This window comes from Doryrhamphus excisus, linkage group LG4 (genome assembly GCF_037039965.1).
Source record: "Doryrhamphus excisus strain RoL-2023G ecotype Guam linkage group LG4, RoL_Dexc_Guam_v1.1, whole genome shotgun sequence".
Lineage (NCBI taxonomy): Eukaryota > Metazoa > Chordata > Actinopteri > Syngnathiformes > Syngnathidae > Doryrhamphus > Doryrhamphus excisus.
The window spans coordinates 19265454-19334827 of record NC_136360.1 but is presented as its reverse complement, the minus strand read 5'-3'; the positions used below and the strand labels follow the sequence as shown (position 1 = coordinate 19334827).

General features: G+C 40.4%; 8 protein-coding genes across 19 annotated transcripts; 3 read left to right on the top strand and 5 right to left on the bottom strand.

Moving 5' to 3' along the window:
• Positions 1 to 14762: 14762 nt before the first annotated feature.
• ctbs (chitobiase, di-N-acetyl-) lies at positions 14763 to 16088 on the top strand. The gene is given in 6 exon segments (XM_078789930.1): positions 14763 to 14770; positions 14940 to 15108; positions 15177 to 15260; positions 15262 to 15352; positions 15418 to 15519; positions 15522 to 16088. Coding segments are annotated over 6 exon segments (771 nt in total). The 3' UTR covers positions 15839 to 16088.
• Positions 16089 to 17133: 1045 nt separating this feature from the next.
• On the bottom strand, positions 17134 to 23835 carry spata1 (spermatogenesis associated 1). The gene is made up of 12 exons (XM_058072922.2): positions 22323 to 23835; positions 22140 to 22246; positions 21170 to 21287; positions 21054 to 21107; positions 20538 to 20937; positions 18861 to 18960; positions 18754 to 18799; positions 18571 to 18676; positions 18381 to 18506; positions 17676 to 17851; positions 17495 to 17593; positions 17134 to 17426 (listed from the first exon to the last, which is right to left on the bottom strand). The coding sequence occupies exons 1-12, from the start codon at positions 22377 to 22379 to the stop codon at positions 17301 to 17303; spliced, it is 1515 nt and encodes a 504-aa protein (XP_057928905.2). The 5' UTR covers positions 22380 to 23835; the 3' UTR covers positions 17134 to 17300.
• Positions 23292 to 24178, top strand: LOC131129387 (guanine nucleotide-binding protein G(I)/G(S)/G(O) subunit gamma-5). Its single transcript, XM_058072925.2, has 3 exons — positions 23292 to 23530; positions 23666 to 23809; positions 23883 to 24178. The coding sequence occupies exons 1-2, from the start codon at positions 23450 to 23452 to the stop codon at positions 23789 to 23791; spliced, it is 207 nt and encodes a 68-aa protein (XP_057928908.2). The 5' UTR covers positions 23292 to 23449; the 3' UTR covers positions 23792 to 23809; positions 23883 to 24178.
• Positions 24179 to 24985: 807 nt separating this feature from the next.
• Positions 24986 to 29242, bottom strand: rpf1 (ribosome production factor 1 homolog). The gene is made up of 9 exons (XM_058072924.2): positions 28873 to 29242; positions 28605 to 28661; positions 28161 to 28241; positions 27987 to 28082; positions 27760 to 27913; positions 26057 to 26139; positions 25617 to 25798; positions 25416 to 25542; positions 24986 to 25241 (listed from the first exon to the last, which is right to left on the bottom strand). The coding sequence occupies exons 1-9, from the start codon at positions 29107 to 29109 to the stop codon at positions 25200 to 25202; spliced, it is 1059 nt and encodes a 352-aa protein (XP_057928907.2). The 5' UTR covers positions 29110 to 29242; the 3' UTR covers positions 24986 to 25199.
• A 197-nt stretch (positions 29243 to 29439) lies between these two features.
• dnase2b (deoxyribonuclease II beta) lies at positions 29440 to 32209 on the bottom strand (the record flags this gene model as incomplete). Its single annotated transcript, XM_078789929.1, is given in 4 exon segments — positions 29440 to 30421; positions 30424 to 30513; positions 30631 to 30819; positions 32161 to 32209. Coding segments are annotated over 4 exon segments (513 nt in total), but the record flags the coding sequence as incomplete, so codon positions are not given.
• Positions 32210 to 35773: 3564 nt separating this feature from the next.
• Positions 35774 to 42026, top strand: uox (urate oxidase). Its single transcript, XM_078790341.1, has 8 exons — positions 35774 to 35938; positions 37860 to 38072; positions 38229 to 38345; positions 39745 to 39823; positions 39917 to 40103; positions 40181 to 40308; positions 41647 to 41726; positions 41813 to 42026. Exons 1-8 carry the CDS (start codon positions 35918 to 35920, stop codon positions 41885 to 41887), a joined length of 900 nt encoding a protein of 299 aa, XP_078646467.1. The 5' UTR covers positions 35774 to 35917; the 3' UTR covers positions 41888 to 42026.
• An 814-nt stretch (positions 42027 to 42840) lies between these two features.
• Positions 42841 to 47689, bottom strand: samd13 (sterile alpha motif domain containing 13). 3 transcript variants are annotated; one of them, XM_058072253.2, is made up of 5 exons: positions 47469 to 47689; positions 46919 to 47028; positions 45630 to 45672; positions 43697 to 43808; positions 42841 to 43605 (listed from the first exon to the last, which is right to left on the bottom strand). In XM_058072253.2, exons 2-5 carry the CDS (start codon positions 46944 to 46946, stop codon positions 43462 to 43464), a joined length of 327 nt encoding a protein of 108 aa, XP_057928236.2. In that variant the 5' UTR covers positions 46947 to 47028; positions 47469 to 47689; the 3' UTR covers positions 42841 to 43461. The 3 variants fall into 3 exon arrangements, with proteins under 3 accessions (XP_057928236.2, XP_057928237.2, XP_057928238.2); XM_058072254.2 differs by having other exon boundaries at positions 46919 to 47025; XM_058072255.2 differs by lacking the exon at positions 47469 to 47689 and adding an exon at positions 47089 to 47362 and having other exon boundaries at positions 46919 to 47025.
• A 445-nt stretch (positions 47690 to 48134) lies between these two features.
• prkacba (protein kinase, cAMP-dependent, catalytic, beta a) lies at positions 48135 to 69157 on the bottom strand. 10 transcript variants are annotated; one of them, XM_078790337.1, is made up of 12 exons: positions 68726 to 69155; positions 67893 to 68002; positions 67637 to 67796; positions 59849 to 59910; positions 59538 to 59666; positions 59148 to 59246; positions 58994 to 59076; positions 58411 to 58537; positions 57972 to 58067; positions 57156 to 57278; positions 56901 to 57065; positions 48135 to 53516 (listed from the first exon to the last, which is right to left on the bottom strand). In XM_078790337.1, the coding sequence occupies exons 2-12, from the start codon at positions 67923 to 67925 to the stop codon at positions 53391 to 53393; spliced, it is 1203 nt and encodes a 400-aa protein (XP_078646463.1). In that variant the 5' UTR covers positions 67926 to 68002; positions 68726 to 69155; the 3' UTR covers positions 48135 to 53390. The 10 variants fall into 10 exon arrangements, with proteins under 10 accessions (XP_078646463.1, XP_078646465.1, XP_078646462.1 ...); XM_078790339.1 differs by lacking the exon at positions 68726 to 69155 and adding an exon at positions 68569 to 68589; XM_078790336.1 differs by having other exon boundaries at positions 67637 to 68002; positions 68726 to 69157.
• Positions 69158 to 69374: the final 217 nt, after the last annotated feature.

Here is a 69374-nt window from a genome sequence, read left to right as displayed (position 1 = left end):
GCTCATTCGAAGTGTGCCTGACGCAGCCTCGCATCCCGTTCTATCTGCAACACTTTCAGGTGGCTGAGAAGCATTGCTGTGGAGTTACAGCTAAAATGAGAAAATGTGTTTCTCTCACTGTGATAATGTATTTCAAGCAACGTATAGGCTTTGTGGTAAAATTTTTCTCCATATATGGCACATGTGTGCCACGTCCAAAAAAGCACTCCACTCGCTCAGAGAAGGCCTCCGAAGCGCATTTTGGCACTTATGGAACACATTTAGTGTGATGTGCTTTATTGCTTGGCACACACATCCATTGTTTGAAAATGCACTTTATTCGCTCTCAAACACATTGTGCGCAAAGCATGATTCGGCGTGTCATATTGGGCCAGCGGAAGGTGCCAGGAGGCTCATTCCAAGTGTGCCTGACGCAGCTTCGCATCCCGTTGTATCTACAACACTTTCACGTGGCTGAGAAGCACTGCTGTGGAGTTAGAGCAAAAATGAGAAAAAGTGTTTCACTCGCTGTGATAAAGCATTTCAAGCAACCTATAGGCTTTGTGGTAAAAATTTTCTCCATATATGGCACATGTGTGCCACGTCCAAAAAAGCACTCCACTAGCTCAGAGAAGAAGGGTTAGGGTTAGGGTTAGGGTTAGGGTTAGGGTTAGGGTTAGGGTTAGGGTTAGGGTTAGGGTTAGGGTTAGGGTTAGGGTTAGGGTTAGGGTTAGGGTTAGGGTTAGGGTTAGGGTTAGGGTTAGGGTTAGGTTAAGGGTTAGGGTTAGGATTTTGGCACTTATGTAACACATTTAGTGTGATGTGCTTTATTGCTTGGCACACACAACTATTGTTCGAAAATGCACTTTTTTCGCTCTCAAACACATTGTGAGCAAGGGATGATACACGGGTCATTCTGAGCCAGCGGAAGGTGCCAGGAGGCTCATTCCAAGTGTGCCTGACGCAGCTTCGCATCCCGTTCCATCTACAACACTTTCAAGTGGCTGATAAGCACTGCTGTGGAGTTAGAGCAAAAATGAGAAAAAGTGTTTCACTCGCTGTGATAATGTATTTCAAGCAACCTATAGGCTTTGTGGTAAAAATTTTCTCCATATATGGCACATGTGTGCCACGTCCAAAAAAGCACTCCACTCGCTCAGAGAAGTTCTCCGAAGAGCGTTTTGGCACTTTTGGAACACATTTAGTGTGATGTGCTTTATTGCTTGGCACACACAACCATTGTTCGAAAATTCACTTTATTCGCTCTCAAACAGATTGTGAGCAAAGCATGATACGGCGTGTCATTGGAGCCAGCGGAAGGTGCCAAGAGGCTCATTCCAAGTGTGCCTGACGCAGCTTCGCATCCCGTTGTATCTACAACACTTTCACGTGGCTGAGACGCACTGCTGTGGAGTTAGAGCAAAAATGAGAAAAAGTGTTTCACTCGCTGTGATAATGTATTTCAAGCAACCTATAGGCTTTGTGGTAAAAATTTTCTCCATATATGGCACATGTGTGCCACGTCCAAAAAGCACTCCACTCGCTCAGAGAAGGCCTCCGAAGAGCGTTTTGCCACTTTTGGAACACATTTAGTGTGATGTGCTTTATTGCTTGGCACACACAACCATTGTTCGAAAATGCACTTTATTCACTCTCAAAAACATTGTGAGCAAGGGATGATACGCGGGTCATTCTGAGCCAGCGGAAGGTGCCAGGAGGCTCATTCGAAGTGTGCCTGACGCAGCTTCGCATCCCGTTCTATCTACAACACTTTCAAGTGGCTGAGAAGCACTGCTGTGGAGTTAGAGCAAAAATGAGAAAAAGTGTTTCACTCGCTGTGACAATAGATTTCAAGCAACCTATAGGCTTTGTGGTAAAAATTTTCTCCATATATGGCACATGTGTGCCACGTCCAAAAAAGCACTCCACTCGCTCACAGAAGGCCTCCGAAGAGCGTTTTGGTACTTTTGGAACACATTCAGTGTGATGTGCTTTATTGCTTGGCACACACAACCATTGTTCGAAAATGCACTTTATTCACTCTCAAAAACATTGTGAGCAAGGGATGATACGCGGGTCATTCTTAGCCAGCGGAAGGTGCCAGGAGGCTCATTCCAAGTGTGCCCGACGCAGCTTCGCATCCCGTTCCATCTGCAACAGTTTCAGGTGGCTGAGAAGCACTGCTGTGGAGTTACAGCTAAAATGAGAAAATGTGTTTGTCTCGCTGTGATAATGTATTTCAAGCAACCATAGGCTTTGTGGTAAAAAATTTCTCCATATATGGCACATGTGTGCCATGTTCAAAAAAGCACTCCACTCGCTCAGAGAAGGCCTCCGAAGAGCGTTTTGGTACTTTTGGAACACATTTAGTGTGATGTGCTTTATTGCTTGGCACAAACAACCATTGTTCGAAAATGCACTTTATTCACGCTCAAAAACATTGTGAGCAAGGGATAATACGGCGGGTCATTCTGAGCCAGCGGAAGGTGCCAGGAGGCTCCTTCCAAGTGTGCCTGACGCAGCTTCGCATCCCGTTCTATCTACAACAGTTTCAAGTGGTTGAGAAGCACTGCTGTGGAGTTAGAGGGAAAATGAGAAAAAGTGTTTCACTCGCTGTGATAATGTATTTCAAGCAACCTATAGGCTTTGTGGTAAAAAATTTCTCCATTTATGGCACATGTGTGCCACGTCCAAAAAAGCACTCCACTAGCTCAGAGAAGAAGGGTTAGGGTTAGGGTTAGGGTTAGGGTTAGGGTTAGGGTTAGGGTTAGGGTTAGGGTTAGGGTTAGGGTTAGGGTTAGGTTAAGGGTTAGGGTTAGAATTTTGGCACTTATGGAACACATTATTGTGATGTGCTTTATTGCTTGGCACACACAATTATTGTTCGAAAATGCACTTTATTCGCTCTCAAACACATTGTGAGCAAAGCATGATACGGCGTGTCATTGGAGCCAGCGGAAGGTGCCAGGAGGCTCATTCCGAATGTGCTTGACACAGCTTCGCATCCCGTTCCATCTGCAACAGTTGCAGGTGGCTGAGAAGCACTGCTGTGGAGTTAGAGCAAAGATGAGAAAAAGTGTTTCACTCGCTGTGATAATGTATTTCAAGCAACCTATAGGCTTTGTGGTAAAAATTTTCTCCATATATGGCACATGTGTGCCACGTTCAAAAAAGCACTCCACTCGCTCAGAGAAGGCCTCCGAAGAGCGTTTTGGCACTTTTGGAACACATTTAGTGTGATGTGCTTTATTGCTTGGCACACACAACCATTGTTCGAAAATGCACTTTATTCACTCTCAAAAACATTGTGAGCAAGGGATGATACGCGGGTCATTCTGAGCCAGCGGAAGGTGCCAGGAGGCTCATTCCAAGTGAGCCTGACGCAGCTTCGCATCCCGTTCTATCTACAACACTTTCAAGTGGCTGAGAAGCACTGCTGTGGAGTTAGAGCAAAAATGAGAAAAAGTGTTTCACTCGCTGTGATAATGTATTTCAAGCAACCTATAGGCTTTGTGGTAAAAAATTTTTCCATATATGGCACATGTGTGCCACGTCCAAAAAAGCACTCCACTAGCTCAGAGAAGAAGGGTTAGGGTTAGGGTTAGGGTTAGGGTTAGGGTTAGGGTTAGGGTTAGGGTTAGGGTTAGGGTTAGGGTTAGGGTTAGGGTTAGGGTTAGGGTTAGGGTTAGGGTTAGGGTTAGGGTTAGGGTTAGGATTAGGATTAGAATTAGGGTTAGGGTTATGGTAATAAAACACCAGGTCATGATGGCCTCCCTGGAGAATTATATAAAACATATAAGGAAAAGCTGTCCCCCTACTTATTAAAAGTATTCCAACATGCTCAGGAAAGCGGAGTTTTGCCTCCAACACAAACTGAAGCTGTAACACCGTAATTCATAAAAAGGGAAAAGAGCCTCATGAGGTTGGTGCTTATCGCCCTATTTCACTCTTAAATGTGGACGGGAAGTTATTTGCCAAACTACTAGCAAACAGACTAGGCCCCCTGTTGGGGAGGCTAATCCACCCAGACCAAACGGGTTTCATACCAAACAGACACTCCACTTTCAATTTGAGACGCCTGTTTAATATTCTTTATACAGAGAGACTACCACACACTGACCTAGTCATCATTTTGCTAGATGCCGAAAAGGCTTTTGACCAGATTGAATGGCAATATTTATTTGAAGTTCTCAAGAGATTTAATCTCGGAGATAGATTCTTATCACGGATTAATCTGATTTATAAAAGTCCTACAGCTCAAATCCTAACTAATAAAACATTATCCTCCCCATTTAAGTTGCATAGGGGGACGAGACAGGGTTGCCCCCTCTCCCCCCTAATCTTCGCCCTTGCTATTGAACCACTAGCGCAAAGCATTAGGCTTGATGCTCGGATACATGGATACACAGTTAAAGAAACAACTAGTAAAATATCACTATATGCGGACAATATCCTTCTTTACTTAACTCATCCTCAGGAATCTATTCCAATACTCCTAGATAAAATTAATCTGTTTGGTACTTTTGTAGGATATCGGATCAACTGGACAAAAAGTGTTTTAATGCCGGCTCGTACAGATGTTCTGACGTCCCTGTTTAATCTTCCATTCAAAATCTCCCTAGATAAATTCACCTACTTGGGGATAGAGGTGACAAGAGAACACACCTCTCTCTTCCAAGAGAACTTTCTGCCCTTAATTGAGAGTCTGCGCTCTAGATTGCTCTTTTGGGATGCACTTCCAATTTCAATGATCGGAAGAATAAATGCAATCAAGATGGTCTTTCTCCCACAAATACTATACCTGTTCCAAAACATTCCAATATTCCATAAAAAATCTTTTTTTAAACAATTAGACTCCATAATTACACCCTTTTTGTGGGGACATAAATCCCCTAGAATCGGTAGGAAATATCTCTACAGACTAAAATCTGAAGGAGGATTGGCTCTCTCAAATTTTCTGTTTTATTACTGGGCCTCAGCACTCAAGAATTTTATTGTTTGTCTAAACACCACAGAGTTCCCACCCAATTGGCTAATGATGGAACAGGGAGACTGCCATCCACATTCACTAGCCGCAATTCTATTAGCACCAACCCCGATTAGTAGATCATTATACAACAATAACCCTCTTATCCACAGCATGATTCGCATTTGGAAACAAATTAAAGCCAGTTATAACCTCAATTCTATATCCCCTGCCCTACCCATAGATAGAAATCCCACTTTTGCCCCATCTGGTCTGGGAGGAAGTTTTGCCAAATGGAGTCAGAAAGGTATAAAATGTGTTGGAGATCTATATATACACGGTGTCTTTCCCTCATTCTCTCAACTACAGCATAAATTTGGATTGGAAAATAATTCTTTCTTTCAATATCTGCAAATTAGGGATTATATACGTAAACATATGGAGGACTTTCGGAATGAGTCAAAAACATTAATAAATGATTGCCTGAAATTGACAATAGACGAACCAAAACTGATAACACGCATCTACAAAGCCCTCCTGTCAATGACTCCCTCGCCAGCTCATATACATAATCATAAATGGGAGAAAGAACTTGGCGAATCGATTACAGATGATCTCTGGGATAGTGCACTTGAAAAAATTAATACATGCTCGCATAGTGCCAGACATTGCCTTATTCAATTTAAAATTATATACATGCTCCATTTCTCAAAGGTAAAACTACATAATATATACCCAGATGTCTCGCCTATCTGTGACAGGTGCAGATCTTCGAAGGCAACTCATCTTCATAGTTATGCACTCTGCCCCAGAATATACTCTTTTTGGTCTGGTGTTTTTGATATAATGTCCAAGGTTTGGGGGATTGTGTTAAAGCCAGAGCCTCTGCTCATCATCCTTGGGGTTTCTGAATCCTTCCAAATGCTAAATGAAGCACAACAATGTTTCATTTCATATGGTCTCATTATAGCGAAAAAAATGATTTTAATGCTGTGGAAAAGTGTAAGTGTACCATCAACTAAGATGTGGCTAGAGGAGTTGACGAACACACTCCATCTGGAAAGAATAAAATATATCTTGAAAGACAGACTTCAACATTTTGAAACATCGTGGCAACCTTTTGTTCAATATCTGGTAAATACAAATCAAGCTCAATGATGAATGTAACATGAACTTCAAAATTCAAGTGAGGTTTTATATGGGTCCTCAATGGGGATAGGGGGTGGGTGGGCTGGCAACCTGCTTTGTTGTATTGATGTTATGTTTGTATATTATGTTTTGTGTTCTGAGTTTGTATTTTGTATATGTGTGTTATAAAAAAGAGAAAAACCCAATAAACATACATGGGAAAAAAAAAAAGAATTAGGGTTAGGGTTAGGGTTAGGACGTCCAAAAAAGCACTCCACTCGCTCAGAGAAGGCCTTCGAAGAGCGTTTTGGTACTTTTCGAACACATTTAGTGTGACGTGCTTTATTGCTTGGCACACACAACTATTGTTCGAAAATGCACTTTATTCGCTCTCAAACACATTGTGAGCAAAGCATGATACGGCGTGTCATTGGAGCCAGCGGAAGGTGCCAGGAGGCTCATTCCAAGTTGCCTGACACAGCTTCGCATCCCGTTCCATCTGCAACAGTTGCAGGTGGCTGAGAAGCACTGCTGTGGAGTTAGAGCAAAAGTGAGAAAAAGTGTTTCACTCGCTGTGATAATGTATTTCAAGCAACCTATAGGCTTTGTGGTAAAAAAAATTTCTCCATATATGGCACATGTGTGCCACGTCCAAGAAAGCACTCCACTAGCTCAGAGAAGAAGGGTTAGGGTTAGGGTTAGGATTAGGGTTAGGGTTAGGGTTAGGGTTAGGGTTAGGGTTAGGGTTAGGGTCAGGATTAGGGTTAGGGTTAGGGTTAGGGTTAGGGTTAGGGTTAGGGTTAGGGTTAGGGTTGGGGTTAGGGTTAGGGTTAGGGTTGGGGTTAGGGTTAGGATTTTGGCACTTATGGAACACATTTAGTGTGATGTGCTTTATTGCTTGGCACACACAACCATTGTTTGAAAATGCACTTTATTCGCTCTCAAACACATTGTGAGCAAAGGATGATACGACGGGTCATTGTGAGGCAGCGGAAGGTGCCAGGAGGCTCATTCCAAGTGTGCCTGACGCAGCTTCGCATCCCGTTCTATCTGCAACAGTTTCATGTGGCAGAGAAGCACTGCTATGGAGTTAGAGCGAAAATGAGAAAAAGTGTTTCACTCGCTGTGATAATGTATTTCAAGCAACCTATAGGCTTTGTGGTAAAAAATTTCTCCATATATGGCACATGTGTGCCACGTCCAAAAAAGCACTCCACTCGCTCAGAGAAGGCCTCCGAAGAGCGTTTTGGTACTTTTGGAACACATTTAATGTGATGTGCTTTATTGCTTGGCACACACAACTATTGTTCGAAAATGCACTTTATTTGCTCTCAAACACATTGTGAGCAAAGCATGATACGGCGTTGTCATTGTGAGCCAGCGGAAGGTGCCAGGAGGCTCATTCCAAGTGTAACTGACGCAGCTTCGCATCCCCTTCCATCTGCAACAGTTTCAGGTTGCTGAAAAGCACTGCTGTGGAGTTACAACTAAAATGAGAAAATATGTTTCTCTCGCTGTGATAATGTATTTCAAGCAACCTATAGGCTTTGTGGTAAAATTTTTCTGCATATATGGCACATGTGTGCCACGTCCAAAAAAGCACTTTACTCGCTCAGAGAAGGCCTCCGAATCGCGTTTTGGCACTTATGGAACACATTTAGTGTGATGTGCTTTATTGCTTGGCACACACATCCATTGTTCGAAAATGCACTTTATTCGCTCTCAAACACATTTTGAGCAAAGCATAATACGCCATGTCATTGTGAGGCAGCGGAAGTTGCCAGGAGGCTCATTCCAAGTGTGCCTGACGCAACTTCGCATCCCGTTGTATCTGCAACAGTTTCAGGTAGCTGAGAAGCATTGCTGTGGAGTTACAGATAAAATGAGAAAATGTGTTTCTCTCGCTGTGATAAAGCATTTTAAGCAACCTATAGGCTTTGTGGTAAAAATTTTCTCCATATATGGCACATGTGTGCCATGTCCAAAAAAGCACTTTACTCGCTCAGAGAAGAAGGGCTAGGGTTAGGGTTAGGGTTAGGGTTAGGGTTAGGGTTAGGGTTAGGGTTAGGGTTAGGTTAAGGGTTAGGGTTAGGGTTTTGGCACTTAATGAACACATTTAGTGTGATGTGCTTTATTGCTTGGCACACACAACCATTGTTCGAAAATGCACTTTATTTGCTCTCAAACACATTTTGAGCAAAGCATAATACGGCGTGTCATTGTGAGGCAGCGGAAGGTGCCAGGAGGCTCATTCCAAGTGTGCCTGACGCAGCTTCGCATCCCGTTCTATCTGCAACAGTTTCAGGTGGCTGAGAAGCATTGCTGTGGAGTTACAGCTAAAATGAGAAAATGTGTTTCTCTCGCTGTGATAATGTATTTCAAGCAACCTATAGGCTTTGTGGTAAAATTTTTCTCCATATATGGCACATGTGTGCCTCGTCAAAAAAAGCACTCCACTCACTCAGAGAAGGCCTCCGAAGCGCGTTTTGGCACTTATGGAACACATTTAGTGTGATGTGCTTTATTGCTTGGCACACACATCCATTGTTCGAAAATGCACTTTATTCGCTCAGAGAAGAAGGGCTAGGGTTAGGGTTAGGGTTAGGTTAGGGTTAGGGTTAGGGTTAGGGTTAGGGTTAGGGTTAGGGCTAGGGTTAGGGTTAGGGTTAGGTTAGGGTTAGGGTTAGGGTTAGGGTTAAGGTTAGGGTTAGGGTTAGGGTTAGGGTTAGGTTAAGGGTTAGGGTTAGGGTTTTGGCACTTAAGGAACACAATTAGTGAGATGTGCTTTATTGCTTGGCACACACAACCATTGTTCGAAAATGCACTTTATTCGCTCTCAAACACATTTTGAGCAAAGCATAATACGGCATGTCATTGTGAGGCAGTGGAAGGTGCCAGGAGGTTCATTCCAAGTGTGCCTGACGCAGCTTCGCATCCCGTTCTATCTGCAACAGTTTCAGGTGGCTGAGAAGCATTGCTGTGGAGTTACAGCTAAAATGAGAAAATGTGTTTCTCTCGCTGTGATAATGTATTTCAAGCAACCTATAGGCTTTGTGGTAAAATTTTTCTCCATATATGGCACATGTGTGCCACGTCCAAAAAAGCACTCCACTCGCTCAGAGAAGGCCTCCGAAGCGCGTTTTGGCACTTATGGAACACATTTAGTGTGATGTGCTTTATTGCTTGGCACACACATCCATTGTTCGAAAATGCACTTTATTCGCTCTCAAACACATTGTGCGCAAAGCATGATTCGGCGTGTCATATTGGGCCAGCGGAAGGTGCCAGGAGGCTCATTCCAAGTGTGCCTGACGCAGCTTCGCATCCCGTTCTATCTGCAACAGTTTCAGGTGGCTGAGAAGCATTGCTGTGGAGTTACAGCTAAAATGACAAAATGTGTTTCTCTCGCTGTGATAAAGCATTTCAAGCAACCTATAGGCTTTGTGGTAAAAATTTTCTCCATATATGGCACATGTGTGCCATGTCCAAAAAAGCACTTTACTCGCTCAGAGAAGAAGGGCTAGGGTTAGGGTTAGGGTTAGGGTTAGGGTTAGGGTTAGGGTTAGGGTTAGGGTTAGGGTTAGGGTTAGGGTTACGGTTAGGTTAAGGGTTAGGTTAAGGGTTAGGTTAAGGGTTAGGTTAAGGGTTAGGTTAAGGGTTTTGGCACTTATGTAATATTTTTAGTGTGATGTGCTTTATTGCTTGGCACACACAACTATTGTTCGAAAATGCACTTCATTCGCTCTCAAACACATTGTGAGCAAAGCATCATACGGGTGTCATTGGAGCCAGCGGAAGGTGCCAGGAGGCTCATTCCAAGTGTGCCTGACGCAGCTTCGCATCCCGTTCCATCTACAACACTTTCAAGTGGCTGAGAAGCACTGCTGTGGAGTTAGAGCAAAAATGAGAAAAAGTGTTTCACTCGCTGTGATAATGTATTTCAAGCAACCTATAGGCTTTGTGGTGAAAAATTTCTCCATATATGGCACATGTGTGCCACGTCCAAAAAAGCACTCCACTCGCTCAGAGAAGGCCTCCGAAGAGCGTTTTGGCACTTTTGGAACACATTTAGTGTGATGTGCTTTATTGCTTGGCACACACAACTATTGTTCGAAAATGCACTTTATTCGCTCTCAAACACATTGTGAGCAAAGCATCATACGGGTGTCATTGGAGCCAGCGGAAGGTGCCAGGAGGCTCATTCCAAGTGTCCCTGACGCAGCTTTGCATCCCGTTCCATCTACAACACTTTCAAGTGGCTGAGAAGCACTGCTGTGGAGTTAGAGCAAAAATGAGAAAAAGTGTTTCACTCGCTGTGATAATGTATTTCAAGCAACCTATAGGCTTTGTGGTAAATTTTTTTTCAATATATGGCACATGTGTGCCACGTCCAAAAAAGCACTCCACTAGCTCAGAGAAGAAGGGTTATGGTTAGGGTTAGGGTTAGGATTAGGGTTAGGGTAAGGGTTAGGGTTAGGGTTAGGGTTAGGGTTAGGGTTAGGTTAAGGGTTAGGGTTAGGATTTTGGCACTTATGGAACACATTATTGTGATGTGCTTTATTGCTTGGCACACACAACTATTGTTCGAAAATGCACTTTATTCGCTCTCAAACACATTGTGAGCAAAGCATGATACGGCGTGTCATTGGAGCCAGCGGAAGGTGCCAGGAGGCTCATTCTAAGTGTGCCTGACGCAGCTTCGCATCCCGTTCTATCTACAACACTTTCAAGTGGCTGAGAAGCACTGTTGTGGAGTTAGAGCAAAAATGAGAAAAAGTGTTTCACTCGCTGTGATAATGTATTTCAAGCAACCTATAGGCTTTGTGGTAAAAATGTTCTCCATATATGGCACATGTGTGCCACGTCCAAAAAAGCACTCCACTCACTCAGAGAAGGCCTCCGAAGAGCGTTTTGGCACTTTTGGAACATATTTAGTGTGATGTGCTTTATTACTTGGCACACACAACCATTGTTCGAAAATGCACTTTATTCACTCTCAAAAACATTGTGAGCAAGGGATGATACGCGGGTCATTCTGAGCCAGCGGAAGGTGCCAGGAGGCTCATTCCAAGTGTGCCTGACGCAGCTTCGCATCCCGTTCTATCTACAACAGTTTCAAGTGGATGAGAAGCACTGCTGTGGAGTTAGAGCGAAAATGAGAAAAAGTGTTTCACTCGCTGTGATAATGTATTTCAAGCAACCTATAGGCTTTGTGGTAAAAAAAATTTCTCCATATATGGCACATGTGTGCCACGTCCAAAAAAGCACTCCACGAGCTCAGAGAAGAAGGGTTAGGGTTAGGGTTAGGGTCAGGATTAGGGTTAGGGTTAGGGTTAGGGTTAGGGTTAGGGTTAGGGTTAGGGTTAGGGTTAGGGTTGGGGTTAGGGTTAGAGTTAGGGTTAGGTTAAGGGTTAGGGTTAGGATTTTGGCACTTATGGAACACATTTAGTGTGATGTGCTTTATTGCTTGGCACACACAACCATTGTTCGAAAATGCACTTTATTCAGTCTCAAAAACATTGTGAGCAAGGGATGATACGGCGGGTCATTCTGAGCCAGCGGAAGGTGCCAGGAGGCTCATTCCAAGTGTGCCTGACGCAGCTTCGCATCCCGTTCTATCTACAACAGTTTCAAGTGGCTGAGAAGCACTGCTGTGGAGTTAGAGCGAAAATGAGAAAAAGTGTTTCACTCGCTGTGATAATGTATTTCAAGCAACCTATAGGCTTTGTGGTAAAAAACATTTCTCCATATATGGCACATGTGTGCCACATCCAAAAAAGCACTCCACTCGCTCAGAGAAGGCCTCCGAAGAGCGTTTTGGCACGTATGGAACAGATTTAGTGTGATGTGCTTTATTGCTTGGCACACACAACCATTGTTTGAAAATGCACTTTATTCGCTCTCAAACACATTGTGAGCAAAGGATGATACGGCGGGTCATTGTGAGGCAGCGGAAGGTGCCAGGAGGCTCATTCCAAGTGTGCCTGACGCAGCTTCGCATCCCGTTCTATCTGCAACAGTTTCACGTGGCAGAGAAGCACTGCTATGGAGTTAGAGCGAAAATGAGAAAAAGTGTTTCACTCGCTGTGATAATGTATTTCAAGCAACCTATAGGCTTTGTGGTAAAAAATTTCTCCATATACGGCACATGTGTGCCACGTCCAAAAAAGCACTCCACTCGCTCAGAGAAGGCCTCCGAAGAGCGTTTTGGTACTTTTGGAACACATTTAGTGTGATGTGCTTCATTGCTTGGCACACACAACTATTGTTCAAAAATGCACTTTATTTGCTCTCAAACACATTGTGAGCAAAGCATGATACGGCGTGTCATTGTGAGCCAGCGGAAGGTGCCAGGAGGCTCATTCCAAGTGTGCCTGACGCTGCTTCGCATCCCGTTCTATCTGCAAACAGTTTCAGGTGGCTGAGAAGCACTGCTGTGGAGTTACAGCTAAAATGAGAAAATGTGTTTGTCTCGCTGTGATAATGTATTTCAAGCAACCTATAGGCTTTGTGGTAAAAATTTTCTTCATATATGGCACATGTGTGCCACATCCAAAAAAGCACTCCACTCGCTCAGAGAAGGCCTCCGAAGAGCGTTTTGGCACTTATGGAACACATTTAGTGTGATGTGCTTTATTGCTTGGCACACACATCCATTGTTCGAAAATGCACTTTATTCACTCTCAAAAACATTGTGAGGAAGAGATGATACGGCGGGTCATTCTGAGCCAGCGGAAGGTGCCAGGAGGCTCATTCCAAGTGTGCCTGACGCAGCTTCGCATCCCGTTCTATCTACAACAGTTTCAAGTGGCTGAGAAGCACTGCTGTGGAGTTAGAGCAAAAATGAGAAAAAGTGTTTCTCTCGCTGTGATAATGTATTTCAAGCAACCTATAGGTTTTGTGGTAAAAATCTTCTCCATATATGGCACATGTGTGCCACGTCCAAAAAAGCACTCCACTCGCTCGAAAACAGGAGCATTGACCGGTGTTATGCCGAGTTTTGCATGCCTGCCGGAATATGCATCCACCTCGTGGGAGTGCGGTTTGGTTATGACGTTACAGACCGAAATGATCTCAATACCTATAGCTTCACATGGTGTACATCCGTATAGAGTGAAGGATTTCATGTGTGTTTGTCGCCTATTTTTTTGTGTCTCATGTATGTTTGTCTCCTATTTTTTGTGTCTCACTCATATAACTATCCACTACATTTAATCAAGTCGAACTAAGCAGCCTTGGGCAAATCACAGGACACATAATCGCTTTCAGGCACATACAGTTCCGGATCTCTCCTACACATCCACAATTTTGACTAACAACAGATAACGGGAGAACATGACGTCGGCAGCCGCGGCCTGTCGATAACGGCTGGCTCCACCGCTCCACCCCGCCCGGCCTGCGTTGGTGAGAAGATGGCGGCGGAGGAGAGGAGGGGGGGCACCTGTGATACGCCAGAGATCTACCGATTTCTTAGCATAATGAAAGCCGGGCAGGGACAGTTAGCTGAACTCATTTGCAGCTAACTGTAAAGTAAAGCCTACGTCTCTGCAGGTGTTAGGGGAAAGACTAATCTGACTGGTCTGAGAGTAAACCATATAACTGACAAGTTTGTTGTCATCTCTTGCCTCCAACACGACACACAGGAATCACTGACCTAAGAACAGGAGGTCAAATTCCAACAAGAGAAGGCATTAAAAGTAGCGTGAATGTGCAAAAGACACTCTTTAATGTTGTTATAAGATAATAGGCCGTCTCTGAAATTGTGTTTTTACGTGTATTTGTGCTCTTTATACCACAAACATGTACATCCGGTTTGTTTCTCGCCGGTCACTGTAGCACAAGAACTCTTGCGAGGTTTTCAGTTTTGTGTTCGACAAGGAAGTCCTGATTAAAACACCTAATGTTTGTTCGTCGATATTACCTTGTATTGTAAGGTATAGCGTAGCCAACTTAAGAGTTGTCATAAGTGAGTCCTAGATTTTTTTTAATATAAGTAAAAATTACTGCTAAGGAAATACTTCCGGTTTGTCCCTCGTCGGGCACTGAAGAGCACGAGCTCTTCCGAATTTGTTAGTGGTATTTTAGACAAGGGAGTCCTTATTGAAAATGTCTCCTAATCCTTTACTAATGTTTTTATCGTCGATATTAATGGTGAGCTGGGCCGACGTTTGTCCATGTGAAAGACCCGAGCTATGTCAGCAGATACGCGATCAAAAAGACTTCGAGGTACTTTTGTGATACTTTTCGAGGTACTTTTTCAATATTGACAATAAATGACGTGTTACAGCATGGCAGTATTACAGACACCATTCGCATCAACTAGCTTGTTGTTTAAGAAACAAAATGGCAGGTTGGCCTCGAGAGTGTGGTTTAATTTGTCATGTAATGTCATGTAATTTATTGTAACGTATCTTTACTTTGAGAACACGTCCTGTTTGTTTTATGGATTTCATGAGTCGCATCTTCCCTTTTTAAACTGCTTTCATTTCCTCCAATACACCAATAGGTAAAATAAATGCTTGCTGTGATCGTTAGTCACTCAAAACAAAGTATTTACTTAAGATATTTGACAACAATTTTATTTTGTTAGTTAAATACAAATGAAATTCAAGTGACAGATTCATTTTGTGCAACCTGTTGGCCCTTGCTCAGGTTGAATGGAGCTTGTAGTTCCACCTTCTTACGCTAGATGGCATTGTAACTGCTTCTTAACACACCTAATGTTCCATTCCCCTGCAATGAGCAAGGGCCAACATGATGCACAAAATGTCATCTATTTATTCTCCACATTGTTATTATTATATAATATATTATATTAATAATATAGTATTATATATTAATTATAATATCATAATAATAAAAACAGGACAGGCTGGATTACCGAAAAGGTCAACTTGGCCAAAAGTCAATTTATGGATGGGATCAACATCGACATTGAACAAGCAGTAGCCGAAGGCATACCTGAGTACTTTGCTTTAACAGACCTGGTCAAAGAGACCACAGAGGCTTTCCACAAGGAGATCCCTGGTTCTCAGGTGACCACGTCACTGGGAGCACACCTGTAACGTACCCGTGTACCCGCTGACCCAATTCTCACCTGCAGGTATCCTTCGATGGCGCCTGGTCGCCCAAATGCATCGACAAACGCTGCTACGATTCCATCAGCATCGCCAAATCCTGCGACTCGGTGGGTGTTTGTGATGTCCTACGACAAGCAGAGCCAGATCCTGGGGGATTGCATCGCCATGGCCAACGCCCTCCTCGTTCAAACGCTTAAAGGTTTTTGTCTGACTCGCATGTCAAACCCAGTACTGCTGATGACCTCATCGTGTCTCGGTCTCCAGGTTACGATCAGTATTTGAAAATGAATATTGATCCAAAGAAGTTAGTGATGGGTGTGCCATGGTACGGCTATGACTACCCTTGCCTCAACTTTTCCCAGGTAGGACATCCACCTTCTCGGCAGGTCGACACGTAGGTACCACATGGGCATATGTAGGGATTAAAGCTGGATTGTGTGGCAAATGTTCATCATGGCTGTCAGTCATCTGTGTTTTTGTTTCCCTCCCCTTTCAGGACTCACAAGAACAGATTCATCAAGTTTGGTATGATGACCCAGAAAGTATTTGCCTGAAAAGTGGTTATGTCAAATGGAAAGGTTTGCGGGGCGTGGGTATGTGGAACGGTAACATCTTAGACTACAGTGACCATCTTGTTGCTAGGCAGCAGAGCGCCAAGATGTGGAACGCTCTGTTTGGATGCTAGCTAGGCTAAAGTTTACGGCGGGAGACATTTATGTTGTCGTTGCTAAGTCAACAAGTCCTTTTTGTGGCAGCAATACCGCACATTCTTGCACCTCGGACTTTATTCTGGCTTTTATTGCCGCTACCTTTTCAAAACAATTGAACAACATTCCACTGCGCTGAAAGAGTGATTCACTCTCTGCACTTTGTTTTAATGACTCTTATTGAGCACCTTTCTGATTTTTACACACAATATACAATAAAAGTTGAAAGTCGAGAAACTCTTTGGCTTTTCTTTTGCTATTTTTTGCGCTAACTTTTAAAGAGACACATTCACATTCAATTGTTTCTAACATTTTTTTTAATTAATGTTAAATTTAAAAAAATTAAAATTATTTAAAAAGTGAGTTGGTTTTAGCTTAGTTTTACTGATCATTTTTTGCTTCATAAATAATTTTCACAATTTTATATTTATTTATTTAAATGTTTTGGTCCAAAAATAAGCTTTTTTTTTAATTAATGTGTATTAATTACTCACCAACTACCATGAAAGCCAGGATCTGCTATGTATACCAGAAACATGTGACGTAAAGCAGACACTGACGGTGGTTAACTTATTACAAGAATATTTATGACATGACTCGCCTTCACATTTGTCATCCAGCAAGAAGAAATCTTTGTACTGTAGTAGTATTGGTAAGTTAAGAAGCCAGGTATTTTTTGATTTTTCATTTACATTTATTTATTATTATGATTTATTATTAGGGATGTTCGATTGTAGTCATTGACTTGTTAACTACTGTTGGCTAAATTACTTTTTAAAAAGCAATTTACAATAGTTATGAATTAAATTCCCCCCCCAAATAATTGAATGAGTAAGGGAGTTACTCCTTCCTAAATGTAATTATTGCCTTACTTCTTCGAAAAAGCTGCAAATACGTCCAAGAATTGGAGCTGTTGTGTGCCGTTGAGACATTTCAGAAGATGAGGGTTGAGAGGGCTTCTTGCAGTGCTCTACCAAAACGCTAGGGAACAGTGTTTTCAACTAGCTCTCCACTAGCTGTTTAGCTACCTGTGTATCAGTAGGAAGCCGTATGTGGATGTTTGATATCGATATCAGTGCATAATTACTTGCCACATTTCAGTAAATGCGTTGTAACACTGTAAATAGCAATTAATGACATTACTCATCGCTGGAAAGCGAAAATTAAGGAAAACGGAAATATTTTTCATGCCGTTACTCCCACGTTACTGCTGTTAACAACGATACAGGCGAGTAAATGAAGGTTTTAACGGTATTCTTTTCAATGATCAAAAATCAGCTACAGGAGTGTCTGTGAACACTAACATTTTATTTTAATGGTAACAAAAGAACAGCTGTGGCTAGGCAACCCCCTAATGTGAGATGGCAGGAGCATGGACATCCAGTTGATGATTGTGTTTTTATATTGTGACTTTCAGATGGACCTCTTCTGGAATTTTGATTATTTGTCTACCGCTGCACTCCCAAAGCTTAAAGGCGCCACGGCCCCGTGATGGCAGGACTGACTCTTCTTCTGGGCCAGCTCCGCCTTCAATCCCCTGAGCTCTGTGGCAGCCTGTTTCCTGAGCTGCAACACAAGACGAGATGTTTAGCGAAGGTCTCGGTCCAGCCGTTGGACAGCATTCAAGCTTTTACCTTAATTTCTGTCACCAGCTTCATCTTGGCGTCCTCCACGTTCCTCTTCAGGTTGTCAATCTCATGGCTCTCTGTCAATATCTGAATGATGAGCTCATTCTGAAACATGAGATGGAGGAGAAATCCATTCATTAGAAAGCCGCAAATGTTGATGTTTAGCGAAAAAAGTGACATTGGAAACCTTTTCAGAGCATCTGCCTTGTTTTTGTGGCTTGCTTCTGTTGTCTCTGGCGTGCAGCTGGTGCAGGACTTTGTTGTAAAACATCTCCAGCTCTTGTCGCACGCTCTTCAGAGCCTCTTCTAAAGGGGCGGTGGTCTTCTTGGTATCAAAATACTTCTTCTTCCAGCTGTCACGGGCTTGGAAAATCAGAAGAAAACACACAGTGTGCTTGGATGGGGTTTGACCAAGTATTGTGGTCCAAGTATACGTGGGACCGATACCACACCTTGTACCACACGCTGTACCTCGTTTCTTACCTTGGTGATCAAGGACAAAATTCATCTCAATTCTTCTGGAAATTTTTTGTTTTGACAAAATATTATCAAATGTAATTTGATAAATTGATTTCGTTTGAACAATACATTAAATAACTTTGTCATTTGTTTTACTTAAATGAAAATATTTCCTAAAAATACATATAAAAATATTGATTAAAAACCATTAACATTTAGAGTTTACAAACTAGGTTTATTTACAAAAAAATAGATCAACCTATTAATATAAACATATTAAACATAAAAAAGACAAAGTCATTTTTACTGCTTCATCCAATGATTGAAATATCCAATCATTTAGAGAGGAGTTCACCAGGGCTGTGTTTTAAGACACCCAGTTACTGCTGTTCTGAGTTTGCTTATCTTAAAAAAAAAAAAAAACTTTTCCCACCTTGGTTCCTGCGGTGTCGGTTCTGGGCCAACAAGTCTTTTCCTTTCCTGAGCAGTTCCTGTCTTTTCCACTCCAGCTGCTTCCGTTCCTCCTTCACCAGCCTGATTTCTTCAATCAGTTCCTCTCCTTGCAGACAAAAAGTCATCTTAAATGCATTTTATTGCTCGTGTGTGTTGGTTTCCTAGCTTACTGTTGGTGGACTTAGCCGCCTTTTGGGTAGTCATGGTCAGGTCCAGACCAGGAGGGGGAGAAGTGCAGCGTACGGGTCGGGATAACACCATCGGGCTTTCGGTCGCCTTCAAAGCAAAGAAACATAAATAGTTGCTGTTCCTGTGAGATAGGCCAGCTTTAAAAGATAAGAGTCACACCTTACCCCAACTGCTGCTTTGCTCCTCTGAGACTGAAACGTCTTCCCGAGCCTGCAGGGAGTTAGAAGAACCAGCAGGGTGGTGATAGCAGAAGAACCACGGTGCAGCTCACCTGTCTGAATGTGCTTCCTCCATCAATTCCCTGGACGCTCTGCTTCCCTTCTGGTAACCTTTCTTCTTTCTACTCCTTCCTTCCTCCTTCTCAGCTAACGCTGAGTCACGCAAAAACATGGTCAGGATTCACTTGGGAAAGATTCATTCGGTGTCAAAAGGAAAACTACGATAATGTACACAAATGTACAGGGCTGGTGAATGTAGTTCATGAGCAACAAATCTACCTCAGTAATTACTCATTAGTTCATCAGTAATTACTATAAACTTTGACGGTACCTTAGTTCCTCAGTAACTACTCATTAGTTCCTCAGTAACTACTATAAACTTTTAATGTGCCTTGTGCTCAGTAACTACTCATTAGTTCATCAGTAACTACTATACATGTTTAATGTACCTTAGTTCCTCATTAGTTACTCATTAGTTCATCAATAACTACTATAAACTTTTAATGTATCTTAGTTCCTCAGTAACTACTCATTAGTTTATCAGTAACTACTATAAACTTTTCATGCGTCTTAGTTCCTCAGTAACTAGTATAAACGTTTAATGTATCTTAGTTCCTCAGTAACTACTCATGAGTTCCTCAGTCACTACTATAAACATTTAATGTACCTTAGTTCCTCAGTAACTACTCATTAGCTCATCAATAATTACTATAAACCTTTAATATACCTCAGTTCCTCAGTAACTACTCATTAGTTCCTCAGTAACTACTATACATTTTGAATGTAACTGAGTTCCTCAGTAACTACTCGTTAGTTCTTCATTAGTTTTTCTGTAACTACTCTACTAATTGTGAATGTACCTTAGTTCCTCAGTAACTACTCAAAATGTTTGTGCCTTAGTTATTTGTTCCTTATAAATTCCTCAGTAACTACTGTATTTTTGTGTACCTTATTGTAAAGCCAGACCATTATTCATATAATAGGTTGTTTTTTATTAATAATTTAAAAATAACAATAACAATAAAAATAACAATAATAAATAATAAAATGATTTAAAAATAAAGAGCACATTTATTCATTCATTCATTCATTTTCTACCGCTTTTTCCTCACGAGGGTTGCGTTGGCTGGCGACTAGTCCAGGGTGTACCCCGCCTCTCGCCCGAAGAGCACATTTAATATGTCCATAATATATTTACATAAAAACATAACAAAACATTAATACAATAATAGCACTATTAAAAATGATCATAATTATACTATACATTTAAAAACAAAGCTACAACACTAATAATATTTGTAATACTATTACTACTAACAATTCTTAGCTTGTGGTTTCTATTTATTATTTTGAAAGTGAACACAGGAGCCATTCAGGAGCTGAAGCTGGGCTGAAATGCTGTGGAAGTACACTAAAACGTACAATGAAAATAAGAGTAAATTAGTACAGTAGTTTGAAACTCAAATTGGAAATTGAACCAACCATCTACCAGCTGCGCTATACAACTTTTCCTAATTTGCCACAATTGTGGTAGCGGTAGGGTATGCCCAATAGTAAGTCCAGTGCCATCTCCCATCATGCTTTGCGGCACTCCTCTTTAAATAGTTGTTAATATTATGTTTTTAATGTTGTGTATTGTGGATACATCATGTTGTTTTTACATGTATATGTATTCATTCTGATACTGTGACTTTGTGTTCTATACAGGTTCCCCCCCGATTGAGTTTTACCTTCATGGTGTGAAAGTGGTTGACTTCTCTTTTGGTTCTGAGACTTTCTCAGCCCACACTCCCCCCTCTCCTCCCACTCCGCCTTTTTGTCACATCCACCCTCTTCTTCCTCCTCCTCATCCTCCACCTCCTCCTGGTGTCCTTCGTGCCCCTCTGAGGAACTGTAGCTCTGCTCCTCCTCCTCCTCCTCCAGGCTATAGGTGGGAGGGAGCTGATGGGAAGACTGGGGAATGTGTGGGAATTTCACAGACTCCTTTGTCTCTGCTGGAGAGCTCCACTTGTGGGGGTAAAAGGTCGGGGGATCCGGTGAGCTGCTGCTGGTGTCTGGGCTGAGAGAGTGGGAGTAAAGGCTGCTGTGGTTGTCCACTGTGGAGAGGAGGTAGAGCTCCGGCTGGGCGGCCTGGCAACAGACCACAAACAAACACCGCCACAATAAAAGCCTTTCTTTCTGCAATCGGCAGTGTGCGCTCTGATGCTTGATCAATGGAGGAATTCCAAGGCTGAAGCTCTGCTTACGTATGGGGGAGCAAATGTTTTCACTTTCACCTCCTTCTCCTGTTTGCTTTTGACCTGTCACAACACACAACGTGTCAAGCGCTTCGGTCACCACCCGCCGTCTTTCCACCACCCACCAGAGCCAGGCTGCGGCCCACGCATTTCAGGAAGGAAAACCTGTCCATGTTCCGCTCCGAGCCCAGAAAGTCTCCCAGTTCCGTCCTCAGAGCTTTGAGGGTGACGTCAGGATGAGCCCTAACCAAAATCACACAAACAAACACTAGGCACTGTAATAAAGCCCAAAATATCAAGTATTTGCCTTCCTTCAGCTGGACTGCTTTGCTCACTTTCACCTGTTTTTATTTCTGAACATTGATGGAACAATAACATTTCTAAAAAATATATTTTGAAAATATAGCAACCTTATGTATGACTTCTGTATGACTATAGTATGACTTCTATATGACTTCTGTATGACTTCTATATTTGACATAAACAGGAAAGCAGAAAGTGAACAAATGTTACTGATTGTAAAAGTGGGATTTAATAAGCTTCGATTTAATAAAGGGGTAGGATTTAATAAGCTTTGCTTCTTTCTACTCCTTTTGGACATGTGGAACTGTGAACTGATTATGGGATGCACTCAATTGTAGTCTGATGCATGTTCAAATGAAATTAAACCATTACCATTACCATAAACTACTTATAGAGGAGCACAGTGTGGGTTTGTTAAAAACATTAGCATACATTAAGCCAAGAAGAAGATAGAAGACCAATATAACACTTTTTTTGGTCGGGTTATGATTATGATTTTTTTTTCTTGAAAAAAACACATCTTGAGTCTTAAAATATTAGGACTTTCCCCTGTAATATTTTACATTTTTGTATCTCGTCACTTTTGCCTTATAGCATTATTTTTTGCCCCGACTTTATTCTTCAGATATTGTGACCTTTTGTGAAATTAGATACATTTTCAACTTTTGAGCAAAACCAACTACTTCAAATTCCAAATCCAGATAGTTGTTATGCTTCAATACAACAATAAATAAATGATATCGGCACATTTGGTTTCCATAAACTAAATGGCTGACTGAATCAGAATAAAACCTGATGAAGCCGGCGGATATGAAGCTCTCTGTGGCATCTGCAGGGACTTTATTCAGCTTGACGTTCCACTGCTCATCGGGCACATAGAGAACATGGAGCTCCAACAACTAAGCACAGAAAACAACGACAAAAAAAACACTCAAGAGGAGGAAAAAGTGTTCCACAATAACGTAACAATAACACCTTGCAGCTGATGGGTCTTCTATCCACGGTGTGAGCAGATTGGCAAGACAGCTCCATCTTCTGCGGTTCCAGACTGCGACCACTCGTGTCTTTCTTTTATGACCACTACGCTTTGTTTGTTTGCTGGAGGCGGGCGCTTCAGAAACTAAAGTGGAATTGTCCACACTGCAGGGACTTTATGAGGGTGCCGGCATTGGTTGCTCTGGTGCTGCCACTAAAGAAGAGGAGGGCTTTGAATGCATCTTTGTAAAGCTTGCGTTTTTTAAACAAGATAAGCAAAACGCAATCAAATCACTACAAAGAACCGATAAAATACACAAAGGATTGTGTTTCAATTCGCGCACTTCCATACTTTGAGCACGTAAGTGCGTTCACACTGAACGCAGTGGGTACCCGGTACCCGGATGTTCCACTCAACACACTCCAGAAGTGGATAAGTGGACACTTACCACTTGGCGACGTAGCAAAAGAGAGTGGTCTTACTAGCAAAATTGTTTGTTTCCTTAACTAAGTGGTTATAATTCACAATGAAAAAGTTAAAAAAAAGATGGGGAAGCGGCCGTCATTTTCGGTACACAACGACAGGAATTCAGGATTATACTGTGGAAATTCGCGCCCTCAGGATAAGATACATTTCGAAGTACGGAAGTTTTTTGTTTGCAAGTACGGAAGTCTTGTGACGCAGTGACACATTGTAACCGCTCCAGGCTGACGTTTCCGCTCCTCGAAAGTCGCATTCAAATACTCCAGGAAATGTAGGAATAATTTCTTCGTCGGCTTTATTTTTTAATGTTCGTGAGTGTTAGTGTACATGTTAGTGTTAGAACGTAATTTCACTCCGTATGGTAATGTAACATAAATAACCTACAATCAAACTAATAATATAAGAGAGGTCAATTCCACTTGTATTCTGAGCCCCTTGAAAGGCAACATTCAAGACGGTGAACAGTACGGTACTGTGAAACACTGAGGTGTCTGCCAGTTCGTATTGCGTTCCGAGTCCTTGAAAGCAACACTAAGAGGCCACGCCTCCACAAAAGCCGGAAGTCGAGTGTTGATGAAGAAGTCGCTTGTTATCAAGTTGAAGAACTGTATTGTTTCGAGACCAAAGGAGTTATATCGCCACAATGTCAGGGTCATCCAACATCGTCGCAATGAAGAAAATCGTTCAACAGCTACGCCTTGAAGCGGGAATGAACCGAGTAAAGGTAAGAAAAAAAAAGCGTATGCCTCTTTTTCATTTTAGGGCGTGTTTGGCTTTGACCGAAAAAGATCGTGACGTCTATACCGAAAATGGCAAATTTGGCAATCTTAATCAATCTGTTCATCCTGGTTGTGGTTAGGTGTCCCAAGCCGCTGCGGACCTGCAGCAGTTTTGTCTTCAGAACGCCCAGCAGGACCCCCTGCTCACCGGCATGTCGTCCAGCAACAACCCGTTCAGACCGCAGAAAGTCTGCTCCTTCCTATAGCAGCGATCCCCTCCTTCTGTGAGCATTGGCTTGACATCTACGGTCTGAATTATACTTGAAGAAAATATCATAACGTATTTTCTCTTCGCAGGGATTCACCAATGTGGTGCCTTGAGGCAGTTTACTGCAGGTTTTGCATTCTGGACTAACATCGCCTAAGGAGTGTTGAGGGAAAATTGGGAACAAGCAACTCACTTCATTATTATTATTATTATTAACCTACTGCAAGGTTAACAAATAAACACATCCAGGTGCTAAGGTGGCACAATGAGTGTAAATGTAATGTATGAATAAAACCAACTAATTAACCCCCCCACCACCACACACATGTGCCTTGTACAGCTTTTCCATATCCGACTCCAAGAATAAAATGGTTTTCACATTTCATACTGGCTCCTTTACTCCACAGTACTCACCACTGGGGATGAGATATTCATATTATACAATATTTACGCAGTACTGTACTCACACAATTATTACACATAATTATCACCCATAATTATTAAGAGCCTGAGTACCTTTGGGCTTGTTTTGGGTAGTACGTTCAAAAGTTAGTGATTGTGTGTAAAAACTATGTGTGTAATTATAATGTACAAGTATGTTTTACAATGTAGGCATGACTGAAAAAACTACGCTGGGGTACGTGTGTGAGCCTATATTATAAGGTATTACTGTGTTATTTTCTCTTATGTGGACTATATTGAGTAACATTAGTGTAAAGGGCAGGATTTCATGTTTAGAGGGCTCTAATAATGTTGAGCAAATTTAGAAGGTCGTAAACGGAGATTCATGCCTGGAACCAATTAAGTGCAAGGAGATGTGTAAGAAGTTATTTCACATCAGAAATGATTTAAAATAATTTTAAAAAGTCTTCCGAAAATAAGCAGAAAATATTGCGGCCAATATGGTAATTTCATTTTCATTTACAAATAGCAAGAAACCGCATTTAATTAGTACAAAATGCATTTTCTGCTGTATTGAGTGTGTAAATAAGAGAATAAGGGTGTACTCACACAAGGCCATTCACATCATCATAGAATTGGCTTCAATTATGTCTCATCACTTCTGCTGTTTTACTACAATTTGCCTCTGTGGAGTATTTCCAGTCTCTTTTGAGTGATGATGTTTGTACTGGAGTGAGAGGAGTGATTCCATGAATGAAATGAGTGTGAATGTAGTCCAGGGTGAGCGAGATTAATGATTTATTTTATATTTGACTCCTATGATGACCTACCCATCCTGACCTACTATTAAGTTTTCCAGTCCAGTGAGCTCACGCATGCTGTGTTTAAAGTGAAGTGGACTCATGTATGGTAGGACTAGCCTCATGTGAAGAGCACAAACAAGCAAGGGATAACAAACAGTGGTGTCCTTGTGTCATCTGGGAAGAAGTGTTTGTTTTTTGCATTCACAGCTGGAATTTCCGCCTGCAGGCATCCATTTCATGGCGCTGGAAACACAAGAAAAACATGACTGAACGTGGCGATAGCAGGACCAAAGCACAGCTTTTTTTTTTTTTTAGGAGTGGCGTTTTTTTTTCCTGAGAAAAAATTCTGAACTGGGTGTGTTTGGAGAAAATGTCATGTTGCTTTGTTGCCCTGCGTGGAATGCATGAAAAGATCACCTTCAGGACCCACTCGTACTCTCCAAACTTTGAATCAAAGGTGCCTTTCTGCAGAGAGCGAAGCTTGAGGGTGAAGCGAGGTCCCAGCTCCTGAATGCCGACCTTCTTCTCGTTCTTGAAGATGTACCTTCACGCATGCAAATGACATATGGTAATCCGAGCTGTTGTGCTGATGTGACCCCGGGCCAGCAAAGGTCTCACCTGTGGAATCGGAAGAAGATGAAGTCTCTCTGGTTGTGGAAGGTGGCCACCTGCCGACCCACAAACTGCGGGTTCTGAGGGAAGAGAGCTGCAAAGAGTCGGCCCACACTGTGGCCCAAACGTGTGCTGAAGTTGTTGAGAATCACTTCTGGAAAATGCTCAGTGGGCTCCTTGCCTCGCCTCTGTGAAGACAAAGCAGCAGGATGGTGTTGAGATGAGTGCAGCAGTAAACCCAGGCGGGGTGGCTCCTCTCTGGCCATCATTCATCAGCTCACAGCAGGGGACAATCGAGACATGTTTTTAACTTCATGGCTTATTAACAGTCTTTCAAAAATAAATACATGAAAAATAGATGTTGAATAATTTATTTCCGCACCTTCCCAACACACCACAATCCACTGATTTATCATAATCATACATCAATCATTTTTCTTACTTACTTTCATCTCCTTGCGTAGTCGAACGCTGCTGACCTTGAAGTGTGCGGTTGGACCTTCAGGCAGGTGACAAAGAACCATCCCATCTTAAGACTTGTTAAGAAAGACCACGTTCATGACGAAGGAACCGCATGCCAGCCAACAACATCTACAGGAAACCCACCAAGTGTAGCAGAGTGACGATTCATTCATTTTCTACCTTATCCTCACGAGGGTCGCGGGGGTGCTGGAGTCTATCCCAGTTGTCTTCAGGCGAGAGGCAGGGTACACCCTAGACTGGTCGGCAGCCAATCACAGGGCACATATAGACAAACAACCATTCACACTCACATTCATACCTATGGACAATTTGGAGTCGCTAATTAACCTAGCATGTTTTTGGAATGTGGGAGGAAACCGGAGTACTCGGAGAAAACCCACGCATGCACGGGAAGAACATGCAAACTCCACACAGAGAAGGCCGAGGGTGGGATTGAGCTCAGGCCTCCTAGCTGTGAGGTCTGTGCGCTAATCACTTGACCACCGTGCAGCCACAGAGATGTATTTAAAAAAAAAATGTAATTAAAAACAGAGAGAGATTTTTGACTAAAATTTGTATCAAAAACCGGGGGAATACGAGTACCAGAGTTCGAGTGTGCAGGATGTGGAAAGAAGGCATCTGTCATCCTGGATCATATAGGGAAATATATTATATTGTACGAAGGGCATGTATCTACAGGAAAGTGCAGAGTGCAAAGACTGATGAAATACTTTTTCTGGTCACAACCTGGCTGGTAAATACTCATTCTTATGAGCACAATCTAAAAATGATTATACGGTGTAGTGTGTGTATGCTAAATAGTTACCTGAATGGAAGCGGTCGCCATTTTTTTCTTCGCTTCAAACGATCCTCCACCGCTGCCTTGTCTTCAGCAAAAGGTGGCTTGGCAGGTCCACAAGTATTTTGTAAAGAGGGAGGTTCTCCCTTTGCCCTCCAGCCATTGGAGCATTGCTGAAGCCGGATGAACCTCCAACATACACCACTCATTTTCTACCGCTTATCCTCAAAAGGGTTGCGGGGGGTGCTGGAGTCTATCCCAGCTGTCTTTGGGCGAGAGGCAGGGTACACCCTGGACTGGTCGGCAGCCAATCACAGGGCACATAGTATAGACAAACAACCATTCACACTCACATTCATACCTATGGACAATTTGGAGTCGCCAATTAACCAAGCATGTTTTTGGAATGTGGGAGGAAACCGGATGCATGCAGAGAACATGCAAACTCCACACAGAGATGTCTGAGGGTGGAATTGAACGCTGGTCTACTAGCTGTGAAGTCTGCGCGCTAACCACTCGACTGCCATGCAGCCGAGCTTGTGACTCTCGTCCACTGTTTAGCTTGATGGCTTCCACTCATAGCAAGTGAACAAAGAAAGAAGGGGACCAGTCAGCAGACTCGAAATGGAAGGAGAAAGCGTTGGCGGGCTGTCAACCCTCTGAATGAGGTATACAAAGACGGGAAATAATGTACTTTGAGGCAACCAACCAGTCACAGACGCGGACCTCAAATCTGAAACTGGTAAAATACAACAAAATGTGTACAGGACAACAGTAAAGCATATTCAAAGCTGAAAATGTGTGCCAGGAACAAACTATGCTACTACTAAACTACTACTACATGTTAGCAGGTCTGGAATTAGATATTTACGACACAGTAGAGGATACTGGGCATTCTGCGGTCCTCGTTGATGACAATCAGGTATGTAAAGTTCCTGGCGACACATTGGGGAATGATCCTCTTCAGCGCCAAGCCACGTCTGTAGTAGACGTGGGCATCTGGTATGACCGTGGCCAGTTGCTCGCAGAACTTCACCGTCCTCTACAGGAAACACACACAAGCACCCTGAAGCATCTTCAAGGAGAAGGAACCCGAAGGACAAACAGGCGCTCACCCCTCTGGGTCTGTCCGACGTTGTGATGAGAACTTTGGGGCTTGTTAGCCCGTTGAAGTAGGCGGAAAATTCATCTGTTGCTTCATCAAATGCGATCTGAACACATGATCACAAAATTAATTAATCTACCATGATGCATCACAAATGAGGATGGCTGGATAAACACCACAGAACCTCTTCATCGTGTGGGTCCACCGTCGTCTCATCGTAGACTCTCTGGTTCTCTATCGTCTTGGGGACTTGTTTTGGCGGCGCCTAGATCAGGAACAGAGGGAATAAAACATAACTTTACCAGCTTTACTTTGAAGCAACAAAAATATCTTAGGAGTCACTTGGGACCTAAAGTCCTCTTTTTAGAGTGCTTAGCCGGAAGAATCTGATATGTGGCATGTGTTTTTTTTATTATGGGTGTCAGTTTTGAAATTAATTCATTAATTAATTTAATCACCATTTGCATCTATGTCTGAAACATGGCAAATTTGACTGTATTTTATGAACAGAAAAATAAATGACAAAGGGATTTCTGCCTTCATAACAGTGAGGCGTGTTTGCCCTGGTTCACATGCGTTAATTATACTTAATAATAACAAATATCTGATATTATAAGAAGAAACTCACCTTGTCACCGAGAGCTTTTTGCTCTCTTTTCCTCTTTTTCTTCAGCTCCATCTTTTGCTGGAAAAAAAAACACACACGCACACACACGGTATGATTTACACTGACTTAGGTTAAGGGTTAAGCTAATGAAACAGTAAATAAGTATTTTGATTACATTTAATTGGTAATAACACCGTATTACCACTTTCACACTTTCAGTGTCGAACATGTAAATGTCATGTTTGCCTATCTATAACACTTATTGTGATAATGATAATTACTAGTTTACCTTTCTTTTCTCCTGTTTTAGTTTCATAAACATGAGATGTCTTCGCTGTTTATTCTTGATTTCGGACACACTGAATGTTGGAGGGAAAGCGACGGGGGCCTCCTTCATCTCTTCTTTCGCTCCGACGTCGCGAACCCCCATGTCGCCTGCCTTCTCCTCACTCTTCTTGTTTGCGTTTTTATTCTTCTTTTTCTTACTTTTGCCGCCTGTTGAGACAGGGACTTCTGTGATCTCCATCTTGCCCTGGATGTGTGTTTTACGAAGAGGACTGCTTCACGTGCTTGGTAGCCGTTTCCGCTTCTTACTGTGTTCACATCCGGGTCACACAGTTAGGACGCGCGACCCCTACTGGTGAAGAGGTGTTAAACGTGGGCGGTGAACGCTTTCACACAAGTACATAACAGTAAAAGTGTTATAAAAAAGAAGATAATAGCACTGTATTAATTTGATAATCACCTTATTTACGTTTTATTTACGTTTTTTGTCGTATTTATGTAATGCAAGCATACACAGCATAAACGCGACCCTAGTGAGGATAAGCGGCATAGAATATAAATGAATGGATGAATGTCATGCAAGGAAACATGGATTTTATGGTTGTGTAAATATTCATATTGTATATGAATACAGAGTTTATATTGGTTGTAGCTGTAACGCCATGGTCGAAAGGCGGGCTTCACTCCGGAATACTATGACTCAAACTCACATTCATGTTTTTGGAATGTGGAGAAAATAATAAATATAATATGGAAACATATTTCCCCTTAAAAGATTCAAATTAGTAGTCAATTCTAATATTTCATCACCATTAAACACATATTGCCCATAGTTAACTCATAATTACATTGAAAAAAATATTTTTTTATAATAAGAATGAAACGAAATCTCTGTGGTAAACGATTTAATGTGCATCTAAATACAGATAAGCTTAGAAATATATTTAAAAACGGAATTTAATACGATTAAACGATTACATTTGATGATGACATGACTCTTATATTATAAAATATAGACGCCAATTGAATAAAAGTGTCAGTCTTCCAGTAAAGTGAAAAAGAGCCAAGAAAATACAGTTGGAATAGGTGCAGATTCTGGAAGGAGTCCCCAATCAGTAAAAAAAGGAAGACAAATTTGCATAATAATTTTTCTAATCATTTTTATATAATATTCCTACAATTTACATAATTATTTTTGTTATTTATTTAATAGTTTATTTCTGAAAAACAAACCCACCCTGGGCCGCACTCTGGACACACGTCGAATGAATTTAATCATATTGAAGCAGTTGAGTTCAAAATGGCATGTAGCACTTGGCTACAACCAAAAGGTTATTTTTAATATAAAAAAAAAGATTCCATTTGGATTCAGCAACCAATGTACCAGTCACACCACCCCCCGCCACGCCACATTTGGGTCTTCACCCTAATCAGGTCTGCCAAGCATGCCACCTGGTCCTTGTGAGCCCATGACACACACCGCTTGGAGTGGTCTTACAGAGAGTAGAAGGGGGCGGCTGCCGGGAGGCAAATCCTCTTGATGTGACTCAGGACCAGTTAGAGGGCAGTTTGTGGTTTTGTCTCTGCCAGGACTTCACCATCAGGCTTGTGTTGAGGATCTGAGCCACCCAGCCTGAGTAGATGTCTGGATGGGGGCCGGTCAGAAGTTAGTATTTATATTTTGTATCGTTATAGTTTGTATAGCAGCATATACAGTATTCACTAACCAAAACTATTTTACTAAGAAAAGAAAACCCCTCACCATCCACAAAACGCTCAGATTTGGCAAAAGTGAAGAACATCTCTCCCTGCAGGGTGAAGAGCTGCTCCATGTTCTTATCGGACTGCGCCACAGGCTGCTTGCCAGCACATAAGTGGGCCAGCTCAGGCAGCTTGATGGCGAACGCAGGCGGCACGGAGCAGTTGAAGAAGCGTGGGAAAAGATGCCGGGCTGCCGTTGGGCAAAGCGCACAAGCCGAAAGAAGACACACCACGACACATCATGTAGATCAAACAAAATATGAAGACATTAAAACACACATATTTCATATCACATGCAGTCGTCTCTCGCTACATCATGGTTAGGAGACCCGGGTTTAATTCCACCCTCGGTAATCTCTGTGTGGAGTTTGCATGTTCTCCCTGTGCATGTGTGGGTTTTCTCCGAGTACTCCGGTTTCCTCCCACATTCCAAAAACATGCTAGGTTAATTGGCGACTCCAAATTGTCCATAGGTATTAATGTGAGTGTGAATGGTTGTTTGTCTATATGTGCCTTGTGATTGGCTGGCCACCAGTCCAGGGTGTACCCCGCCCTCGCCCAAAGACAGCTGGGATAGGCTACAGCACCCCCACAACAGTATCACTTGGATACTGTGAACATCCAGCAGCAACACAACATTTTGGCATGACTACTATTTTGATGAAAAATATACTGAACCAGGGCTGCACAGCGGCGGTTGGTTAGCACACAGGCTTCACAACTAGGAGGCCCGAGTTCAATTCCATCCTCGGCCTTCTCTGTGTGGAGTTTGCACGTTCTCCCCGTGCATGCATGGGTTTTCTCCGGGTACGCCGGTTTCCTCCCACATTCCAAAAACATGCTATGTTAATTAGCGACTCCAAATTGTCCATAGGTATGAATGTGAGTGTGAATGGTTGTTTGTCTATATGTGCCCTGTGATTGGCTGGCGACCAGTCCAGGGTGTACCTTGCCTCTCGCCCGAAGACAGCTGGGATAGACTCCAGCACCCCCCGCAACCCTTGTGAGGATAAGCGGTAGAAAATTAATGAATGAATGAATGAATGGTTGAATATGATCTATTGTTACTAAAACTATATGCATATGTAAGCAAATTGTGCATATTTGTGGCCTGCATGAAACATTTTCAAGCATAAAAATGACTAAAAGATGTGATATGGAGTGTAATACAATATTTGTGACTTGTTAGCTGAGTGCTAGGAGCAGGTTTGGCAGTGTAGAGTGGTCGACAGCAGCTCCTGTGTGAATGTAACTGCATGTTCTGGGCTTGTATGCTGCCAATGCTTCATCTTATTTAAGTCTACGGTGGCTTATATAACAGTGACTATAGGGGTGTTATTTTATGTCTAGAAGGGCTCTTATATGTCAATATGTAATGTTAAAAATTGTATTTAGAAGGTCAGAAAGGGTTTTTGATGCTTCTACTTTGAAAATATTTCATATATTATATACATATTAATCTTACTATATATAATATAAATATTTCAAATATTTTTTAATATTAAATCAAAAATAGCAAAAATTCACTTACCGGGGTCATGTCTGGAACCAATTAACCGCCATGACTGGAATAGAGGTAAAGTGAACAGAGTTCAAGTATGTGTGCGTGTGGTTATATAACAAGTGTTCTCAAACATGGCGGATGAGCATGCAGGTGAAGAGTTGTGTTCTGTAAATATGTACACAACAAGTCATACTGTTTGGAAAGGGTTCACTCACTAATACGGAGAAAGTGTTGATAGTGGATGCTCACACACAGAGTCTGGCCATTGACTTTCCCAGAAGACGGGTACAGGTAACCCTTCTCTGGGAAGGAAGGGAAACGGGGAATGCTGTGGGAGAGCCAGAAGCCTTGGGAAGTGTCAAATGGCAGTACTCCTGTTGGAAACATGAAAAAAAAGCCAAGTTGGAATGTACACACAGAAGCACGCATAACAAACACAGACATCCAAGCGCACATGGAGCAAAGTCAACAGAGGTTATGAAAAGGATGTTTTTGGCCCTGTTGTGTCCTTGGGAACAAATTTATATTGATCCATCAGCAGCAATGAAAAGCTGTGCTGGAAAAATGGTGCGTTTTATGACAGTTTCCATCTGACTGTAATGATACATTCCTGATATTTACACTTTGCACTGTCGGGACATTTTTACAACTTTTGTTCATATGTGAATGGAGCTCAACAGTACTTTGAAAGACAAAGTAATGTATTATTTCACATATTTTGCTGCTTATAGCCCTTGCCAAATTTACTATTAAATTTCCTCCATTCACCTTTTCTGTTGTTTTTAAGTCTTAAAAAAGAGCGGCACGGCGTTCGAGTGGTTACCGTGCAGACCTAACAGCGAGGAGACCCGAGTTTGTAGATTGGACTTAAAACTGGATGCTGTTGCGAGTTAGGAGAGAAGGGGAGGCTTCTGGAGCTGAATCTAATCTATTAAGAGTCACTTTTATTGCAAATGTTGATCTGAAATCATAGGAAGGAGGTCAATGAGCGAAGCACGTGTTATAAAAATACAGTAAAGTCTCGTTATATCGATATTGTCGGGAGTCGGAAAAAATATCAATATAACCGGACTGTCGATATATCCGATCCTGCGCCGAACTGCATTAAAAGTGGGCAATAATGCACTCGACATTGTTCTATAGTATAGAACAATGTCGAGCAGCTTAAATCAATCTTTGCTTAAGGATTTCAATACCAAAAAAGAACACGGCGAACAGCTGCTTCCAGTCAACTTTATTTTTCACACTTCCACCACCAGAGCACAGCACACACACCGATTCCCGCACTTCCTGGTTCACAGGTCATGCTCAACCCGCCTGCCTGCAACAGAAGAACCAACTGCGTTCGTGGTTTCTCTCGTGTGTATAGAATCTATACACACGAGAGAAACCACGAACGCCAGCATGTACATATGAAAAACAGTGATTATTGCAAGCGATAAAAAGATATCTGAATAAAACACAATTAAATACATGTATTTGTACGCTTGTGTCTTCGTTGGAATAGGTGTGTATGCTATGTCAGTTGGTTCTTCTGTTGCAGGCATGTGTTTGGCCAGCTATGTGGGGCGGGTTGAGCATACCTGTGAACGAGGAAGTGCGGGAATCGGTGTGTGTGCTGTGCTCTGGTGGTGGAAGTGTGAAAAATAAAGTTGACTGGAAGCAGCCGTTCACCGTGTTCTTTTTTGGTACTGAAATCCTTAAGCAAAGATTGATTTAAGCTGCTTTTGTATCGATATAAGCAGACCAGCTGGCGGGAGATGAAAAGGGCATCGTAGTAACCGGATTATCATAATAACCGGGTATCGGAACTAATTATATCATAAAAGACTAGAAATTTGCCGGGAAATGAAAATAGTATCGTAATAAGCAGTACTTCGATATAACCAATATCGATATAACGAGACTTTACTGTATTATTGTCCCATATTATAGCCACTAGGGCTGCACGTCGGTTCAGTGGTTAGCGCGCAGACCTCACAGTTAGGAAACCCGAGTTCAATCCCACCCTCGGCCATCTCTGTGCGGACTTTGCATGTTCTCCCTGTGCATGCGTGGGTTTTCTCCAGGTACTCCGGTTTCCTCCCACATTCCAAAAACATGCTAGGTTAATTGGCGACACCAAATTGTCTATAGGTATGAATGTGAGTGTGAATGGTTGTTTGTCTATATTTGCCCTGTGATTGGCTGGCGACCACCTCGCCTCTAGCCCGAAGACAGCTGGGATAAGCTCCAGCACCCCCACAACCCTTGTGAGTATAAGCGGTAAAAAATTAATGAATGAATAAATGATAAAAGAGTAAGCTGTTTGTATGAGAAGATTCCCTTTAGGTTGTTCTGGTCACACCTCGGATAAGATAAACAGGTCCTTCTGATTGCTAATAGATTAGTAAAGTTTCCCAGGTCTATACCAAGTGGAATAAACCATTAAGGAGGAACGCGGCTATAAGTAGTTGGCTGGGTACAATTTATATAAGGTTACTCCATTGTGCTTAGTCTGGATGTCGCGGTACTTACGCCGTGAAAACCTGGGTGAGTTTCCTTCAACCGCTTCAGGAAACATTCATTCATTCATTCATTTTCTACCGCTTTTTCCTCATGAGGGTCGCGGGGGGTGCTGGAGCCTATCCCAGCTGTCTTTGGGCGAGAGGCGGGGTACACCCTGGACTGGTCGCCAGCCAATCACAAGGCACTTCAGTAAACAATTTATTGCAAAGAAGCATTATGGTGAAATTTCTTGGCAAATAATTTAGTGGTTGCTAAACTACTGGTAAAACTGGTATAACGCTTCGCTGTAAAGCTGATCCAGGGGGTTTCCGATCGCCCCTTGAGTGATGTTAACCATGAATTTGCTCAGTTGCCAGGTGCCGACCGCTGCGTTCAGGTACATGTAGTCCACCCAACTGCCGTCCTCACCAATCTTGTATTTGGGCAGCTTTTATATGATGAACCTGCATCAGATTCAATGGTGAGTTCATTGTACAACAACAACAACAACAACAACAACAACAACAAATAGAATCACCCAGTAATCTACAGTATTCAGTCAGGCTATTACTGTCAACTCACCAGTCGACAGGCTCCCCGGCTTCATTCCTACAGGACACAGCAGCATCACACACAGCCAAGCGTTGAGTTTGGTGTAGGTTACAGCTGCAACTGTAGTCCATTTTAGGGATTATTGTGCCTGATACATCATTCAATGCTGCATTAAAAGCCTGTTATTTCAACAATCAAGTCTGGATGGTGCTTGTGTGTCTCACTCAACATCACAGGAACATTACAGGCACCTAGTGACCAGTGTACAATACTACATATCATCGGAACATCTTTAAATGCGTCTTCTGAATGCCTTATATTTATATTTTATGGTACTTCATTTTATGTTTGAAAATGCTTAGTTCAGGCAAAAAATATGTAACTTTTTTTTTTACTAGTAATGGCTCATATTCGGTATTTAATGCATATTTTTACTTAACAGTCAAATTATGAATTTAACTGAATAAATACTGAGGAGACTTTGCAGGTAAACAGTGTTTGGAAAGTAAAGAAGATCTACAAAAAATACAAGGGATGAAATGCGCCTACACACGGTATTAATCTTTTGCATGACATAAGTGAAGTGTGAGTGCCGTATGTTGGAGGTTCATCCGGGTTCAGCAATGCTCCAATGGCTGGAGGGCAAAGGGAGAACCTCCCTCTTTACAAAATACGTGTGGACCTGCCAAGCCACCTTTTGCTGAAGACAAGGCAGTGGTGGAGGATCGTTTGAAGCGAAGAAAAAATGGCGACCGCTTCCATTCAGGTAACTATTTAGCATACACACACTACAGCGTATAATCATTTTTAGATTGTGCTCATAAGAATGAGTATTTACCAGCCAGGTTGTGACCAGAAAAAGTATTTAATCAGTCTTTGCATTCTGCACTTTCCTGTAGATACATGCCCTACGTACAATATAATATATGTCCCTATATGATCCAGGATGACAGATGCCGTCTTTCCACATCCTGCACACTCGAACTCTGGTACTAGCATGCCCCGGTTTTTGATACAAATTTTAGTCAAAAATCTTTCTCTTTTTTTAATTACATTTTTGTTTAAATACATCTCTGTGGCTGCACGGCGGGGACAAGTGGTTAGCGCACAGACCTCACAGCTAGGAGACCTGAGCTCAATCCCACCCTCGGCCTTCTCTGTGTGGAGTTTGCATGTTCTTCCCGTGCATGCGTGGGTTTTCTCCGAGTACTCCGGTTTCCTCCCACATTCCAAAAACATGCTAGGTTAATTAGCGACTCCAAATTGTCCATAGGTATGAATGTGAGTGTGAATGGTTGTTTGTCTATATGAGTGATAGGTGATAGGCTGGCGACCAGTCCAGGGTGTACCCCGCCTCTCGCCTGAAGACAGCTGGGATAGGCTCCAGCACCCTCCACGACCCTCGTGAGGATAAGCAGTAGAAAATGAATGAATTTTTGGAGTTAAACCCTGTATTGACTTTCTAAAAATATATTTTTTTTACATTAGAGCCTTCTAAACATGATACAACACCCCTATAGTCACCCAGTATTTTACCCAATATAGTAGACATGATGAGCAATACCGTTAGCATTGACAACGTTCTGTGCTGTAGTATCTGCAACGAAATGTGGGTCTATCGCTTAAATAGGTTTTCGAACATTTCCGTTTTCATCTGACCCTTTGGAACCAATTAATAACAGAAAACACCATCAAGTTAGCTATTTGCAAAAGAAGTGATGGATAGTGGGCAGAACTTTAAGATGCGTAATGAAGCCTGATTTTTTTTGTGTGTGTTTTTTTTTTTTTCAACGCTGTCCTGCAAGAAGTGATGGGTGTAAGTACGGGCTTTTTTACCTACACGCTGTCACCTTCAAAAGCAAGTCAACAAGTGAGGGAGATGATATATTGTTTTCCTAAACAGGCTCAAGGGGCTGCTAGAACATCATTCAAAAGTCCACATTTGAAAACAATAGTTGTATTGTTTGTGTTTCTGGACTCCAAAATGCTGTTGTCATGTCAATGAAATGACACCGGTTTTAACCCACCTTCCTCCTCTGTATTTTCTGGATTCAGTTTTCTATGAAAATGTTTTTCAAAAATACAGTATGTCTAGGTTTTCTGTGAAATTTTTTGCCAAAAAATTAATTTTTGCCCCCCAAAAATCTAGTTGTTCCGATGAAAATTTTTGACAAAAATATGCTTCGGTTTTCCATGGATTTCTTTTTGATAAAAACTTCGACCAAAAATGTGTATTGGTGTTCACCGGATCCAGTTTTCAATCAACAGTTTTGCCAAAAATACGCCCAATTTAATTGGATTCGGGTTTTAATTAAAATGAATGTCAAAAATATGTCTCGGTTAGCAAACAGCAAAGCCCTCCACATTGGTGACTCAGTTTGTGCGAGTTGGGACACGTTTGCCCTGCACTGATTGGGGTTCAAGCACATTGCGCATTTCAGTTTTGGTAAATTTCGGTTTCTGTTGGTTCCACTGTATATGTGACAGCTACGCACTACATCAGTTAAGGATAAATAACTTGCTGCCAGTTGGCATACAATGGGAGGGTCTTATCTTTTTCCTTACTTCAATGCAGGCGATTAACTTGTTTTAAAATGTTATGATGACTGAATATACAGTATGCCTTCAAGATATAGAGATGAAAAAATTTGCAAGGTGGAATAACCGGTTTTGTCTCCTGATGGCAGAATACTGAATTTGTGCAAACCAACTACGGCAAGAACAACGTGAAGTTGTTGTGCATCAGGAGAGAGGGGATCCACCACAGCATCATCGAGCTCAAGGCCGACGTGGAGCTCACGCTCAGGTCCCGCAAAGACTACTTAACCGGAGACAACTCTGACATCATCCCCACGGACACCATCAAGAACACTGTACACGCATTGGCCAAGCTCAAGGGGGTGGGTAGCGCCACACAAAAACAACAACAGCCTCGACTCAGGGGTCGTTAAACTCCTGAATAGGACAAGTTACAAAAATATTGGTGCAATACCTTGTTAACAACGTCATAACGTGTTATGTCTAACGCACCGTCTACCGCTTTGTTTTGTGCTCAGGTAAAAACGATTGAGCTGTTCTGTTTGGATCTTTGTCATCATTTCCTGAGCTCTTTCAACCATGTGCTGAGGGTCAAGGTGTACATGGAGGAGGTGCCATGGAGAAGGCTGGAGAAGGTACATACACAAATATACATTATTATTTATGTTTTTCTTTTATTACAAAGGTTAACTTGTCTCTTTTGTCCCAATAACCTTTGAACTTTTTCCCATGGCTATGTCAAGTGAAATTCTGGTCTTGGAGACTGCAGACGTTTAAGACCTAAATATGCCTCAGGCACTTATTAAACACTTAAAAGTATAAAATGTATCATAAACCAGCATAATAAATCAGAGCCACTGGGTAGCCAGTGACAACACACAACAATGGTGCATTCAAGGACAGATGACAAAGTGCGGAATCTCAATGCTTGAGGAAATCAGTGAATCATACATACGTATATGGTGTACACTTTACCTGTATTATCACACATTTATACATTACTACCAAATTATGGTAAGTGAGATGCGTTTTATGAAAAAAATCCCAAAACAAAAAACTGTTTATTCAGAAAAAAAATCCACCATAATTCCACAAATACGCAAGATCTGCTGCACTGTATTGACCTGAATACAGTAATCCCTCATTTATCACGGTTAATTAGTTGCGGACCTGACCAACATACACTACCGCTCAAAAGTTTGGGATCACTTGAAAATGTCTTTGTTTTCCAAAGAAAAACACATTTCATGCATTTCACAAACATTTTTTTCCATTTCACAAACAATGAAAATGAATGAGATGATTTTCAAAGAAGGATGTACATTTTTGCATAGAGGCCTACTATCAACAACTGTCAGTCCTCTGCATCAATCTCCTGGTATGGCTGCTAATCCACGTACATCATTTTATAAGGCTAATAGATGATTAGAAAAGCCATCTAAAAAGCTAAACTAAAACTAAAATCTCTTACCATGCTGTTAACTACTCCCTTCAGAGAGCAGCACAAACTGGGTTAACAAGGACAGAAAAACAATGCACAACTGTGCAAGAAGACAAATATCTGAGAGTGTGTAGTTTAAGACAAAGACGCCTCACAGGTCGTCACCTGGCAGCTGCACTAAATAGTAGCCGTCAAACACCAGTGTCAGTATCAACAGACACAAATTCCTGTATTTGTGACTATTGGTGACCGCAAACCAACATTCTTTCTTAATTTATATATTATTAAAAATATAACTCTTAACCCCCAACATCCCTGCCACTCATCTCCCCTAATTATTTAGTCTACTATCTATGGTAATTAGAGGGGAAAAGTGACTATAGGGTTGTTATTTCATAGAAAGGCTCTAGAAGGCTCTAATGTTAAAACAAGTGTTTTAGAAGGTGGCAAACAGATTTTTCTAAGCTCTGACTACAAAAATATTCAATTTATAAGTACGAAATCATACTTGGCAAAAATCAACTTACCGATTACTGTACTTGATTACTGTCTTGATAAATGTGCAGCAATCTGATCATTCTGTCTTCTTTCAGAATGGGGTTGATCACGCCCACGCCTTCATTTACAGCCCAGAGGCTTTACGCTTCTGCGATGTGGAACAGCATGTCAAAAGTACCGCACTCGTCAACTTTACCGTATCTTGTCGTATTTCACATTAGTGGGAGTATTTCTGAAGAATGGCCGCCTCGCTGTCACCCTCCTCAGGTACCCCGGTGATCCACAGTGGACTCAAGAACATGAAGGTGTTGAAAACCACTCAGTCTGGTTTTGTGGGTTTTTTCCGTGACCGCTTCACAACACTGCAAGAGGCCAGAGACAGGCTTTTCTGTACCACCATCTATGCCAGGTGGCGCTACAACAAGAGTCAAGATGTCAGCTATGATTCTGCGTGGTAATGTGATAAAAATATATATTTCCAGTGTGAAGCCATGAAAAAACTGCAATCATTTATCTCATCTGTCCTGATAGGAAATGCATCAAAGATAGCATTGTTGAGAAGTTTGCAGGGCCGTACGACCGTGGAGAGTTCTCACCCTCTGTGCAGAAGACCCTCTATGATACACAAGTTCTGGTCCTGGATAGGGTTCCTGAGGTAGGTACTGTCAATGCACCTTGGCATGCCAACTCTGTACAGTAAATGGCATGGTAACTTTGCTTCTTGGTAATGGTAATATTTCATTTTAACATGCATCAGATTACAATTGAGTGCATCACATAATCAGTTCACAGGTCCACATGTCCAAAAGGAGTAGGAAGAAGCAAAGCTTATTAAATCCTACCCCTCCATCTGGTACTTTTACAATCAGTAACTGTTATATTTGTTCACTTCCTGCTTTCCTAATATAGTTTAAGTTTTTTTTTGTCATGTACCAAAGTACGAGGTGATATGACCATACAATGACATAATGGGTACCATAGTAAGTGTCAATATAGTGATATATATATAGCACATCATGACTGGTTCAAGACTCTTCATCCTTGTATTTAGCAAACATCAACTGCTTGTATTGTTTCTTGAATTGGCTCATTGTTGTGCATTGTTTGATTTCCTTACTCAATCCATTCCATAGTTTGATTCCACATACTGAAATGCTATGGCTTTTTAATGCAGTCCTACCATATAAGTGTTTCAAATGTAGTTCTTCCTTGAGATCTCTCTTGTAGAGAAGTATTGGATGACATTTTTAGCTAATTGGTTATTTTTAGCCTTATGCATTATTTTAGCTGTTTGAAGATTAACTATATCAGCAAGTTTAAGTATTTGTGATTTTAGAAATAAGGAGTTAGTATGTTCTCTATAGGCGGAATTATTAATTATCCTTACTGACCTTTTTTGCAGTACATTTAGCGAGTGACGATTGCTTTTATAGTTATTAACCCATATTTCCACACAATAAGTAAGATATGGTAGCACCAGAAAGCACATCACACGTCATACGCAACTGGTCTGCCAGAGAACAGGAACATATAGAACAATGGTGACATTGAGGTGTCTGGGGAGCTGTAATAAAGATCAGGAGTCCTGACCTTCAATGGTCCTCTGTCATAGTGACAAAACATGGAAACATTGACAATGATAAAGGGGCTATGCATTTTGCAGGCACTGACAATTCATATGGCATATGAGTGAAGTGCTTTGGGAGAGATCTTGTATGAGATATTTTGCAGGTGAACCAGGTGTTGTGCTGAATCGTCCAAATTGATTTTTGCTAAAAGAACCAAGAGTGTTGAGAAAGTTTCAGCAAATGAGCCAAAGCAATTGATAAGGATCTTGCATATTTTGGTGGTACTGAGTAGTAATATAACTAATGAATTAGCTTAGTGAGGGAAAGCAGCATAAAGTATAAAACATATTCTTGGGCCGTAAATGGCCCTCGAGCCATAGAATCATTACCTTTCTTCTTAGTTGACGTGTGCACGTTTTCCCCAGGTAGATGAAATCGAGATCGTCATGCCCAACCAGCACTACTTTACCATCGACATGATAAAAATGGGCCTGGAAAACAAAGACGAGGCAAGTTCTGTATACGGTACCGTGCATGAAGTGGTCTGGGCGTGACATTGTTTGTTTACCTGACTTGTTCTGCCTTATCGTCACAGGTTCTTCTCCCGCTCGACAATCCATCCGGAAACATTGCAGGGACAGTGCGCAGGAAACCACAAGCCAAGCTCTGAAACCATCTGCACGTACAACAAAAGAAAAGCTGATAAGATGAAAAATATACTGTGTTTTTATTTTATATATATATACAGTATGGTATTCGAAGCACCAATAAACTGGTGTTGTTCTTTGGTGAGAAAAGAGCACCATTTATTGCAAGTCTTTGATTGAAATAGCCAAAATCCAGTGTTGCACAAGTACATCAATCAAAAGTCATTCTCTCTCTCTCTCTCTCTCTCTCTCTCTCTCTCTCTCTCTCTCTCTCTCACACACACACAGACACACATTATGAAGCACCACAGGTAGGGACAGCATAATTACACACATTTATACTTCAGAGAAAATTCCTTTTGTGTGTGTGGGAAAACTTAACACTTCATGAATTAAAAGAACAAAAATTAGAATTGAATTGCGGTTGGACACAGGAAGCAGAAATGAAATTCCAATTTATAATGTTGGTGCAATAAAGATGAAGTATGAGGAGAATAAAGTCACAATATTTAGAGAAAAATGGCATCAAGTAGAAATATAAAAATATTAAATATCAAATTTTTAAAAACAAATAATTTAATTTGGTCACTTTAGTAGTTGAAATATTGAAGAATTTTTTTTTGAATGTCATAAAATTATAAGAAACAAAAGAAAAGAATAAGTTGCGGTTTTATAAAAATCCGGTTAGGTGAAAGTTAGAATATTACAATAATCGAGACAGAATATTCTGAGAAAAAAAAGAATATTACAAAACAAAAATGTACAAGAATGTTGAAATATTTGTACAAAAAAATGCTTTGCCACCGATAACACATAGTTTATTTTATATTATATATATATATGAAATATAAAAAACATATATGTTAAAAAATTGTAAAGGTGACACTCGCATACTTTCCTATTTCACTATGGCTGGAAAAAGTTTACTGCTTTACAGTATAATCCATACAAGACTGTATTATTATCAATAACAGCATTTCCATTAAACAGATCATTTTATTTTGATGTATTAATATTACAATTATGGAAGAGGACAAAGTGCCAGAAGAGTATTCAAAACTGAGCCAATTTGTGTGTTATTTTTTGATATTTTTAGTATTTAAGCCAAACACTGATAAATTATTTCTAACTTGCAATGAATTTAATTCCACTTCCTGTAATTACAATTCCATTTTAAATTTGCACCAGCCTGTAGTGCGCACACATACGTTATTTGGGTTTTCACCATGTACATGTACACCATCATACATACTAATACTTTTAAAAACATCACTACTTCATGAACTTATTTTACACACACACTTCTGGAATACCATTACTGACAAGTTTCCTTGTCTTAAATAAAAGATGAGAAATGAAAACTAAAATACAATTTCAAGCAGCAGGAGTAAGAAGAGCTGAAAGGGTAAACAGCTGAGTGGACCCCGTGTGCCACCCATGTTTTAGTGGGTCCACGTGTGTAAAAACAAATTCAAACCGATCCTTTCTTAAGGTGCCGTGTGGATGGAGGGTGGAGTCTCTGTGAACACTCAGCAGGGTGTTGATTGTCACTGAGGAGGGGTGGGGCGGGGGGAGCAGCGGGCTGCCTGATGGCGTGCTAACAGGCGTTGCTCTTCAGGTGCTGGGTCTGCAGCGGCTTCACGTGATACTCGTAGATCTTCAGTGCCGGGCCCAGCTTTATTGACAGGCCCGTCAAGACGTCATTACGCGTCATCAGGAGTAGGGACTTGCCATCGATTTCCTGTCAGGAGGAAGGAGATTTTTATTGTGATTGGACACCACAAGAAATAATTTATTTATTTTTTTAAAGACAAAGGGGCGCCAAGTCCAACCTGGTCTTGGAACGCTGTGGCTTGCTCCTCGAACCCCGTCGCTTTAAAATAATTGACCACATCGGCAACCGCCCAGTTGGCGGGGTCTGGAAGCTGACCGTTCTCCACTGGACTGTGGACAAAGACTACCATGATTACATTTAAGATCACTGCATAGGTACAGTATATTCATACAGTCATCTACAGCACTGTGTAAAAGTCTTATGCTTTTACATGCAGAAAACATTTGATAAACATGTGATAAAGATATGATAAATGTACATCAATGATGAATGGCAGGGATACATGAACATTTAAGGTTACTTTTACCGTCATTGAAGACGTGATTCTTGATGGGATTCTTGATTCCCAAAGAATCAACCACGTGGCTGCGTGACACCGCAAAGCCATAACCTTCCTGTTTTTCCAATAGTGTTTTTCTCTCCTGAAGAACCCAAAATGGAGTTTCAAGTGTCAGTGTTTTGATAAAGAAGATGAGAAACACCACTGAATTCAACAAATAACTGGTAACAAAACAGGAAGGTGACGTCTGTTTTCAAGCGTCAACCGCTGATGACATCATAGACAGTCTTGTTGCCATTTTTTTAACTTTGCAAGCTCGCTAGAAGCTAAGGATGTTTTGTGATTTAAAAACATAGCACAGTTGGACTCACGCAGTATATTAATCACACAACAATTGTACACTAACTGAAGAATGTATGCAAACCAAGGCAATATTTTGCTGTACATTTTCGATGTCAGCTGAAAAACACGCTAATTGCTGTATATATATATTTACATAAAAAAATGTAATAACATTTTTTTTTTTACATAAAAACCTCACCACACCTCTCTGTTACATAGCTCCCCACAGTCTGCCACTCTTTAATAACTGTACTCTGACAGCAGTGCAATTCCAACACCATATACAGTATATATCTCCAACTCACAAACACGTCTCTAGTCAGCTCATCCTGGGAACGACACTTCCTCCCTGTCACTAGATGACCGCGCAATGCTTTCAGGGACAATGGGAACATCACAAATACTTTCTTATTATGTGCAGTCTAAATAAACAGAAAGACAAAGACAAACAATACGCAGATATTATGACTTTCTAATTGTGGAAGTATAATTACTTTCAATAAAATAAAAATTTACATATTTCAGATATAGTTGCAAATGGTGATTAATCCTGATTAATTCATTTGAAAACTGTGATTAATCTGATTAAAATATGTAATAATTTGACTACCCTAATAATAATAATAATAATAATAATACATTTTATTTAAAAGCGCCTTTCAGGACACCCAAGGTCACTGTACAGGAGATAAAAACACCAATATAAAATACAAGATAAAAGGCATCTGCTACTCCTAAAAGTTACCTGGTACTTTCTGAAGTAAGTACATGACCCAGCACCCGATACAAGGAAATACGGTTAAGTCTAAAAAAATCATTCACTCATTAATTTTCCATGCACAAGTGTTATTTTCTTTTACATATTGGGTAAAATGATTGTAAAGGTGACTATAGGGATGTTATTCCATGTCTGGAAGGCTCTAATAATGTGAAAAAGCGTACTTAGAATGCCGTAAACAAAAACTACAAAAATATTTAATTTATAAATGCTGAATCCTACTTCACAGAAATAAACAAAATTATAATAAAAAACAATAAAATAATTAATTCATTTTCTATACCGCTTATCCTCACTTGGGTCACAGGGCTATGGTGGAGCCTGTCCCAGCTGACTTTGGGTACACCCTAGAGTAGAGTGGGGGCCAGCCAATGGCAGGGCACATATAGACAAACAATCATTCACACTATGATTTAAAAAAAATATCAAAAAAAAAAAAAAGTTGAATGGTGGCCCAAGAGTTTTGCACTTTGTACTGAGCCTTTTGCACGCACATCATTTTCAGTCTCCAGTAATAGATTATGACACTACCTTTTGGTGTCCGTGGAACCATTCGCCTTGTCTTCCATGACGGCTGCAACAACACAAACAAAAGATCCATGACTTTTGACATGTGGTTATGACATTTAGCAATCTGTCAACTCATTCCCCTTTATTTATTTTACTGGCAAAACTATCTACAAACTATTAACTCTACTATCACACATTTAACCTCTTCTTTAGTTATTAAACAGAAACGCCATCAGTTCTCAGCATGTAAAGAACATCTACACATCCGGTTGGCCTATTTTTTCGTAATCTGAGTCATTCGTGTATCTATTATGGCTCCTAAACATCAGACAACACAATTCCTACAACGCATCTGCAATATATGTCACCCCCCCTCTTTATGTGAAACATGACTATACATGTTTCCTTTTCCTGTGCATTTGACAGAGAGACAAAAAAGCCAGCATGTGGGAGCTAATAATGCACGTATGGGGACACATTTTATTTCGACTCTAAAGCCCCAAACCACGCTACAGCGACATTGTTATTGTAGCAGCTAACACCAACAACTATTTTTCTGGCGTGGTGACGCAGAGCCTCACGCCACTTCCGGAAGGTAGGGGGCCCACTAGTTGGACTGTGTTGTGATAGCATGTGCTCTGTGCTCCGTGTGTCACTATGTGACACTTGTCCGTCTGGTCCAGCTGGTCTGGGGTGTTTTTTTCCAGTTGATTTTGGGTAGGTGGAAAAAAGTTTATATCAGTGCAGGGTTTGCTAGCACTAACAATTCAGCCTTGGTGGCGATGCAATCTTTTATACCAAACAGACAAAGGCTTTCTATGCCACTATTGATAACGGAAGTGGCGTTAGCCACTAATAAATAACCCAATATATTAAGGTAAGATGAGATATGCCTTTATTCGTCCCTCAGTGGGGAAATTTGCATTGCACAGCCGCAAGAGTACAGAATCAGTTAAGCAGTACAAAATACACAATATAGAAAAATAAACAATATAAACAACCCAAGTATTAACATATTACATATATGAAGTATGCTTATAGACATTTATGTTTATGCAGTTCAAAAATAACCACAACAGCAAGGGCTGTAGTAAAAAATCTGCGAAGAGGAATTTACGTCGCTCACGTGCATGTGCAGAACCAATATGTTCCGCTTCTTCTGACTCCTTTTCAGACATGTTGTATTGTGTAAATGTAAACATGCAATATACTTTATGTGTGTCCCAGATAAACTACATCATTATCACACATTCTCTCTCACCTATAAACAAGCCAGAGTGTATATTCTTCAATATAGCAATGATACTTACAGTCTGTAACGCTGCAGTTAATTTTCATCAGATGCTTTTAGTTGTCCTGTCGAGTTGAAAGAATGGTTGTCAGCTTTAACGTCATCCTTCCTCTCGGAGTCTGGCAGCTGCTAGATAAGAATGAGCTGTTAAGAGGAGAAATGTGAGGGGAAAGAGAGGCAAACAGCAACCTGTGCAGGAAGACTTGGGAGAGGAGGGATGGTCAGTCAAACAAAGCTGCTACTCTTGCGATAAAAGACAACGGAACTGTGAAAAATGACGCCCCTAAACTCTCATTTCGCAGCTATAGCTCCATTAAACATAGCATAATCGCGTCAACACAATTTCGTGCACGTTACCTTAACTTTAACCGTAGAACACAATGTAGCTCAAATGAGCTCAAAAGTCACAAGAAATAGTCGCTCATATGAAAGAATGGAGCTGCCTTTTCGTATTTATCAAGCTAACATGGACAGTTAGCTGGCTTTGCTAATACAAAATCGAAGACATTTTAAAATTTTGTTTTACTTTTTTTTCTTTAAATAGGGGTTGGTCAAAGTTAAACACTTACGTGTGGCGGCAAAAAGTTTCCGGGTCCCCGTGGTGTTTTATCAGCGAAATATGAGGTTATTCATTTGATAAAATCAAAAATTAATCAAAGCCAACTAGCTCCTTAGCGTCATAGCTTCCTTCGCATACGTCACTAGAGGATCATGGGAAACGTAGTTCGGACCCTTCAAGTGGCTGTGGTGCTTTGCCTGCTATTCAAAATGAAAATATAAATGCTAATGTTACAAAAATTATCTGTGGATATAAAGAGAAAAACAAAATGAAGACTGATACTATGCAACTAAACTAACAAAATTAATGTTAATATTTAACAAATATAAATAAGTGCTGATATTAAAAAATACACAATAAAAATCAATGTTGATTCGCAACAAAAATAAGTGCTGATATGATAAAATGCTAATACTTAAAAAAAACTAGGTAAAAATAAACGGGACATTCATGCTGGTGTTACAGAAATACACGAAAAATGCTGATATAAAAATAATAATTTAAAAAGTGCTGATATTAAGAAACTATCAACAAAAAAAATCTGATACAGAATAAAAATTAGCAATGCTGATATTAAAAACAAAGTAAATGTGATTAAAAACAGAAAAGCTGATATGAAAGAACTAAACCAACAAAAAAATAATAATTAAAAACACAGATATTTCCATGATAATGATAGTTTTTTTAAATAAAAATTATTTATTATAGTGGCATATCTTTTCTTACATAAAATTTGCTACAGCAAAATTTTACACACCCCTGCAAACACAAATAAGATTAGGTGAGGAAAAAAAAACATTTAGATTATCCTCTATTTAGATTATTATGGGCAAAGAAAAAAAACTCTCACAAACTACATATAAAGACATTTCAGATTGTTAATCCCATACTGGCATGTGTGACTACCTAGAGAGAGAACCCAAACTGATGTTCTTTATTCAAAGGAATGAACAGACTATAGGAAAAGTGCCTTGTTACATGTGTTACATTACATGTGACAAAACCTTACACCCTTAAAGAACTGTGGATTCACACAAAAAGATGCGGCAGGATCGATGTACAGTACAGGCGTTTTGGATGGAAACATGCTCAACATCAGGGTGTTCATTAGCAGATCTTGTCCTATGAGAAATATCAAGTAGCCACAACAGTATTCTGCTCAACCCCACTGAGCTAAACTGGGGCTCAATCTGAACAATGGGGTCACCAACGTCAACTGCCATTAATTTAAGTCTATAGGGAAATGATCATTGATGACATAATTTAAGTGCTTTCAAATGTCAATAAAATAGAAGAAAATTAATTAGAATAAAATATAATATTGCATCAAGTTAGCCTACAACACAAGTACCTTCATTCTGCAAAGCTTTTTGAACTGGATTGGGTTTGCATTGCGTCTCATCTCCAGGGACTCGAGCACCATGATAACTAACAGGACAAAGACGTTGAACCAGGGGTGTCCAAAGTGTGGCCTGCGGCACAATCTAAAAATGTAATGTTGCAACAAAAATAAAAAAAAACAAAAATAAAGTTGTCATCTGCCAAGAAATTGGCAAAATTTTTCACTTATATCACTAAACTGAGATGCAGTTTTTTTTTGTTTTTTTTAAATATATGACTTCCTACAAAATATCAAAGTGGCAAAGTTGAATCTTTCATTTTTAGTCCAGTATGTGCCCCCTTGATGTGAAAGGTTTGGACACCCCTGCTTTGAACATTTGCGTGATTTCTTCCAACAAAGTGTGATATCTAAAACCTGAGTGTTTGACCTGCATGGAACAAATACTGTCATCTTAAAAACTTCAGCCTATTTTGCGGCACTATGGCAAGGCTCCGAAACAAACAAGCAAATGTGGCTTCTGTGGTTAAACAAGAGGTGAATAGAATATGGAACACTCTTTGTAGAATATGCATTAGTTTGGAACACATTTTATAGCTACTAGTGAGGGCAAGAATTACGCTTCAAGGAAAAGTCCTAGCTTTGTACACAAGAATGGGAATAACTGGACAGGAGAAGCAAAATGGTCACCTCCATACCTTTTGGACACTATTTCTGCATCCAATACTGTAGTGGAGTGGATATACTGGAATACTGGAGTGCAGTAGTGGAGGGAAATGTTACACAATGGAAAGTACAATACATTCAGTGCTAAAAAACAAACAAACAAGCAAACCCAAACAATATCAAGTGTTAAACAAAAAAAAAACCCACAATATTCAATCGGAAGAGCTTTGTTTGATTTTTTATCAAGCTTTTTTAAGCTGTAAATGAAGTATATATCTATCCTAAACTGTAAAAACATATGGCAGTGAAATGTGCTGCTAAATCACAATCAGCAATAAAAACTACATTGAAAATCTATTAAAAATGACAATTATATGTGTGTGAAACATTAGCATTCTGCATGATTACGTCTGCAATGGGAATATTTGTCAATGTGCAGCAGATCACATACTACCTCATTAGTTTTCCTGATAAAATTATATCTCAAAAAGATACAATTCATTTGCACTCATTAAATATAAGAACTATGGGACGGGAAAAATATCCTGTGCCTGGATGTAGGCTAAAAATGCTACAAATTATAGGCAGTGTTTCCCACAGGAGTGCAATCTATTTGTGGCGACGGTGGGTGATGTAATTGTTGCTGAGTAAGACGTTGTGACTTCTGGAGTGCCAGTGAATGCAACAATAAGGAAGCGTGGCTCCATGGAGGACTAGAGACGTGTTTGTGAGTTGGAGATGGATATACCGTATAGTGTTGGCATTGCACTGCTGTTGATGCGTTCAGGTCAGAGAAAAGTTATTAAACAGAAGACTTTGGTTGTGTAGGAACGCTATTTTTAGCTCCTCAAGCCATCATCACAAAGATATGATGTGTTAATGATGCTAAAAATGTAAAGGTAATAAAATAAATTAGTTGCCACTATTAACATTTGACAGCCCTAATACAAATACACATTAACTTTATTCAACAGGTGCCTGTGGGTGCTTTTAAATCCGCAAGAGGGGGGCCACAGCAGAACCCACTGCTCGTTGAGATGAGTGATAGGTGCTTGTTACCAAAAGCATCTTGACTAGATTTGTTGCAAGTCAATTCTTTGGAAAAACTGTTATGTTTTTATAAGCGAAGGCAAAGAGGTAGAGCCAAATTTATGAATAATGGGCCGCCACAATTAAATGAACGTATGGGAAACACTGCAATAAAATAACATGAATGACAAATTCTTCAAATTTCAGTCTTGTCCCATCCATCTGCTTCAGAAAATCACATTTGGTCATGCTGAAACAACCACAAAATGCCTCATGTGGTTATAATCACAAATTCATATTTCTATCGAGTGTCACACAATGAATGATAATCAATAAACTAACCAAAACAAGCATGTAACTTCATGTTAGGTGGGAGGGGCAACCAATATCCCTCCTATCTGGCCAAAAGTTGAAATCCCTTCTCCATAAGATTCCTGTCAGAATTTCATTGTAACGTCTCAAGGCGTGTAAAAGAAGTTTTCAGCTCAAAAAGGAGCTTGTCCTGTGCCGTAAATGTGCTTCTGTAACTGCAAACGTTGCCAAACTCCAGTGCAGATTTTCATTCATCTTTTTCAGCAACCAATCACGGCTCGCATACATATAACACATTCACATCTATGGGTCAATTCAATTCTCCAGTGAACCTAAATGACAATTTCCCTAAGTTACAAAATAGATTTCCCCAAACTCTGCCCACTTGGCCCGCCAAAAAAGGAAGCGGACCAGCATGCTAAATCATATTGTGAATCTTATGCTTGTGTTTATGTGCATACCTTTGAATTTTGGGCACAGATCAAGGCACAAATGATAAGGGAAGCACATTGCATTGTGGTTAGCATTGTTTTTAGCATTAGCATTCCAGCTTTCTTCATGTGTTGGACAGCAGCGATTTGAAATGTGCATTACTGACATCTACTGGACTGAAGTGGAAATGTCATCCAGCGTGAGGGCTTCCATGAATGGACTTGCAGCTGCGAGGGGTGAGCTTGGACAAACAAAGAACACTTTAGGGGGGGTCCCAATGCAACTTTTCACTTCCGATATACCAATATATATTTATTATTATGACTCATGGTATAGTGTGGTGAGGAACAGTAGGTATGACAAAAAGTGAGCCATTTACTTGTATGCATGTGGGGTAGTTTTATCCACAATATAGTGGGAGCGAGGCATAATGAAACCAGGTGCTTTTTTTTTTTAGGTGCTCTGTTAAGCCTTCAAAGTCAACATCACTCACCAGCGATAGGGCCTGGCCAAGTAATTCCAAGCCCCATAGAAAAAAAAAAAACATATTGGGAACGCCCTTTTCTTTTCACCTATTTTTCCGAAGCCCTTCCATTTAGGCCAATGGTTTTCAAGTTACAATGGGCATTTGTAACTTGAATTTGAACAATCCACGTTTAAATTCTGGTTGCTAACAATTCTTGATTCCGATGGGGAATCGGAATTTCTATTGGGGTGAAATATCTGAACTTCTCCATGATTTTTTCCAATTGTAGGGACTTTTGATCTTTAATTTTACTATTAATTTCTTCCAGGGCTATTTTTAATAGGTATATACCGTAAATATAGGCATTCAACTTGAATATAGATTTTATGATTATATATTATTTGTTTGTAATAATGTTTTACATTGTTCAATTTTTTAATGGAAAGGGTAAATTTGCAAAGATTCCGTTTATAGTTGATAGTGCCATGACAAGCTAGCTCTCGCAGTTCAGCCTCATTTCGAGAAGTGATGCCATTGGAGTAGTCACTCAGGTAAACAAACATAGCGGTGTTTTGGAAATGTGTTTATGTTTATTGTATGTAAGCCAAATGCAAAAGAGTGTTCCTTCATAGCAGTCATCAGTGAAATGATTATTGAATGAACAAAATCGAAGTAGACGTGGATTTGGACGTCCATCTCGTTCTCTGTGCTTGCTTCATTTGTTGCTGTCTTAAACCTCTGTCTTTTGCAAAAGAAGACAACTTTACAGTATCATTCAGATACCGTGAACATCCAGCAGCAACACGACACTTTGGTATGACTACTATTTTGATGAAAAATATACAGAACAGTCAACCACCTACCCTCAGGAAGTGTTTGTTTACTCTGCTTTATCTGAGAACTATCACCCCAATGAGGTCACCTCCAAAAATGAGGCCGAGTTGCTAGCAAGTTTATCATGGATTGCGCCATCAAGTATAAATGTCATTTTTGTGAATTTAAAATAAAAAATGTAGAACACAATTACAAACAATATACCATATAACATACTTAAGCAAAGTTGATGAATCATGTCAAGGACCCTTTAAAGACTAGCGACTGACTGTAATTTGGACCCGCTCACTTGCAAAGCACTTTTGAGGTGCCCTTTAGCATGGCAGCTCCTACTGCTCATGCGCATGCCTGTGTAACATGTTCCCTCTACAGTGAATGAATAGTGAAGGCTATTATAACTGAGTGCGTACCTCTGTGTGAACAACGATTATCTGCGACCAATCAACGGTCTGAAGCGTTGACTTGTCAGTGTGGCTCAGAGCTTAATATTCAAGTGAAATCGACAACAAACAATGACACTACTCAAAAAAGACAAAATTAAATACCAGCTGCTACTATTTTTCTTTGTGCCACACAAGGATGGGCATTATTTGGAATTTCATGGAAAAAAATGGGACTAGAGAGGATACGATGGTGTGGATTGTGAAGTGCGTGTGTATGTGTTTGTGTGTGTGTGTGTGTGTGTTGAAGAGCACGCAAAAAGGACGTGGCAGAAAGGACCTCATTCAGGTGTGTGTAACAAAAGAACAGAGCATTTGTTTTGGACACATGACAGCCACAGTTCCACCTGAACTCCTAGGAAAGTGCAAATATCCCCGAACACGTGAGCCCTGATGGGACCTGTCACCCACTCACTAGAATTCAGCAAACTCTTTTGCGCACTTTTCTGTTTGCGAGACACGAATGTCCTCCTCTTCATAGTCGTCAAAGTTGCTTGTGTCCCCCGGTCCTCTGCACTTGGGTAAGAAGGGTGCTTCAACCTAAGAGTAAAGCTGAAAGTTACTAACAGATGCACAAAATACTTACAGTAGCCACGTTTACATGAGGAGTTTTTCTCTTTCCAAATGACCTTTCCGAAAGCAATGGTATACATGGAAAGGAATATTCCAATCTCTTGTCTGCGCTGCTATAATCAACCAGAATAGTCAATGAGGCATGTGCAGTAAAACATGTAAACAGTAAACACCAACATCACGTGATACCGACTTCCTCGAGTTTTTCTTTCACTTGTTGGAATAACTCCGTATTGCCAGTTTTTCGTTCGTCCAGTCTTGAAATTTAGTTTGAATCAAAAACAAACTTTCCACAGCAGTCCAGTACCGATTGCTCACCTCCATTTTTTTTTTTTTAAATCGAAGAACGTCTCGAGCTGTGTGTTACGTCATATCTCAGCATTCGCTGAAAGAACGCACCCGAGAACAAGAAAAGATAAAGTTCAATCTTGCTAATATTTTATAATTAAGCTTGGTACATGTTTTTATCGATATATATTTTCTTTTTTAATAAAAGTGGACTTCTGAATGGCGTATAGAAGGGTTTAGATTCTGTTCCACAGATGGCTGTAATACACACGAAAGCTGCTTGCCAACCACCAATAAACAACAGAAGAAGAAAAAATACCACGAAGAAGAAAACACCCTGACAACTTTCCGTTTGAGCGGGTACAAGATACCTCAATCGGATTGGGGAAAGGAATATTCCACCCCCGTGAATCCGATTATATGTCCAATTGGATTGGCAATTTTCTGTGTGTGTATACAAAGGCTACATTCTTTCCGTTTGAGCAAATAACCCGAATGAAATTGGAATATTTGGGTCCATGTATACGTGGCCAGTGATTCCCATGCATTCATTTATGCATTGAACTTGGCCATGTTATAAGGGACCTGGTCTGCTAGACAATATGAAGACGGAGCAGGGAGGGATCAGTGTTGCCAACTTATAGTAGCGAGTGATTAGACCTCTCTAGATATATGTTTTCAAAATGGCGACTCTGACATGAAAGTAAGCACAGTAATCCCTCGTTTATCGCAGTCAATTGGTTCCAGACTCAACCTTGATAAGTGAATTCCTTATTTATAAAAAGGAATATTTTCATAGTTAGAGCAAAGAAAGCCTGTTTACCACTTTATATGCTTTTTAGCATTATTGGAGCCATCTAGCCATCTGAAGTATATATCGTATTTTCTGGACTACAAGTCACTCCGGAGTATAAGTGGCACAAGGCCAAAAATGCATAAGAAAAAAACATACATAAGTCGCACTGGAGTCGCATTTTTTGCAGGTAATTCATTTTACAAGCTACTTGACCAAAACAGACATTACGTCATCTAGGAAGGCAAGTTCTAACAATAAAAGAATAGAGAACAGGCTGAATAGGTGTAAGATATGCTAACACAATGGTTATTGAGCTACACAAAAAATAAACATGAACAGGAAAGGTGTCCAGTATTTATTTTAACATAAACAGTTTTTTCCATTTATAAGTCGCAGGAACAGCCAACCTATGAAAAAAAGTGTGACTTATAGTCCGGAATATACAGTAGTCACATTGACTATTACCCAATATAGTAGACAATAAAATACTAAATAAGACCAAACACTGTATATAAGTTACCACTGGGAGAGTTTATTGTTGTTCTTTTTAACTTTGTTGCAGTGGCTATTGTCTCATCAATATTGTAACATCACTGAAACCTACTGACAAGTGTAGAATACTACATATCAACATGCTATCAATGCGTCTCCTGTGTGAGGGAGCTGCCAATCCTCCCTCACTGACCAGGGGTACACCCCGCCTACACTGTCATGTTTCTCTGTGTATATAGTTGGCTTTAGTTATTTACATATATTTTGGTTAGTGCTTTAATTATATTGCCGTTTAAGTGCCACTTTAGTTAGTTTTTCATTCAGAAGTCATTTGTGTTGTTCCTAATTTCTCATCAGTTTCTCCTTTTGTTTGAGGTGATTGGTCGTGGCCCAAACATGGAGGCGCGCCCATGGGAGTGCAGGCCAGAGGCTGATCACCTCAATTGGACTCTCCCAAGTGCCACCTGGAGGAGGGGGGGATTGACTGGGTGGTAGTTGGGAATCAAGTTGTTAGGTGTACGTGGTGTACAGGAAGTGACCCTTCAGTGGGGGGACTCCTGAAGGACTTGGATTTAATATGAAGGGTGTTGGGAATGTAAATCGGGTACCTTTTGGACTTGCTTCACCCGCTCATTGGGAACTGTGGTTGGCCCTTCACAGATAAAAGGGGCTAGGTGAAATTGTTTGAGAGAGAGGCCTGTTGTGTGTGCTGGGGGAAATGCTGCTGCACTGTCCTGTAAAATAAACTCGGAAAGCTCTCAAGCCCTGGTCTGGTTTACCTTTCAACTGCTATGGCTATCCCAGGCTAGTAAGAGGCCATTGTTTTTTCAACTCAAAATCTTACATCCTGAAAGTCATAAACTTGCATGTTTTTAGTAATAGGCCATAGTCAACCACAAAACAGAGATGATTTATTCATATATTTTTGAAAAACCACGTTAGAAGCCTGTTTTTGCCTACATTGAGCATAGAAATGGCTAAATGAAGTAAAATACAAATAAACGGCCTTCAGAAGACACATTCATGACATAGTGATGTGTGGTATCTGACACTAGTCTAGGCGTCAGCCATATTTAGATATAATATAATGATGAGACAGTAGCAGACACAAATGTGGGCTGGCACAAAGTAACTGTCTAAAGGTCTTATTTTCTATTGGCTAATAGGAGTGTAAAGGTGTGTGTTATATGTCTAGACGGCTCTAATAACGTTCAAAAACATATTTAGAAGGTCATAGGCAGTTTTTCGATGCTCTAACTACCAAGATATTCCATCTATAAATCTAATTTGTCGGAAATCCACTTACCACAATCGGGTCAAAAAATAAATATATATATATATTTTTAACTCACAGACAGCTCTGTTTAATTTCTGAAATGTAAAAAAATCTAGCAAAAAAAAAAAAGGAACAGAAGAAATTTCCTTTGTATTTCTTAACATATTTTTATGCGTTTCGTGTTTTTTTTTTTTTTTTACTCACTTTCGACAAACGCTTCATGTTAAATTATGCTAATTTGAGGACTACATCCCACCCTCGGCCATCTCTGTGTGGAGTTTGCATGTTTTCCCTGTGCATGTGTGGGTTTTCTCAGGGTACTCCGGTTTCCTCCCACACTCCAAAAACATGCTAGGTTAATTGCCGACTCCAAATTGTCCATAGGTATGACAGCTGGGATAGGCTGCAGCATACCCCGCGAGGATAAGCGGTAGAAAATGAATGAATGAATGAATGAGGACGATATCATCATTAAATACTATTGAGTAGAAAGTCTTACCTTTCTCTCATAGATGGCAATCCAGTCTGTTGTGGAGAACCACTTGTGATTTTTGATGTCGTTTACACCATTTTTCAGGTTCCCAAATCTCTTAGTTAAGTCCACCTGTAGGAGATTTCTCAGCAAATCCTTCAGGTCGGAGGTGAAGTGGGAGGGGAATCGTACCTACGGGAGGGATTGAGGTGGTGCACAGTCAGCCCACTTAATTTTACATTATAAGGGCTGAAGAAGCTTAGTGGTCCGTTCCCCTAGTACCTTGCCAGATACAATCTTCTCGTAGATCTGTATGGGCTGATCTGCAAAAAATGGAGGGTAACCAGCGGCCATCTCATACATTAGGACTCCAAGCGCCCACCAGTCCACAGCTTTGTTGTAGCCCTGAAAGGAGACGTAAGTATTTATGTACTTCTGAGATGCACGATAACTTTTTTTTTTTTAATTTATGGATCTCAAAATCCGTATGGTACCAATAACCGAAAACCTGTCACACTTTCCAATTGCTTTGGAAATATTTTCAGGTGGCTGATAAGGTTTTTAGTGTGCTTGATGTTTTTTTGCCCCATCATTGCACAACATTTGGTACAACCAGTCAAATAAAATGACAAAAAACTGTCTAAAAGCCGGTACACCTGCACAAAGACATATTTTGTGAACTAACGGCGTACACTCAGGATCATATTTCATCACACTAACAGGCAATGACCATATTAGCTGTTGGTTCAGAACAGTACTGCCTGAACGTGAAATGTATATGTAATATTTTTGTAATTTTACCCCCTCAGTAGCATGCACCAGTGCCAAATAATAATTATTAGAGTTCATGTATTTATAAAGTTAAAATTGCTTGCATGACATAACTGTTACGTATCTCAAATTGTTACAATCTCATAGTACATGTGTATAGTGACAATAAAAGGCATTATATTCTATATTTCATTAAAAAAAAAACCCAATACCAAACAGAAGCCACAATAAATGGATGAGTGAAGCCACATACAAAATCCTAACCTCTGCATTTTCAAGCTTCAAATGCAGCCAACGACAGTATCTTACAGTGCAAATACAAAGTACCTTGCTGAGGATGATCTCTGGAGCCAGGTACTCGGGAGTTCCACACAATGTCCAGGTTCTGCCCTTTACTCTTTTGGCAAAGCCGAAGTCTGTGACCTTAAGGCAGAACAACATCAATCACATTTGTGGACTTAATATTCATATGCAATGCATATTTATGATTCAGCTTTCAGGTTTAGATTTTTCTGAAAAAAAAAACATTTCTGCGAAAACCCACCCACTAAAAACTACTACTCAACTACTTTTTATGCAACCTAATTTCCCAATATGATGTAATCTAATAACTTTGACTTTCATTGCAAATGTTGATCTAAGGAAAATCTAAAGAATCTAAGGAAAATATCGATCAAGCTAGCAAGAGGATTCAGAGGGGGAGGAGAGAGACAGCATAATGTACTGAAATGTCATATTTATGGTCGTCTCATCCATCCAGCCATACCTGGATGTAGCCATGCTGATCGATGAGTAGGTTTTCGGGCTTCAGGTCTCTGTAGATGAGGTCTAAAGAGTGGAGGTACTCGAAGGTGAGCACTATCTGAGCTGCATAAAATCGTGCATGGTGTTCACTGAAAGAAGGAAGGGTGGAGAGAGTGCTGCCTTTGACACAGTTGACCATGTGATCTTATTTCACAGGTTAGAAAACCGGATGGGAATCTCTGGTACTGCTGTAAACTGGTTCAAGTCCTGTCTGCAGGACAGGAAGTACTTTATAGTAATTGGTAATTGTGTCTCAGACCAAATGGTTATGACCTGCGGGACTCCCCCATGGGTCGGTGCTCCTATTGTTCTATCAATAAATGCTTCTTTAAGGTTAGATTTGATGTCATTTCATGTAATAATTATTTTATGTTTTATAGAAGGAGTCTACCCTTCTTTTCTGTACAGCACTTTTAATTACCTTGTGTACAAACTGTGCTCTAGAAATAAACTTTGCCTATTCCAAGACGAAGAAATCCAGAGTTGTAACATATTGGACCTCAAAAGTTCCATCCGGTGTATCTACAATATCATGGAATGCACACCTGAACCTTCCAATGCGTCTGAGGTGCGAGAACATCTCTCCGCCCGGCACATATTCCATTACCATGTAAAGGTTTGAGTTGTCCTGTTGAAGGAAGATAAGACAGTGGAGTCCAAAGGTTTTGTAACGGGAAGAGCATCAAGAGCAGCACTCACCTTGAAAGCATACTCCAATCTGACGAGGAAGGGAAAGGAGACGGCCTGCAGTATTCTCTTTTCATTCAGCGTGTGCTCGATCTGCTTCAACTTCACCACCTGCACAAGCAACATCACTCATTGACCCGATTACCACAACTTGCCTTGCTTTATGCTGTAAGCATTTTCAAGAATTCTGAATTTAAAATAATTTTAAAAGCATGACTTGAGGATATGTGTTCATTTAGAATCGGAAAGTCGCCAACACCAGTGGCGTTCCCGTCACTATTTTAAGATCACAATGTTAAGCACCTCTCAGGGTTTCGGTGATGCTCGCATGCACGAGAGAGGAAGCATTCCATTTCCTTTCACGAGACGCACAGAGTTTCTTTAGAAGATCCATTCACCTACTTTTTGTTTGTCCAAGACCTTCATGGCGTAGAACTGGTTTGTTCCTTTATGCTTGACCAGCAGTACTCGGCCAAAGGAGCCGGTTCCCAGAGTCTTGAACCTGTCAAAGTCGTCCAGGCATGTTGTGCTCTGAGGAGCAAAAATGTTATCAATTCCAATTCAGTTTGACTGAGTCTTAGCTCACGTACTGCACATGCTGATGGACACATGGTTTTGTTTTTTTATATGAAAGTACAATTGTGAAACCTGCTGAGAAGGAAGTAGGTAGCTGTAAAAGTGAAGATAAATGATCTGGTTTCATGTCATGATACCTGTGGCGGACACTCCCATTTTCTTAAAAAATCTTCTTTGGCTTTAGCTAAGAACTCTTTCACTGAAAAAAACAGATATACATTATTAGTATATATTATTAGACACTCAAATAATATCAGTTAATATCAAACAAACAAGGGCGAATTCTGTTTTAAAGTCGGGCACATTTCAAGTACTGAGCAAGAAAGGACTACAAAACAGGAAAAACAAACCACAAGCCTCAACAGGAAGAGGAAAGTCATGAGCAGGAAATTATCAATAAAGTGATGCTCAGTAGATCACCGCTATTCAGGCAAAAAAAAAACGTAAAATATTGAGTCACCTGAAAAAATAACACAAACCACCAGGACGTCACCAAATCAAATGCCTCCCTCACTCACGATGCAACCAAAAATAACACAATAAGCAACACACGTGGAACTCCTGAGTCCCTGGCATGCTTTGCGGGTAATACTTTTGTATAAATAATAGTAGTCGTCCATCACTATATTGCGTTTTGAAAACAAGCAATAATAATAACGATGGCTGTTTCATGGGTGACTATGGCCCATTATTTGTCCCAAACTTGAAAGACAAGTTATGTAGTATGTAGTATTGTGATCACTGGGTATCAGTGATGTTGCCAGACATGCCGTTAGATGACCTCTCACAATGGAGAACGCCTACTGAGCCAACAAAGCCAACAAAGCCCAGCCGACATACCATGGCTGAGATCAAGTGGGGAAAAAAAGGTTCTCCTCATTCAGTGTGGAAGTGGTAAATGTTTGGCTTTCCTCCCAACTCCATTTGAAACACTTTATGGTTAGAATAAGTAAACTGGAGAGGCTAAGTAGCTAACTCGGTAGCTTGCTATGCTAGCGGCGACCATCTGTTAAGTCCCTGCAATGATCCTATAGCTTATTTTGATACCCACGTAGCCCGCGTGGTGCAGTTAGGTTATGCTTCACATGAGTTGCTCGTTGTATTATTTGGATTGCACTGTGAGTGAGGTATGAATTTGGGTTGATAAGCTCATGATTATATGAAGATTTTATGCACAAAATCCACACATTTGCAAGGTTGTGAGTGCCGAATCATGAATATGTGGTGATCTACTGTGGGTCATTTTGTTGGGAGGCTTGGCAGGACTGACCAAATTTAAAGTGAAGCTGTGATCGTGATATAATAATCATCAAAACAGGCAAGCAGGGCAACAAGGCAAAATGCAGAACATAAGAGAGACAATGCAGGGACTTGATAGAACATCATGAAAAGCAGACACAGCAGACATGAGTCCAGTCCAGAGTCACTGAATTATTGCTGTCTTTGCCTGTTTGGGGCTTCAGATCAGGGATCGTCCATTGTTGCCAGCTTGTAAATTGTACTTGGAATATTACAATATTTTTTGCAAACCCGATTATTATTTTAATTATTTAATATAGTTTTTTTCCAATAGTACTGCTTTTGAAAAAATAATATCTTTTTTTCTTTAACATTGGCTTTATGCTGATAAAATATTTTTTCCTCACAATTTTATGATTTTATCATAAAATTACAACTTCTTAACTACCACTTTTATAACTTTATTCTCGCAATATAACAACCTAATTGTACATTTATTTTTTTTCCTCATATTACAACTTTTGAAATGCAATTTTTTTCTTTAATATTTCAACTTTTTGCTTCAAAAACCTTGGTCCCCCCCCAACAATATAAGGACTTTTCCCCCTCAAAACATTACCGCTCTTATTATTATAACTTTACTCTCCTAATATTTTGACGTTATTCTCATAAAATGCCTGCTCTTTTCCTGTTTAATTGTGTTCTTAGAATGTGCAAAAGGGCCATAAAAATATCAAAAAAGATGGCGGCGGAACGCACTTTGGACACCCCTGTATAATAAAATAGATCTGAGCCCAGCACCCATTCTGTGACTGAGGACATCTCAGAGAAAAGTCAGCGTACCAAAAGTCTCTACAAGATCGCCAAGGGTTTTCAGGAACATTGAGCCAGATGGATGGAAGTGATGAGGAAGAAAAAAAGAGAGAAGGAGAAACATTCAAGACGTGTGATTCAATGTAACACACGCAACAGAATGGCACTGAGAAGACGGCATACACACGATATCTCCCACCACCTGACATCACACCCTGAAGCACTATTTTCCTCCAAGGCCTACGGGAAGGCTAATTAGAAAAACAGTCAAGGGTGTCTTATGTAACATTAGAACAATGACAGCTTTATTGTTTTCACATTACAACCGGAGAGTGTGTCTGTCTTAGTGTATTAGTTATGTTGAATAAGGTCAGGCTGTTATCAGATTATACTCCAAAAACAGCAGAGAAAAGACTCCCATAAAACACATACACTACTGCTCAAAAGTTTGGGATCACTCGGAAATGTTTTTGGCCAGTCTGAGATATGGCTTTTTCTTGGCAGTCTTGCTATCCAGTCCAGCATCCTGAAGTCGCCGCTTCACTGTTGATACTGACACTGGTGTTTGATGGCTACTATTTAGTGCAGCTGCCAGGTGACGACCTGTGAGGCGTCTTTGTCTTAAACTACACACTCTCAGATATTTGTCTTCTTGCACAGTTGTGCATTGTTTTTCCGTCTTTTTTTTTTCTGTTTTTCGTCTTTCCTTGTTAGACTCAGTTTGTGCTGCTCTCTGAAGGGAGTAGTTAACAGCATGGTAAGAGATTTTAGTTTTAGTTTAGATTTTTAGATGGGTTTTCTAATCATCTATTAGCCTAATGAGATGATAAACTTGGATTAGCAGCCATACCAGGAGATTGATGCAGAGGACTGACAGTTGTTGGTAGTAGGCCTCTATGCAAAAATGTACATCCTTCTTTGAAAATCATCTGATTCATTTAATTGTTTGTGAAATGGGTAAAAATGTTTGTGAAATGGAAAAAATTGTTTGGGAAATGCATGAAAATGTGTTTTTCTTTTGAATGCAAAGAAATATGCAAGTGATCCCAAACTTTAGAGCGGTAGTGTGTATTTGCCAGAAATGTGGAAGGAGAAAAAAAAACATACATAAGTCGCACTGGAGTATAAGTTGCATTTTTTGCGGGTAATTTATTTTACACACTACTTGACCAAAACAGACATTACGTCCTCTTGGAAGGCAAGTTCTAACAATAAAAGAATAGAGAACAGGCTGAATAGGTGGAATATATGCTAACACAATGGTGATTCAGCTACACAACAAATAAACATGAACAGAAATACTACTGTCTTCGTGCGGAGAAGCGACGCTTGTGTGTGGCAGTATTTACTCAGCAGACTGCTCAAAATCATAACAAACACGAAACAATACCCTCCCGACCTAAACAGTTTGAAATGGCAATAAAAGTCAGTGAAATTTGGCTGAATTTCCTCACACAAAGCTTGAGTGGAAGCTAACAGGGGTTAGCTTGTGTGGTTGCGTGACTCGGGCTCGATGAGTATGTGTTTTACGACTTCAATGTAAGAAACGTTTTACAGTGCTCGATGACCACGTCCAAGTTCTGAGTGAAAACATACGAGAGCACATTTATTTTTGAATATAGCCCATCTTATCCGTAAATACATTCTCCACATATGAAGAGCTTGCAACTAAAAGGCGCTAAATCCAATTTTCACAAAGTTGCATGTTTTTCATGAGTTTAATAGACCTCTGTCATGTGTATCCAAATCACATATTTTGGTCTTGAAATCATTTTTAAAAATATGAAAAAAAATGATATGAAATTTATGCTTTCAACCAAAAGGCGCTATTTCCATTTCAGATTTCAACCAAAAGGAGCTAAATCCCTTTCTTTATTCTTTATTCTGATTGGCCCAAGTTTCCCATCTATTGATAACCAATCAGAGAGAAGAATACAATTGGCACTGCACATACAGAAAGCCAGTATCAGTGCGCATCCTGTTTTGTTTGTGTACATTAAGTACACGTATGATAGTTACAGTATGTTATGCAATTCAGGAGAACACAAATTGTGTTTTTACAGTATTCTGTAACATGGAAGTTTTTTTTTTTACGCCATAAAACGCATGTCTCTACCTTGACACCTCCAACTTTCATGAGAAACATTATTTTACTTGTACTAAAAAACATACAATGTAAAGAGTTTGTAATGAGATGATTTTTGTCACTGTCACCTTCATGGTGCAGTCAAATATGAGCACTGCTTTTAATAACATTTTTATTATTGTCTGCAAATTGTCATTTTTCATGTGTCGCTCTACTGCAGCCTACAGGTTGAATGCACCTGCAATGTATGACATGTCTTGTACCATTGTCTTGTATAATTGGGTATGTTGAGTTGTGTTAAAGCTGATCATCATGGAATGTGGATGATGTTAATGTGTGCTATAATATCTTAACAAAATTTTATCAGTAACAGTGTACTAGTGGTAGGTTATAACATTTTGTTTCTGTAATGTGTGAAGGTGAACGAGTGCATGTGTGTGTGTGTGTGGGTGGGTGGGGGGGTGTATTGTATGTTGAGAATGGCTTCTGTGTTGTAATTATTTTATTAGCATAGCATATTAAAGCAAAAAAATATATATACGTATAAAATACATGGTGTGTGCAGGATTTTTATAGCATGCATTTTTATGACCTATATTGATAGCTCTTTCATTTGCAATATAGACTTGATGACCAAATAGATTGATATATGCGTAATTAAAAATCATTGATTTTCTCGAAATCAGTCAAAATGGATTTAGCGCCTTTTGGTTGCAAGCTCTTCATATACAGAACACATTTCTGTGTCTGTCCTTCCGAATAAGAGAGCCACATGTCCACGTAAACAAAACAAGAGCGTCATTAAAAATATTAGAATTGCATGGGTGACTACATCTTCCTTAATCACAAACACAGGCTTTGCAGTTTGTTGAAGATTTACTTACTTTGTATATTTTCCTTTTTTGCTGTTGCTCTAAAATGGCGCAATCCTGTGCAAGTATTGTGAGATTAAATCTTGGCTGCGTTATTCGAGATGGTAGAGATCCAAACAATTGGACGGTATTTTTTACGTACGCTAACCAAGCGAGCAAAAGAAAGGCAAGGCTAAATTTTAGGTAAAATCTGGGATGTTAAACAAAAAATATGCTAGCTGGGGCGGATGTTAACCGAGGTACCACTTTAATGTTAAAATCTTGTCTTGTGTACTGAGTGTGACACGTCTAAGCGTAATGCATTGTAATGCAACGACATGTCAGCGCAATATGTTGCTTTATTAGCTCACACAGCACGGATCGCAGCATGTACTGAATGGTACAAACAGCGCATATGCCACTTTCGGTTTCGGTAACCAACTCTCCTAACAAAAGTAACAAGAGACAGAACCGATGCAGCTCGCATCTTGAAACGCTGACGTGCACGAGCGAGCAGAGCACTTACTTAACTTCTCCCACAAGATGCTGAACTCGGAGACGTAAGGCACCTCGTTGTCTTGTACCCTCTGCTCTTGGCTACTTTTACGACATTTGTGAAAAAGGCGACTGGCAAAGGACAGATCTTTACCCTGGGCCATATCGAGTTGAATTTTTTAAAATGTTTTAAGAGAAAAGGCTGTCGAGTAAAGTCAGGGTTTCCAGGCCCGATGAGAATCAGCAGTTTCCTGTACTAAGTCGAGTGCTCTGCAATGCTCGGCTAACCACATCAAGTTAAGCTTCCTGTTCAAGCACTTCACTTTCAGTGACTGTCCCACTGCATCTTTTCTTCTTCTACACCATCTCCACTTAAATGAAAAGCATATTATTAGCATGAACTTTGGTTCCATTTTTTTTTGTTTTTACCCCCAGCTTTCCAACTTTGCTTTTAAATAATGTAATTACATCGATCGATTATATCACAATATTAAGAAATATTTCATCAGCGTTTCCCTTGCATTCATTTATTTGCTGCTGCTTGTCACTAACAAATTTGTACCGCCACAGATAGAAATTCAAAATCTATTATGATTTAACTAACTTTCCGATTGATTGCCCAATTTTCTAGGTATGCCCACAAAGGCCATAAAAATTAGACTATGACATCACATTTTTTTTAAAGTAATAACATTATGGTAATGGTAATATTTCATTTGAACATGCATCAGATTACAATTGAATGCATCACATAATTAGTTCATAGTTCCACATGTCCAAAAGAAGTAGGAAGAAGCAAAGCTTATTAAATCCTCACCCTCCATCTGGTTCTTTTACAATCAGTAACTGTTGCATTTGTTCACTCCCTGCTTTCCTAATGTACTTTAAGTTTTTTTTTTATTTAATTAAATTTTTGTCACGTACCGAAGTACGAGGTGTATGACTATACAATGACATAATGGGTACCATAGTAACTGTCAATATAGTGATATGCATAGTACATCATGACTGGTTCAAGACTCTTATGAAATAAAAACTTAATAAAGTTGTGGTTCGTGAAAATTAGGTTGGGGAAAAAGTTATAATATGAAAATAGACAAATATGAGAATAAAGTTATAATACTACAAAAAATTATGCTTGTCATTCCATTCCAAAAGTTTAAATAATTGTATATAAATGTGAGGGAAAAAAAGCAAAAAGTGCTTTATATTAATAATTGGCTTCATTATGCAGTTTTTATCTTGAAATGTATCTATGTTCTGATCATATCTATGTGTTGCTTTACAAAATATCATAGTGGCAAAGTTGTATCCTTTCTTGGGAAAAAGTTTGGACAACCCTGGCTCAACCCCACATGCAGGTTTTTTTGCTTTTTCTTTGTTTTTGTGTGTGATGCCACCACGGAGGGGCACCAGGGATGGCAACGACGGAAAATGTGATGACGACCACCAGAGAAGTAGAAAGTTTGTTGGGCACAATTTGTTGCTTTTGACTTACGTACATATGACTTTAAGAATGTTTACATATTAGAGTTAAAACATCACCCGATGGCAACACGTTGACTCAGGAACTGATTATTTTACTGCCACGATTTGTGATGGGGTAAAAGGTTTGTAAAAATGACCAAACAGGAGGGCAACCCGCGCAGAAGCTGAAGTGTCCTTGTCGTTCATGTTTTTTCTTTATTGATTGGCTCAGAGAAATCACGTGCCCATGTAGTGAAGCATGCTGGATCATTTAGAACAGCCACTTGAGTCACCAAACATAACCCATATAAAGCCCAGATCATGTCAAAAACTTTCCGCAGTTTTGTAACACCCTTGGGCACACAGAGATAAATTATCAGCACATTACTGGCTTGTTCTACGCCGACTTCAATCTAACTACACTGGAAGAAAAAGAAGAGCAACTTTATATTTGTGACACGTGACTTTATAAGCCAGAGAGACAAGTCCTAGGAGACTTCCAGACTACTCTGGCGCTGTTAGTCTGAATCTAAACATAAACATACGTCTGTGGAGTTTGCTGTTTGACAGCATCGTGATAACAGTAAACACGGCCACAAGACAGGAACTACTGGTTTTCAATAAGACACCTTTTAGACTGCTTGGATTAGAAAGCAGGTCAAGATCGGTCCACTGTGTGTGTGTGTGTGTGTGTGTGTGTGTGTGTGTGTGTGTGTGAGAGAGAGAGAGAGAGAGATGGTCCAGTATGGATAAGATTATCATAGACAGTACACTAAACACAAGGGGTGGGCGGATCTGCCCAAATATTAACAGTAGGGGTTTGCGAGACAAGACAATACATACTGTATGTATTTGTGAAAAGCGCTTTATGAATAAAATATATTATTATGTTACTTCTGCATCCTGTGTGTATGCTAGCGGCCCCGCCTCCACCCACCGAGACAAACAGACTGCATGGCTGACAAAGGGCTCACTGCGTTCATGCCGTTGTTCTAAGGAGCAAGCACACCAAGGTGCTGTAACTAGAGTGATCGCTCTTCCTCCCTGTTTGTAGGCAAGGAAAGCAGTTTTTCCATCAAGTGTTGATATTTCATACTTTGTTGGTGGGTCTTTAAAGGCACCAAAGTTGCTGAGCTGCAACATAAATACAACGTCTCCATTGTTACTCAGATTCTTTCTGTTCATGGATCATATGTCATTATTATCCATTAGTGTTGAGTAACTATTCACCGTTGATCCGAAATCGTTGGAGAACGTCAACATCTAGCGAGCAGGGTTTAGAGGGGGAGGAGCAAGTCGTGTGTCAAAATACACGTTTATGGGCGCCACACCGATGGAACCTGCGAGACAGGGTGATTATCACGAGCCACCATACCGCAAAGCGCCATGCAAAATTCATGTGTGTCATGAAGAAAATGCTGGCTTCTGACATATTAATATTGTATGTAATCGGTATTACATTAATACCAACATTTACACTACGAAGCTCCCCATGGAATCTATAAGATAGGACAGACCTCAACAAGTGCAACTACTCTGAAGGCAATTGTGTTTTATGTATTATATTTATATATATATATATGTTATTAGCAAGCACTGCCATCACTGTAACTGTAATGCAAGTAAACACCCTGCATTTAAATTCAATTTTTACTGTGAAGGCCTTACGTTCTTGAAATATTTCACTGTGGTGAATATACAGACTGTATGAGTTTGACCTTTGCTCAAAATAAATACTTTTCAAAAGATATTGTGTGATTGCAAAGGTTAAAGCAACGAGCTCATTAGTGTATTTGTAGTGGGGAACACTCACAATAACACATACGCTCATTAACTGGATGCTCCTAAGATTTCAATATAAGGTTTTTGTGTAATTACAACATAAATAGACGCCATGGAGATGTACCGACTGAACTTGTCAACTGCCCTGCCAAAAATGGTCTGAGTGCTGCAATGATAAGAGTACAGTACAGTTAGTGCAGTATCGGCTAACGCTGCTGAAGCCTCATCATTCACGCACATTAAAGTCCACATTTAACACCATCTCACCGGTGCTTGCTTACCGCTTTCTTGCTCATTGCCCTTCTTGGCAGTGGCTGTGTTCCCCATGGTGGGAAGACAGGCGATGCACAGCTGGCTAGGAGTGGGAGTGATGGTGATGGTGGTGGTGGTGGCAGCGGGAGCTAGCAAGCCAGCAAGCTAACTCGCTAGCCAGCAGCTCCTCCTCCGTTTGCTGGCTAGCAAATTTCAACGAGCTGCCCGGCGAACGACGACATCAATGCGGCCTCGTTGTCAGCACAGCCTCGATGTGTGTTCCGTATGCACAGCTCCCATCCGACCTTTAACAAAATGTCCGTTCAAGTACGCCTTCGCGGGATGAAAACGTGATCCACACTTTTCACCTCTGCTTGATGTCGTTCTATGCTGCGTTCACGTCGTGTAGGAATGCCCTCGTCAACCTTCTGGTGCTTTCACGTTTAGTCGAAAATCACATGTATTTTTCAAATCTATGACACCACGCAACAACAAATTAGATACGTGGGGACCTGGTAGCAAAATGTATCTCGCAAAAAAACATCTCTACCACTGACATATACATCTTCCCATTTTGAATGGTACCTATTCCATAACGAATGAGGTACTGTGAATGTATCATAAGCTTGAAACATACTAATAAAAACAACTATGGGTCATACCAGCTCCCCTTCAGCT

Excerpts from the sequence above, each read along its gene's own strand:
- spata1 (XM_058072922.2), bottom strand. The coding sequence starts at position 22,379 with ATGGAGCTGTCTTGCCAATCTGCTCACACCGTGGATAGAAGACCCATC. Across the intron at positions 18,961-20,537 it reads ACCACTTTCACACCATGAAG|CGTTAGCTGAGAAGGAGGAA; the intron begins GTAAAACTCAAT and ends TGCGTGACTCAG. Across the intron at positions 17,594-17,675 it reads AAGGCAGATGCTCTGAAAAG|AATGAGCTCATCATTCAGAT; the intron begins GTTTCCAATGTC and ends CTCATGTTTCAG.
- LOC131129387 (XM_058072925.2), top strand. The coding sequence starts at position 23,450 with ATGTCAGGGTCATCCAACATCGTCGCAATGAAGAAAATCGTTCAACAG. Across the intron at positions 23,531-23,665 it reads CGGGAATGAACCGAGTAAAG|GTGTCCCAAGCCGCTGCGGA; the intron begins GTAAGAAAAAAA and ends GGTTGTGGTTAG.
- rpf1 (XM_058072924.2), bottom strand. The coding sequence starts at position 29,109 with ATGGAGATCACAGAAGTCCCTGTCTCAACAGGCGGCAAAAGTAAGAAA. Across the intron at positions 28,662-28,872 it reads TAAAACAGGAGAAAAGAAAG|CAAAAGATGGAGCTGAAGAA; the intron begins GTAAACTAGTAA and ends TTTTTTTTCCAG. Across the intron at positions 25,543-25,616 it reads ATCTTCTTCCGATTCCACAG|GTACATCTTCAAGAACGAGA; the intron begins GTGAGACCTTTG and ends GCATGCGTGAAG.
- uox (XM_078790341.1), top strand. The coding sequence starts at position 35,918 with ATGGCGACCGCTTCCATTCAG. Across the intron at positions 38,073-38,228 it reads CATTGGCCAAGCTCAAGGGG|GTAAAAACGATTGAGCTGTT; the intron begins GTGGGTAGCGCC and ends TTTTGTGCTCAG. Across the intron at positions 41,727-41,812 it reads GCCTGGAAAACAAAGACGAG|GTTCTTCTCCCGCTCGACAA; the intron begins GCAAGTTCTGTA and ends TTATCGTCACAG.
- samd13 (XM_058072253.2), bottom strand. The coding sequence starts at position 46,946 with ATGAAAATTAACTGCAGCGTTACAGACT. Across the intron at positions 43,809-45,629 it reads GGTTCCACGGACACCAAAAG|TCCAGTGGAGAACGGTCAGC; the intron begins GTAGTGTCATAA and ends CTTTGTCCACAG. Across the intron at positions 43,606-43,696 it reads CCACAGCGTTCCAAGACCAG|GAAATCGATGGCAAGTCCCT; the intron begins GTTGGACTTGGC and ends TCCTCCTGACAG.
- prkacba (XM_078790336.1), bottom strand. The coding sequence starts at position 67,847 with ATGAACAGAAAGAATCTGAGTAACAATGGAGACGTTGTATTTATGTTG. Across the intron at positions 58,538-58,993 it reads AGACGCATTGGAAGGTTCAG|TGAACACCATGCACGATTTT; the intron begins GTGTGCATTCCA and ends TCCTTCTTTCAG. Across the intron at positions 53,517-56,900 it reads TTGCCATCTATGAGAGAAAG|GTTGAAGCACCCTTCTTACC; the intron begins GTAAGACTTTCT and ends CTTTACTCTTAG.